Source organism: Cetorhinus maximus, chromosome 21 (assembly GCF_964194155.1).
Source record: "Cetorhinus maximus chromosome 21, sCetMax3.hap1.1, whole genome shotgun sequence".
Lineage (NCBI taxonomy): Eukaryota > Metazoa > Chordata > Chondrichthyes > Lamniformes > Cetorhinidae > Cetorhinus > Cetorhinus maximus.
In genome coordinates, this window is record NC_135899.1 from 16345107 (window position 1) to 16417195 (window position 72089).

At 44.5% G+C, this 72089-nt stretch overlaps 1 protein-coding gene and 2 long non-coding RNA genes across 5 annotated transcripts; 2 read left to right on the plus strand and 1 right to left on the minus strand.

The window, feature by feature from the left end:
- Positions 1 to 2579: 2579 nt before the first annotated feature.
- On the plus strand, positions 2580 to 6305 carry LOC144695702 (uncharacterized). The gene is made up of 3 exons (XR_013579996.1): positions 2580 to 3151; positions 3238 to 3358; positions 6184 to 6305. It is a non-coding gene; the product is annotated as an uncharacterized LOC144695702 (long non-coding RNA).
- A 9914-nt stretch (positions 6306 to 16219) lies between these two features.
- Positions 16220 to 21989, plus strand: LOC144695703 (uncharacterized). 3 transcript variants are annotated; one of them, XR_013579998.1, is made up of 4 exons: positions 16220 to 16657; positions 17384 to 17438; positions 20348 to 20405; positions 20604 to 21989. It is a non-coding gene; the product is annotated as an uncharacterized LOC144695703 (long non-coding RNA). The 3 variants fall into 3 exon arrangements; XR_013579997.1 differs by lacking the exon at positions 16220 to 16657 and adding an exon at positions 16975 to 17123; XR_013579999.1 differs by lacking the exons at positions 16220 to 16657; positions 17384 to 17438 and adding an exon at positions 16989 to 17123.
- Positions 21990 to 26835: 4846 nt separating this feature from the next.
- Positions 26836 to 46087, minus strand: LOC144695529 (uncharacterized). The gene is made up of 7 exons (XM_078566405.1): positions 45982 to 46087; positions 45643 to 45747; positions 39386 to 39505; positions 39201 to 39296; positions 33390 to 33488; positions 29141 to 29175; positions 26836 to 28594 (listed from the first exon to the last, which is right to left on the minus strand). The coding sequence occupies exons 1-7, from the start codon at positions 46085 to 46087 to the stop codon at positions 28517 to 28519; spliced, it is 639 nt and encodes a 212-aa protein (XP_078422531.1). The 3' UTR covers positions 26836 to 28516.
- Between the last annotated feature and the right edge of the window lie 26002 nt (positions 46088 to 72089).

Here is a 72089-nt window from a genome sequence, read left to right on the forward strand (position 1 = left end):
ATTTTCCCATAAAAGATGGAATAGCTTCTGACTCAGCCGTTCCTGCGGCAAAACATTCCAAGCTCCCACAAACATCTGCGGAAAGCGATTCCTGCTCACTTCCCTCTAAGTAACAATGTTAACTTGATGGCTCTTCATCGTTGACTTCCCAAGGAAAGGAAATAGGTTTCTCCCTGTTAACTCTATCAGACCCTTCATCATATTAAAGAGCTCAATTGAACCTTAAGTTAGTCCCAGTACCTCAAGCTTTGATGTCACATGGTTTTCCAATCTTGGCAGCATGCTGGTGAATCTACACATGTACTATGGTGTTAACGCTCTTCCTGTAATAGAATGCCCAAAACATCACTGCCCTTGGCCTAATGAAACTTTTGTGCATATTTATCATCACTTCTTTACTTTCATATGCTAAGCCCCTATACGTAAAATGCTCTCGGCCTCTTTTATTACTTTATTTACTGGCACTTCGAGCAAATTATATATTTGGTCCTATTCTCTTTGCTTGTCCAAATCCCGTCAGATGGAATCGAGTGCAATGATGGCTTTAAATCCAGGGACACCTGAGCTTACAGAAATGCAGAGCACCATTGCCATACGGGCTTCAGCAGTTCAAGAAGTCTCACTGCCACCTTGTCAAGGCATCAAGGGACAGGGAATAAATGCCAACCTTGCCAGCAATGTCCACATCCTGAGATTGGAGCTTGAAATGTTTTGCCACAGCGAGCAGCTCAGCCAGAGACTGTCACATCAAGGGAAGGCTGGATAACTACAGGAAGCAGGGGAATATGAAATATTACAGGAAGGGAGCAGCACAAAGGAATTAGCTTTGGATTGTTCTTGTAAACGTCTACATCCTAGACGAGAACCCTACATCAACTCGATGTGCCCTTCCTGTAAATTACATCATTCTTTCGCCAGTCTAAATAGTCTTGTTTTGCACATGCCTCACAAAATCAACTTGCTCTATTGCACATTAAGCCCTGGAGGACATAGAGTCATAAGGCAGTATAACACAGAAGGCAGCTGTGCTGCCCATCAACACTATGCTGGCTTTCTGTAGTGCATCCCAGTCAATTCCAATCTCCTGCTCTATTCTCACAGCCCTGCAGGTTCATTTCCCTAAAAAAATAAGCAGTAAAATGGGCGAGATGAGCTGAATACATGCTGCAACAATGTATTACATTTATGTAGCACCTATAAAAAGAAAATCACAAGAAGCTGAAGAGCAGTTTTATCAAGCATGATTTGTCACTGAGGACAGCTCACCAAAAACTTGATCAAATAGGTTTTAAGGAACTTCTTAAAGAAAAGGGAGTTGAGAAGCGGAGAGGTTTAGGGAGGGAATTCCAGACTTGAGTGCCTAGGCTGCTGAAGGCATGTCCACCAATGGTGGAGCAATGGAAAACTGAGATGCGCAGAGACCAGAATTGGAGCAGCGCCAAGACCTTGGTAGTTTCTCGGGCTAGAGGTCGGGTACAGAGATAGGCAGGTGTGAGGACATGGAGGGGCTTGAAAAGAAAGGTGAGAATTTAAGAAGTGAGGCACTGCCAGGCCACGAGCCAATATAGGTTAGTGAGCACAGACAGTGATAGAGGAATGGATTTGGCAACAGCGTTTTGGATAAACTCAAGTTAAGGAGGCAATGTGGCAGGCCTGCCAGGAGAGCACTGGAATATTGGAATAGTCAACTCTAGAGGTAACAAAGTCATGGATGAGTGTTTCAGGAGCAGATGAGCTGAGGCAGAGCTGAGGCAGGGCTGGAGGTAGCCCGGGTTTCACAACCTATAATGAAATCTGCACAGGGAACACTGTCGCAAGGAGCAGAATTGCTTAACGCTGTCTCTAGAGAAGATGACAAGTGGATGGTTGTTGCTGGGAGTTCCTATATTAATGCTGAACTTGATGTGCAGATATGGCACTCTCGTGAGGCAATCTATGCAAAAACATGTTCACAAATACTAAATGCAAATCTTGCCCACACCCCTATGTTAAATTTGTTCCTTTAACTATTCAGTTTTATTTTCTGCAGCCATGGAAGAGCAAGGAAGCTGGAGCTTCGGTTAACATAATCATGACAACACTCCAGACAATTAAGTTTAACACTCATGAATTTTGCAATATTTCCTGGAGTTGCATGAAACCACAGTGACAGTTCAAAGACATTTTCTACTAAACATGACCAATCTTGCTTACCCACATTGCTTCTTACACAGTTTCTCATTTTCTGACTGAATTAACCAATTCCTTTTACCAGCAATGCTCACAACTGTTCCCTCCATTGGAAGCTAAAAATCCATATTCCTGACCATTGTCAACGAGTCTGGATTACCTAAACTGCTTCAATGGTTAATAATTGCCCATTGAATGCTCCTTCTTTACTTGACATTATCTTTCTGAGTCACAGTTTTGCTTCCCTCTCAGCTTTGGCCCAATTAGTAGCATTTTCGCTTCTGAATCAGAAGGTTTTGATCTCGGGACTACCTGTTGAGCAGGTTTTGCTGTTTGTGGGAGCTGGCCGCTGCAAATTGGGGGGAGGGCGGGGGGAGCTGTATTTCCCTATCTTGCACAGTGACTGCACTTCAAAAGGGCTTCATTGGCTACACGAAGCACTTTGTAGACCTCCTGAGGTTGCCTTCCCCCATTGTATTCCATGCAGGCGCCTGAAACCTGGTGTAACATTGTCGAGGGGTTCGCAGGCCAGGCAAAGCCTGACAGGGGCCACTAACGTGTGCCCTGTGCCCCCTGCTCCCCCAACCAAGGTTAAAAAAAGGTGCCATATCAATGCAAGTACTTTTTTTTTAAAGGAGTTAAGGAGTGGGGCGAGTGGAGAAAGGGAGGGAAACGGGCAGAGGCATACCGGGGATGTGTTTTTTTCAAATGCACTGGAAGATTCCGGGATCGCTTAAGAGCTGGGTCAGAAGCACAAATAAGATCAAAGCAATGAGACCAGCTCCTGGTTTCGCTGAATTTTATGTTATCGTCAGAAGCAGGCGTGGCTACTACTTGTTTACACATGAAGAGACTTCGAACTGCCACTTCAACTTTCAGCTGGGTGCGGGCTGCCAAATAGAATAGAGTTGCCAAAAAATTAAAAAAAATTTTAAAAAATGGCAACAGTTTCCCTGAAGTGGTATCAGCACCCCATGGACAGGTGAGCTGGAAGGTTACAAACGGCTGGTCGGATGGGTGAGTCTGCCAGTCCCTGGGTCCTTTGTTAACGCTCCGCTGTTTTTGCAGATTCATGGACAAGGTGGCTCTTGTCAGTGTGTCCACCTACCGAGATCGTTACCTGGAGGAGCTGGAGAAAAACACTGGCCACTCGGGGGGAAAATGCACCCAGCGAAACGGAAGTCTGAAGGTATTGTTTCTCAGTCCAGAATTTCCATGCTTTTGTACTTAGTTTTTTACTTCCATCTGCTAAACATTGTTATCAAAGAGGGGAGGCGGGGTGGGGGGGGAACGACGTTTGAATCGCCCCTCCCTGTCCCCATCTATTTCTGTCAGATGTTAATTTCTGACTGGTTTTGACAATTTTCACTGGCGACCTGTGCCCACGGTCGAAATGGGTAAATTTAAAATAGAGACTGTTTCGCTCCATTATTCCTCCTTCTCCGCCCCTTGAGCAAACTCGGGTTGTATCCCTTGGAATTTTGAAAGTTAAGGATCAGAAGTTTCAAGATTTTAAGGGGAACAGAAAGGAATTAGCTTCTCTCTATCTATCCTTTCATTTGGTTTAGGAATAGGGGATCTATTTCCAAAAAGATGGAGACAGACCTTTCAGGAGTTAAATTAGAAAGCCCACTCCAACACACAAAGGGTGGTAGAAGTTTAGAATTCTGTTCTGCAAATAGCAATGACATGAGATCAGTTATTGATTTTAAATTTGAGATTGGCAGATGTTTGTTAATCAAAGCCATTAAGGGATATGGGTCAAAGGAGGGCATATGAAGTCAGGTTGTAGATCAGCCAAGATCTCACTGGATGACTGAACAGGCTCAAGAAAGAACTTGAATTTATATAGTGCCCTTAAAATGACAAGACATCCCAAAGTGAACGAAATGACAGCCAGTGAAATACTTTTGAACTGTATTCACTGCTGTAATGTAGGAAACCTGGCAGTAAATTTGTGCACAACAAGCTCCCACAAACAGATAAATGACCAGGATAAAAGCAAAATACTGCGGATGCTGGAAATCTGAAACAAAAACAAAAATAGCTGGAAAAACTCAGCAGGTCTGACAGCATCTGTGGAGAGGAAGACAGAGTTAACGTTTTGAGTCCCTATGACTCTTCATCAGAACGTTAACTCTGTCTTCCTCTCCACAGATGCTGTCAGACCTGCTGAGTTTTTCCAGACAATGACCAGGTATCGGTTTTAGTGATGTTGATTGAGAGATAACAATATTACTCAGGACACCAGGGATAACTCACCTACTCTTCTTCAGTGTAGTGCCATGGCATCATCCCTGTTCTCCTGAGGGAGTTTTAAAATCTCATCTGAGAGACAGCAGAGCACTTCCTCACTACTGCAATGGAGTGTCATTTTTGATTTTTATGCTTAGGTTCTGGAGTGGGACTTGATCCTACAATTGTCTGACTTGAAGGTACCCACTGAGCCACAGCTAGCTGGCTCACTGCTATGCCCATTTGTGTATGTTTCCTTTAACTCCATCTCTTCTTCACCTAGAAGAATACCCCTGGAGTTGACACTCCACTTGATGCAATAACTAATTTGTGCTGAAATTGGCAAATGCACTGAAAATGGACTAAATTTGGCATTGACAGGTTCAATGAGGATGTAGGAATGTTTTGTTCCCCTTTAATCTCTTTCACTAAGAGTAGGAGACCAGCAGATTTCAGCAACAAGTTCTGATGCAGCTGAACCATTTTACCATTAAAAAGGCAAAGACCTTTCCTGAAATCTGGTTTTAGAGGGTGAGAACAATTAGACCCTGGAATAAACATAGGAATATAGGAATTGCTGGGTCCAGCCAATTCACCTTCCGCCATCCTGCTGGTTACATATTACAATGATGCGGTTGGTGCTGACTAATCACAGCAAAAAAAACTATCAACTAGTCAGCAACAAACCCTGATAAAATAGGAACATAAGCATAGGAACAGGAGTAGCCCATTTGGCCCCTCGTGTCCACTCTGCCATTCAATAAGATCATGGCTGATCTGTTTGTGTTTTGAATCCCATCTACCCCCAATAACCTTTGATTCCCTTGCCTAACAAGAATCTATCTACCTCTGCCTTAAAAATATTCAATGACCCCCACCCCAACACCTTTTGAGGCAGAGAGCTCTGAAGTCACACCACCCTCTGACAGAAAAAAATTCTCCTCATCTCTGTCCTAAAAGGGTGACCCCTAGTTCTGGACTCACACACAAGAGGAAACATCCTTTCCATGTCCACCTTGTCAAGACCATTCTGGATCTTATCTTCAATCAAGTCAGCCCTCATTCTTCTAAACTCCAGTGTAAACAAGCCCAGTCTGTCCACCCTTTCCTCATAAGATAACCCACTCATTCTAGGTATCAATCTAGTAAACCTCCTCTGAACTGCATCCAATGCATTTACATCCTTCCTTAAATAAGGAGACAGAACTGCACACAGTATTCGAGATGGGGTCTCACCAATGTCCTGTATAACTGAAGCATAACATCCTTACTTTTATATTCAATTCCACTCGTAATAAAGGAGAGAACATGTTGCCCTTATTTTTATGTCAATCTATGATTATATACTTTATGACTTTATGTTGTTAAATAGCAAAACATATGACAATTTGTGAAGTAGAAAAGCTGAGTCCATTGGAACAAAAGAGTTTTCCTGCAATCCAAGTTGACAATCTGGGAACTATAAAATTGAGGATTATACAGTACTACCAGTGGTGAGGGGGTGTAATTACAGTATGACATGAACACAGAAAGTTTTTGTTTACTTGTGGGCATTGAAAATTATAAGGAAAAAAGCTGGTACAAAACTGTGACAATAGCAAAGTTGCACAAGCAGATGTAAGTATTTTAAAAATTGTAGATAACATAATTTACAATTTATCATTGTTATTGTGCATTTTATTCTGTTTTGCTAGTCTTAGCAGCATTTTAAAAGTAAATGGGAGTGGAAGGAAAAAGGCTACTGATTGACATGCTAACACCATTATTTATAAATTTCAGGGAAGTCGATTGGACACCAGCCCTAAAAAACATTGCAAAGAAGCTTCAATCTAAACCAAAAATATGATGGAGTTTTCCAAGATTCTTCAAACAAACAGATTCTCAAGAAAATGTCAATGACACTCTTTGTTGTGTACTTTTTTTATGTGAAAATAAATAAATTCACAATTTCTTGCTAAAATTCATAGCACTGTTTACTTGGAGTCAGCTATTTCAATGCTCTTCTGGCCAACCCCCTACTCATATATGTCACCAAAAAAATTAGTGTTGGTGCTGGATGAAGGTTTTTACCCCAAGGCTCACCTTTGAGAGTAATTAAAGTAAGGGAGCTTTAATGTATCACTAAGTGCAGTGAAGTTGTTCGTTGTGTAATGATTTAAGAGGAAACTGTGTGAGTGATCTAAAATAGGAAAATTGAAAATTTAGAACAAGGAAGGTGGCATTCGTAAGCTGCCTCGGCAGGCTCTGAGTCAGACAACCTTCTTCTTGCCACCTATACTTCTTCCTTGTGCATGAGTTTTGCCTGAGGTTCTCTGCTGTAGCTCCGAACTCTGCAGCCCAAGTTGGCAGAACCAGTGGGTAGTGCGGGTGGAGCAAATGGCACTGTGCGATGTCAGTCTCAAACACTAGAAGGGCTGAGCAGCAGCAATAAAGCAAAACTTGGCTCCTGGTCTAGTGACACCTTGAATTGAAAAATCCCATTCTTGTGCTCAAATCCTTCCATAGCCTCACCCCTCCCAACATTTAACTTATTTCAGACCTACAACCCTCTGTGAACTTTTATGTTCCTCCAATTTTGACCACTTGTACATATTTGCGACATCATTGGCAGCCATACCATCAACTGCTTAGACCCCAAGCTCTGGAACCCCTAAACCTTTCCCCATCTTCACCTTTGAAGTTGCTCCTTAAAACCTACCTCTCTTATTTAATTCTTGGTCACATAGTCCAGAGACCCAGGCTAATGCTCTGGGGGCACAGGTTCAAACCACACCATGGTAGCTGGTGGAATTTAAATTCAATTAAACCTTGAATTTAAGGCTAGTCCCAGTAATAATGGACCATGAAATAATTGTGAAAATGTCCATCACCATGAGGTACTCAGTACTACAAATACTGATTGAGCTAGCCAAGTCCTGAAGGTGCTGCACTGGGCCTGTGGTTGGCGATAAGGGAACAACCAAGAGGAAAAGACTTACTTGACGCCCTCCTCACCAATCTACCTGTTGCAGACGCATCTGTTAATGATGGTATTGGTAGGAGTGACCACCACACAGCCCTTTGGAGACTAAGTCCCATCTTTACATTGGCACTACCACTGTGCTAAATGGGAGAGATTTTGAATAGATCTAGCCACTCAAAACAGGGCATCCATGAGGTGCTGTGGGCCATCAGCAGCAGCAGAATTGTATACAACCACGATGTGTAACCTCATGGCTTGGCATATCCCCCACACTACCATTACCACCAAGCAAGGGGATCAACCCTGGTTCAATGAAGAGTGTAGGAGAGCATGCCAGGATCAGCACCAGGCATACCTAAAAATGAGGTGTCAACCTGGTGAAGCTACCATACAGGACTACTTGCTTGCCAAACAGTGGAAGCAGCATGCAATAGACAGAGTTAAGCGATGGCTCAACCAAAGGATCATGTCTAAGCTCTGCAGTCATGCTGCATCCAGCTGTGAATAGTGGTGAAGAATTAAACAACTAATGGAGGAGGAGTCTCCACAAATATCCCCACCCTCAATGATGGGAGAGCCCTGCTCAAAGACATGGCTGAGGCATTTTCAACCGCCAGAAGTGCCGGAGGTCCCTGGCATCAAAGATGCCTGTCTTCAGCCAATTTGATTAACCCCATGTGCTATCAAGAAATGGCTGAAGGCACTGGATACTGAAAGTCTATGGGCCCTGACAACATTCCGGCAATAGTACTGAAGAATTGTGGTCCAGAAGTAGCTGCGCCCCTAGCCAAGCTGCTCCAGTACAGCTATAACACTGGCATTGACCCGGCAATGTGGAAAATTGCTCAGGTATGTCCTATCCACAAAGAACAGGAGAAATTCAACCCAGCCAATTACACCGCACCACCCTCCCCCCCCCACACCCCCACCCCCCACCAGCCACCCCCATCAGTCTATTCTCAATCATCAGCAAAGTGATGGATGGGGTTGCTGACAGTGCTATGAAGCGGTACTTACCAATTATGTGCTCATTGACGCTCAGTTTGGGTTCCGCCAAGGCCACTCAGCTCCTGATCTCATTACAGCCTTGATTCAAACATGGGAAAAAAAACTGAAATCCTGAGGTGAGGTGAGAGTGACTGCCCTTGACATCACAGCATTTGACCAAGTGTAGCACAAAGAGTGTCACAAAATTGAAGTCAGCTGGAATTAGGGGAAAATTTTCCACTGGTTGAAGTCATGCCTAGCAGAAAGGAAGTCATGCCCAGCACAAAGGAAGATAGTTGTGGTTGTTGGAAGTCAATCATCTCAGCTCCAGGACATCACTGCAGAAGTTTCTCAGGATAGTATCCTAGGACTAGTCATCTTCAGCTGCTTCATCAATGACATACCCACTTCTAACTTTAAGATAGAGGCTATGTTCACTGATGATTATACAATGTTCAGTAACATTTGTGACTCCTCAGATACTGAAGCAGTGTGTGTTCATATGCAGCAAGACCTAGAATACATTCAGGTTTGGGCTTATAAGTGGCAAGAAACATTTGCACCACATGAGGGTCAGGCAATGGCCATCTCCAAGAAGAGGGAATCTAACCATCTACCCTTGATGTTCAATGGCATTACCATCTCTGAATCCCCCACCATCAACATCCTGGGGGTTACTATTGACCAGAAACTGAACTGGACCAGCCATATATATCCTGTGGCTACAAGAGCAGGTCAGAGGCTAGGAATCCTGTGGCGGGTAACTCACCTCCTGACTCCCAAAGCCTGTCCACCATCTACAAGTCAGGACTGTGATGGGTTACTCTCCACTTTCCTGGCTAAGTGCAGCTCAAACAACACTTAAGAAGCTCAACACCATCCAGGACAAGGCAGCCCGCTTGACACCCCATCCACCACCTTAAACATTCACTCCCTTTATAAAAATTTATTCACAGGATGCGGGCTTCACTGGCTGTGCAAACTATTAACAGTGGAACCACCTACAAGATGCACGGCAGCGATTCACCAAGGCTTCTTCGATAGTACCTTCCAAATTAGTGACCTCTACCATCTAGAAGGAGAAGGGCAGCAGGTGCATGGAGCACCACCACCTGCAAGCTCCCCCTCCAAGCCAAACACTATTCTATTGCAATGCATCTGTCCAGTCTCCGACATTCTAGCTACTTAAACTTAAGGTCATCTAAGACTCTATTGCCCATGCTCCAACGCGCATTGACTCCCATTCACCCAAACCCCTGTGGTCACTGACTGACTACCAGTCAAGCAATGCCTTGATATTAAAATTCTTACCCTTGATTTCATATCCCTTGCTCCCCCATGTCTCTGTAATCTCCTCCAACCCCACAACTCTCCAAGATACATGCACTGTTCCAGTCTGACCTGTTGACCATTCTCAATTGTAATCACTGCAACATTGGCAGCTGTGCCATCAACTGCCAAGGCTCTAAGTTCATGAGTTCAGTTCTTTAGACCTCTCCGCCTCTCTAACTTATTCCTCCTTTAAGACGCCCCTTTAAAACCTGTCTTTTGACCAAGCTCTTGTTCACCTGTATAAATACCCTTCACATGCTCAGTGTCAATTTTTTTTACATAATGCTCCTGTGAAGCAGCTGGTGTTGATGCTATTTAAATACACTTGGTGCTGTGTGATCACTGTTATTACACAGGTTTTGTAATTTATGGTACAAACAACATCCCTTCATGAGAAGGAAGAAACTAAAATAGTCGCAAACATGAAGGAGAAATCCAAAGGTAGAAGGTTGTTCAAAGGGCATTCAAGTGGGTCTGGAGTCACACATAGGCAGATTTCCTTCCCTAATGGACATTAGTGAACCAACAATAGTTTCACAGTCTATCATTAGAATTTCAATTCCAGGTTTTTCTTGAATTCAAATTCCACCAGCTGTCATGGTGGGATTCAAACCCAGGTCCCCAGAGCATTACCCTTAGGTTTCCAGATTACCAGTCCAGTGACAATACCACTACACCATCACCTTCCCACTGATCAAATTTCTCAGCAAGATGTGAAACAATATGGAATTAGATTTTGTACTCCGGTGGACACACCAGTCTTTAATAGAGAATGATGGCTGGATAGGGCAGAGCCTCACTCTGAGACTGATAACACTTGGCAATGGCTCATTTGGGATATATTAATATTTGGTGATATTACCCAGTACAATGAATATATCTTTGACCAAGGTAACATCATGTGACAAGTTGCATCAAGACATTTAGTTGCATGTGTTTTAAGGCTGCGCGTCAATTTGTTTGTGTCAGTCGCTGGTGGCATTCCTGCCTCTGAATCACAACATTCTGGCTTTAAATTCTGCTCCAGGGCTTGGGCACAAAATTCAAGGCTGGCACTCTAATGCAGTACCGAGGGAGTGCTGCACTGTCAGAAATGCCATCTTTTGGATGAGATATGTAACCGAGGCCCCATCTGCCTACTTAGGTGGGTGTATAAGATTCCATGGCACAATTTTCAAAGAAGAGCAGAGGAGTTATCCCCGGCCAATATTTTATCCCACTACCAACATTAGAAACAACAGATTATTATCTAACTGCTTCTTGTGGGAGTTTGTCGTGCGCAAATTGATTGCTGCGTGTCCTGTATAACAACAGTGACTGCATTTCAAAAAGTGCTTCATTGACCATAAACATTTTGACGTAAACACTTCTGCTTCCCGCTCCATCCCACTCTCTCCTCCGCTCCCTCCAATGCAGGAGGCGTACAACAGAGGAGCGGTGAAGGAAACAGGAGAGCATGGAAAGCAGGGGGGAATGGCAAAGAGAGCAGGAGGAATTGCGAGAGGGTAGCAAGGAGAGTGGGAGGGAGCAGCAAAGAGACCTGCAGGAGGAAGTGGGAGAGTGCGGCGGGAGAAGCAGGTGGAAGCAGTAAGTGGGAGGGAGAAGGAGCGGGAATCAGGAAGGAGCAGCGGCAGGAGGCGGACAGCAGGAGTTGGAGAGAGCGGGGAGGGAGTGAAAGCAGTGTCGTGTATTCTTCTCTCTGGTCTGTGCTGCACCATCTTTGATGCAGGCAGCTGCTGAGGACTTCACTGTCAGAGGCTGCAGGCACTGCAACTGTGACATCAGCAAAGAGAGCCTTCTTCAGACTGGACTGTTTGATGCCACAGACTGCACCCCCTCCCCCTTCTGTTTGCAGCAGGCACCCAGACTGAGTGCAGTCAGTGAGTTTGCGCTTCAGTGTGTGTGAAAGTGTGTGTGCCTGAAGTCTGCAGTGTAACACGTGCTGGTCCCTGGTGCTTGATATCTATTCCTGGTATTTGAGGCCTGGCCCCTGGTGCCTGGTGCCTGAGTTTGAAAGTTGTCCTCCAGTCTAAAATCAAAAAGCACCTACTGGAATAGTCACCCTGTCAACAGGGGCTGAAGCAGCCAGTGAGGGCTCCTGTCCATTTCAGAGGCAAGGTGGCAGTTATATTGCAGCTTCAGTAGCATTGAAGCATCAGCTTTAGTTCAGTGGGAGGCACGTCCCCTTCTGTGTCAGGAAGTTATAGGTTCAAATCCAACTACATAGACTTGAATATAAAACTTAGGTTGACACACCCTTTGGAGTACTGAAGGAGGGAGTGCTGTACTCTCTGAGATGCTGTCTTGTAGTCAAGATGTTAAACCAATGCCTGCTATCTCAGGTGGATGTAAAAGATCCCATAGCACTATTCAAGAAGAGCAGTGGAGTTATCCTGGGTCTTGAAATGAGCTCCTGATCATACTTTCACATTATTACTAAAACCACCAATTTTCAAATCCATAACATCACCCAACTTCACCCCTACTTCAGCTCATTAAGACCTTCATTCACATATTTGTTACCTCTTTGACTTGTTTCTGTCAATGGGCTCCTGGATGTAAGGAGGCTACATTCTACCCACCGTAAATTTGAGGTCATCCGAAACTCTGCTGCTCATGTCCCTACTCGCACCAAATCCTGTTCACCTAGCGCTCCTTTGTTCACTGTCCTACATAAGCTCCCAGTGAAGTAATACCTCAATTTTAAAATTCTCATCCTTTTTAAATCCCTCCATGGCCTCGATACCCCCCAACCCATCTTTGCAACCTCCAGGCCCACAACCATCTATGAAATTTTCACTCATCTCATACCAGCCTCTTGATTTTAATCACTCCACTATCAATGGTGCTGTCCATAACTACCTTGGCCTTAAACTCTTGAATTCGCTCTCTAAACCTCTCTGCTTCTCGCCTCTCTTTCTTCTTTTAAGATACTCTTTAAAACCTACCTTTTTGACCAAGCTATTAGGCATCTTCCCCAATATGACTCAGTGCCTAATACTGCTTTACAATTGATTCTGTGATGCACCTAGTGATGTTAAAGTTGCTATATAAATATAATTTGCTGGTGTTGATGTTATTGGTACCCAGGCCAATATTTATCCTTTGACAAACGTTAAAGCAATTGTTTTTAAATGGCTGTGAAATCATGCTGTGTGCAAATTGGCTGCAGCATTTATTACATTACAATAATGATGACAGGCATAAAGTTGGTTGTAAATGGCTTCATGATGCCCTGAGGTTATGAAAGGTTCTATACAATATCAAGTCAATCTTTACTGAATGTCCTGCTCTACTCCAGCCCAATCCCTGCACCCTGCAACATCCCAGGTCCCACTAAAATAATTAACAAAGGGATGTTCACAAAAAGTTGGACCAGTTGGGCCTGTATCCATTGGAGTTTAGAAGAATGAGAGGTGTCCTTATTGTAACATATAAGATCCTTAGGGAACTTGACAGAGTGGATGCTGAAAGGATGTTTCCCCTTGTGGGAGAGACGAGAACTAGGGGTCACAGTTTAAAAATAAGGGATCTCTCATTTAAGATGGAGTTGATGAGAATTTTTTTCTCTCAGTGGGTTGTGAGTCTCTGGAACTCTTCCCCGGAGAGCAGTGAAAGGTGGGTCATTGATATTTTTAAGGCTGAATTAGATAGATTCTTGATTGACAACAGCGTCAAAGGCTATAGTGGGTAGACAGGGAAGTGCAATTGAGGCTATGGCCAGATCATATTGGATGGCAGAGCAGGCTGGAGTGCCAAATGGCCTACTCCTGCCCCTAATTCATGCGCTCGTATGTTTGTATCCTCTTGTGGAGGCAGGGTATATAGCTGCAGTAGTAAATGAATAGCTTTCATCTGTCTTTGCTGGATAAGAGGATGCTGTCAATGTAGCAGAGGAGGTAGTAGCAATACTGGACAGGATAAAAATAGATAAAGAGGGAGTACACTGTAAACTCTTCAGACTGGAAATCTGAATTCCAGAAACACCAGTTGTCTGTAAGTGTTTTTAGCAGGTCCTGTGCCTCACAAAGTTGCCATTCACGGCATTGATACCAACTGCAAAACAGAAAAGAGAGAGAGTCAAGATGGGTGATGGAGGAGGAAAGGTCAGCAAACAGGTAGATATTAAATTTAAAAATCAAAGCTTTTCAGACTATTAGTACGCTTCTGGGAAAGGAAACTGCTTTCAGTTTTTTATATTGAATGTTTATCATTACTCTGTTTTCCCCAGCCCTGGGCCTGCTGGTAGTTCTAATTCTGGCTATCAGTCCTTTTGCTGTCCCAAGGTATACATTAGTTTGAGCAGTAGTTCTTGAGCAGACACATGGTAAATGGTACAGTATCAATAAGAGAAACTATAAGCACTTGACACCTCTTCATCTTGTGCAAACAAACATTGAGCCATTGACAAAAGAGATCACAGGAAAATAGCTTATTATAACATTATAAATCAGTCAATCAAGCAAGATTTTCCCTTGAGTCAGCATGGAGGGTATGAGGGGCTACTGGGGGTGGCTGGGGAACATGACTTGGTATTGAGTTAGCATGGAGGAATGGGGGTGGCATGGGGAGTGGATGGCACGGGGTGAGGGGTGAGGGCTAGAGGGTTTAAAATGTAAGTAAACAACTGGGACAAAATCCCAGAGAACTGAGGCAGGCACTTATCCAACTCATCTTGACACTCAGCCACCAGTGTGGCCAGCTCTGATCTGCATCCACAGGTGTCAGGCCTGACTCTATACTGCACCAGCACTCCCCACACCACCCCTCCCTGGAGGGAGTTCGTACCACTCAGGACGCTTTCTACTGAGGCAGGTGTGGCAAGCCGGGTCATTTCTCTACTCAACCTATCCCACTCTGTAGTGAAAAATCCAGCCATAGACCCAAGTCAGGATGGTGTGTGACATTGAGGGGGCTTGCGGATGTTGACATCCTCTTGTATTGGCTGCACTTGTCCTTCTATGTGGGAGAGGTCACTGGTTTGGAAGGTGCTGTTGAAGGAAGCTTGCTTGACAAGTCATTGCACTGGGGATGTTTGCTGATGATTGCACAGTGCTCAATATTATTTGCAACTCCTCAGATACTGAAACAGCTTGTGGCTGTTTGCAACAAGAACTGGAGAACATTCAGGATTGGGCTGATAAATGGTAAGTAACATTCATGTGACATAGGTGCTAGGCAGTGACCATCTTCAACAAGAGAGAATCTAAGCTTTTCTCCTGTTATTATCCCCATGGAGACCAACAAACCAAAAGAACTGAATTTACTGAATGACCTCACTGAGAAAACTAAATTGACAAGATTTCACTTTTATAACTTTTACTTTAGCAATAAAACAAAAATCATCATAAATTAAACATGAATTAACAGACAAATTAACAGTTAATTCATTTTATGAATTGCACATTAAATAGTAAACACAACAAAGATAGATCTCACAGATTTACTGGGCAGTCTACTCAGTAACATGGTATTAATTTCAGCCACAATGTCCTTCAAAGCTTTGAACTTCCTCAAGTAAAATTCCAGCTCTTTTCCTTCAAGGATTCAGCCACTAATCCTCATCCGACAGCAGCTCTCAAACCACTCGAGTTCCATGGACTCGAGTCTTGACCAAAATGGCACAATCCTGCAGAACCTCCTCAGCTCTGTGCATGACAGACTGATGGTGTGGATCCAGCAGAATCACCTTTATCTGAATCCACAGTAAATGAGACTGGGCCAACGCAACAAAATGAAAACAGCCAAAAACAACCCCCACAGCACAGGGATCAGCAGCCCCGGGAGAAAACCACAGCCACCAGTACTTCCCTCCACCGATAATACCTCTGGAGGTCCACAGCACAGGCACAAAGAGCAGGCATGCAGCCCTGCACCCCCCACCCAGGCAACCAGCTTGCACTGGCTGCACACACAATGGAGCCGAACACCATCACATGCACGACTTTCAGTGGCATTACTATTGCTGGAATCCCCCACTATTAACACATTGGGGGTTATTTGGGTTGAGTGGATGGTGTCTCTGTGTAAGAAAGTAACTTAATGCTGAGTGTATAAATGTCCTCAGCTGCTGAAGGCTGAATTACCACTGTTTCTAATTAAAAGGAAGAAGATTGTTGCATGAAAGACAGTGAGTCATTCCAATGATGAGCATTATCTGGTTCTTCTAGGATTCCTAGAAGTATGCAAATATCACCATTCAATAGGGATGTACATTGATTCTGAAGTTCATAGAGAAAATCAATGATCTGTCACCCTTGCAGCTAAGAGGAACATTGGAAGATTTATGCCACCTGGACCTTGTAACTTGATGTCTGATGAATAAAGGCTGAAGTCAGTCGAGGGCATCTGTCAATATGTTAACAGTTGCTCCAGTATCAATTTTAAAAGAAGTATTGAACCTTGAACTTGGACTGTAACTGACCAGTAGTCTGAATTAAGACTATCTACTTCCTCTAGGAACTTTGTAGTTTTGTCTTTTTCCAGGCTTTTCATTTCTGGTGAGGAACGTGTTTCATAAATGTTAGTTGGTCTGCAACTTTGATTAAAATTGCTGGATTTGCAGAACTGCTTGGAATGTCCAGTCTTGCCACACTGGAAGCAGTCCGCGCCCCCTGCTGGGCAGTCTTGACATCCATGCTGGCTTTCTGTGCCACAAGATGGGCACCTCAAAACGGCCACCAGCGTGGAGCTTCCCACCCTTCCGGTTGGTTCGTTGGGCTTTCGTAGGGGTGGGGACGCTGCCCATGGGCCTACCCAACCTACGGAGCCACGTGAAGCCTCGCAGTGACCTGCTTAAATGCTCTAAGCTCAGCTCGCCCCGCACACTGGACCGCTTGATCCAATGTAAGATGACCTTTGGCCTGCAGAACGTTGGAGAGTTTCTCATCCCAAACACCCACGACTATGCAGTCACAGATTAGCTCGCCCTTCAACGCCCCAGTATCCACAAGAGCTAGCTAGTCGATATAGGTGGGTTGGGAATAATTCAATCGACTCCCCAGGTCGTTGTGCGCGCAGGTTAAAACGCGCTCTCTCAATTACTCCATTTTGCTTCTGGTTAAAATAGATGTCAAAGGCTTTAATAATGGAAAAGCCTGCAGTGGACTTCTGCACACTCTACCTAAGAAAAACCTCGTCTGCTACTGGACCTACTGCATAAAGAAAGGAACCGACTTGGAGCTTTTGGGGGACACAGGCTTGAGGGGCCGAATGGTCTGCTCCTGTTGCTCTGTTCGATGTGAAGAGGAAATAACTAATTACAGCTGAACTGAAAGCAGGATTTAACGCCTGGTTCGTTAGTTTTCGATTTGAATTTGTGCTGGGCGGAGACAAGTGGGACGTGTACGAGCATAAATGCTGTCTCAGGATTCACTCCTCTTCTCCGCTGTAGGCGCACTGCTGTGACAGATCAACAGGATCGACTCCGGCTGCTGGGGTGAGTGACTCTACTTTCACCAACACTGGACGTTAAAGCCAGATCTGCGAACTAGCAGAGATCCTGCTAAAGATTGGTCCAGCATTTAGCTCCGTGCAGCCGGTTGGAGCCGCGGGTCTTAATGATATGTAAAGTTGGGTAACCCAGTGAAGGATCACTACTTGGACAAAGTCAGGGGGCTGGTCCGGTCGCGCTGAACTTATGGCGCTCGCTTCGTTTAAAATCACATGATTGAATGTAATTTATTTACTTATGTTCAGGGTAAGAAGAGGCCAGAGACCAATCCCTGGATGAGCGATCTTTAAAAACAAAAAGGTAAAAAAAATAAATAAATAAAAGCAAAATACTGCCGATGCTAGAAACCTGAACCAAGAACAGAAAATGCTGGACAAACTCAGCAGATCTGGCAGCATCTTTGGAGAGGGAAACAGAGTTTCGAGTCCGTATGACTCTTACTCGGAGGAGGGTACCCCTAATTGAAGAAGGACAACTCTGTTTCCCTCCACAGATGATCCTAGAACTGCTAAATTTTTCCAGCATTTTCTGTTTTTGTGTAAAAATAAATAATTCAAGTATAAAATGTTCTGACTATTTTGTACCGGGCGGGGGAGGGGGGTGGGTGTAAATAATAATAAAGATGCTGGAAAAACTCAGCAGTCAGATGAGGAGTGTAGGAAGGACAAAAGGGAAGGTCAGTGATCAGGGTGCAGGTCTGGCGAGATTAAATAACTAAAGGTTTCATGATACAAAAGCCAAGGAGAGTGGCAATGGGTATAGTGAAGAAACAAAAGATGTGTCTGGATGAGGCACTATGTAAAAAAAAAAGTTCTTCCTCATATCCCCGCCTGTATCTCTTGCCCAAAATCTTAAATCTGTGTCGCTTAGTCCTATAATCTGCGGCCTTAATCTGTCTACCTCAGCCTTGAATATATTCAATAACAGAGGACAGAGGAGATTTACAAGAATGCAGCCAGGGCTTGAAATTACGGCTATGAGGGAAGATGGCATAGGCTGGGGTTGTTTTCCCTAGGGCAGAGGAGGCTGAGGGGTGACCTGATTGAGGTGTACAAGATTGAGGGGCTTAGATAGGGTAGACAGGAAAGACTTGAATCCCCTAGCTGAGGGGTCAATTACCAGGGGGCATAGATTTAAGGTGATTGGTAGAAGGATTAGACGGGACATGAGGAAGCTTTTTCACACAGGGTGGTGGGCATCTGGAATCACTGCCTAAATTGGTGATTGAGGTTGAAACGCTCAACTATTTAAAAGGTACCTGGATCTGCATCTGAAGCGCTGTAGCCTGCAAGGATTAGGTGCTGGAAAATGAGATTCAAATGAGCAGCTAGTTTCTTTCCCGTCTTTTTCTGGCTGGCACAGACATGATGGGCTGAATGGCCTCTTTCTGCACCGTAACTTTTCTGTGGTTCTAATGGGAACAACTTCTCTTTGTCTACCTTATTGAAACCTGTCAAAATCTTGCACACAGCTATCAAATCTCACCTCAACCTCCTTTACTCCAAGGAGATCAAGCCCAGCTTCTCCAAACTAATCTATATCACAGGATTATTAAAAAGAGAGCAGGATTAGGCCATTCAGCCCATTGAAACTGCTCTGCTATTCAGTAAGATCATGGCTGATCTGACTGTGGCCTTAACACCAATTTCCTGCTTGTCCCCCATAATGCCTGACTCCCTTTTGATCAAAAACCTGTCTACCTCAGCCTTGAATATACTCAATAACCCAGTCTCCATTCTTCTCTGGGGAAGATAATTCCAAAAACTAACAACCCTCTGAGAGAAGAAATTCCTCCTCATCTCTATCTTAAATGGGAGACCTCGTAATTTTAAGCTGTGCCTCCCGGTTCTAGATTCTCCTGTGAGGGGAAACACCTCTCAGCACCTACCCTGTGAAGCCTCTTCAGAATCTGATATGTTTCAGTAAGATCCTCTCTCATTCTTCTAAACTCCAATGGGTACAGGCCCAACCTGCTCAAGTTTTCCTCATAAGACAATCCCTTCATCCCAGGAATCAACTAGTGAACCTTCTCTGAACTGCTTCCAATGTAAGTTTCTCCTTCAGTGGGGAGATCAAATTGTACACAGTACTGTGGTTATAGCAAGACTTCCCTTCTTCTATACTCCACCCTCCTTGGCTGGAGCTCATTAAAAGCCAACATTCCATTTGCCTTCCTAATTACTTCCTGTAGCTGCAGGCTAACTTTTTGTGATTCACGTCCAAGGACACACAGATCCCTCTGGACTGCAGCATTCTGCAGTCTCTCTGCATTTAAACAATATGCTGTTTTTCTGTTCTTCCTGCCAAAGTGAACAACCTCACATTTTTCCACATCATACTCCATCTGCTAACTTTTTGCTCACTCGCTTAACCTATCTATATCCCTTGTAGCTAAAATACCCCTTCCCTGGAACCATTCTGGTAAATCTCCTCTGCACCCTCTGAATGACCTCCCTAAAGTGTAGTGAGCAGAATTGGACACAATACTCTAGTTATGGCTTAAACAGAACTTTATGAAGGTATAGCATAACATTCCTACTTTTGTAAGCAGTACCACTATTTATGAAGCCCAAGATCTCATGCTTCGATAACTACTTTCGCAATACGTCCTATCACCTTCAAAGATCTGTGCACATGAACCTGTAGGTCCTCCTGTTGCTGCACACTCTTTATAACTTTCATTAAGCCTATATTGCTCCTCCCTATCCCTTCATACTTCTCTGTATTGAATTCCAATTGCCATTTGACTATACATTCTGCAGACTTGTTGACATCCTCTTGCAGATGATTGATATCATGTTAAAAGCAAAATACTGTGGATGCTGGAAATCTGAAACAAAAACAAAAATAGCTGGAAAAACTCAGCAGGTCTGACAGCATCTGCGGAGAGGAATACAGTTAATGTTTCAAGTCCGTATGACTCTTCATCAGAACATGATGTCATGTTAATTGTTTGCCATACTTTCCAGTTTGCTTTTGTCAATGAATTTTGCGCTGACCCTTGGGGAAACTCATTGTTTTTCAGTGTGGAGGACGGTTGGTAATCATGTACCATGACTCACTATTTTCTGCCCTTAGGCTAATTTTTTCATCTCGGCTGAGAAAAAACATACATAAATCAAGGCATAAACAAATAACAAGAGAGAAGAAGGTAAAGAGAGAATGTGTGTGTCAGGGAGAGACATTAACTTTTAGTACATTTATTGCAGATTTTAAAATGGGACAAGGAAGAAATACCAAAAATCATAGAACCCAGATTTGGAGAAGGTAAGATATTTCCAGGAATGTATTAACAGCTAAACCAAATGCTCCAACCTTCAGCTTCCTGGGGTTTGAAGGTTAAGGGATTGGAGTTCAGTGAATTTAATATATTTTAATTATCCACTGCATTATGCTGAGCATTCATGTGAAGCAGGACGTGTATCAAATCTTCAATTTCCAACCTAATATCTCATCTTCTTTCAGGTTTCACGAGTTGTTCCTGGCAGTCAGTGTCTCTGCTTTTTTGGATCGCTGCATTGAAGTGAAATATGGAAAGCCAAAGCTGTCTTCATGATAGACTCAGTTGAAACCCGAGACACACAATATGTGAGACTGTATCCCACACACTAAACTCAAGAAAGCAGAGGGAAAGATTGGGAGTGGGAAGCGCATGCTAATAAGGGCAAGATTGTTCAGAGCGGCAGAGTAGTGAGGGTGGAAGATTAGAAGGACAAATGCTGCTGAGGAGAGACTGAAGAACACAAAGGAAGCAGCCCCTAGCTGAAATAAGCCACTCAGGATCACAGCTGAGACAATGCAGCACATTAACCGGGCCCATCAATAATGGCACTGAGCATCTGAACAACCCTCATCCGAAAGTTTGCATAGGGCTTAAATTGTCCTTGAGCTAAGTGGCTTGCTAGGACATTGGAGAGAGCAGTTAAGTGTCACCCACATTGCTGTGGGTCTGGAGTCACATGTAGACCAGCCCAGGTAATGACGGCAGATTTCCTTCCCTAAAGGACATTAGTGAACCAGATGGGTTTTTACGAAAATCAAGTGATGGTTCCAATTCCATCTGGAGTTTATTAATTAATTGAATTTAAATCCCACCAGCTGAATGTGTGTGTGTGTGTGTGTGTGTGGGATACATTCCAGCATACAATAGTGGACTCGGTTTCTGTATTCATTCTCCTTCCATTTGCATTTTAAACTCTCCCTGTTTCCACATTCTGTTCACAACCATTTCTGTTGTCTTGTTCTTTGTCATTATGATGCACTGTGTATTAATAATCCCAAATGGCTGGATTTTAAACAATGAAATTTCAGCTGGAGACTCACCAATTGATGTGACTCCGGGATTATTCACACTCTTTCAAGAATCACTGCAGTTCTGGTGTACTTGCAGCCTGATCCCAGAGTCTGGGGATGTGACCTGAAGCAAAGAGGAATGAGCTTCACTACTGGGGTTGAAAGTTGCCCTGTCGTTGGATGTAAAACAAGGGGCAATGTATACCAATACCTGGGCATGAGGTTCTGCACAAAATTGCCATCACCATATATCAGTGCTCACTGTTTGTACACTGGCTGAAATCAGTGTGGCATCACATGTCCCTGGTTCAATACCCTCCTGCAGAATCTGTAATGAATGATGTGTAGTACGTGTGGTGCAAAGTTTAAAAGGCACAGGGCCCAGGAGATTTGTTCTCTATTTCAGGACAAAATGACAAGTTGAAGCGCAACATACACTGGCTGTACATCGGTCAATGTCTCTCAGACACTGTGCAAGCAAATTTCTTTTTTTAATGACTTCTCATCGATGTGTCAATGCAAAAGAAAACCAAATAAAGCTCACATTTTTCTGAAGCTGCTCTTTAGGAGAGTGGGTATGAAATTTATGATAGCTTGAGAGAGAATTAATGCAGGGAGGGTTACTGCTGAGGTGAGCGTGTGTCATACTGCTGGGGGTTGAAGAGGGTCGCTGCTGGGAGGAGAGGGTCACACTGCTAGGAGGAGGGAGGGTCACACTGCTGGGAGGGAGGGTCGCTGCTGAGGGGAGGGAGGGTCGCTGCTGAGGGGAGGGAGGGTCGCTGCTGAGGGGAGGGAGGGTAGCTGCTGAGGGGAGGGAGGGTAGCTGCTGAGGGGAGGGAGGGTAGCTGCTGAGGGGAGGGAGGGTCGCTGCTGAGGGGAGGGAGGGTAGCTGCTGAGGGGAGGGAGGGTAGCTGCTGAGGGGAGGGAGGGTAGCTGCTGAGGGGAGGGAGGGGCCCTGCTGATGGGAGGGTCACTGCCGAGGGGAGGGAGGGGCGCAGCTGGGAGGAGGGAGGGTCACTGCTGAGGAGGAGAGAAGGGCCCTGCTGGGAGGGGGAGGCGTCGCTGCTGATGGGAGAGAGGGTCGCTGCTGAGGGGAGGGAGGGTCACACTGCTGGGAGGGAGGGTCGCTGCTGAGGGGAGGGAGGGTAGCTGCTGAGGGGAGGGAGGGTAGCTGCTGAGGGGAGGGAGGGTCGCTGCTGAGGGGAGGGAGGGTTGCTGCTGAGGGGAGGGAGGGTCACTGCTGTGGGGCGGGAGGAGGGTCATTGCTGTAGCTGGAGGAGGGTCATTGCTGGAGGGTTGTAGGGTCACTGCTGGGGGAAGGAGGGTCGCTGTTGAGGGGGAGGGGGGTCGATGCTGAGGAGGTAGGAGGGTCATTGCTGGGGGGAAGGAGGGTCATTGTTGAGGGGGAGGCGGGTTGGTGTTGAGAGGGGAAGGAGGGTCACTCCAGTGGCTGGAGGAGGGTCACTGATGGCGGGGCAGGAGGGTCACTGCTGGGGTTAGGGAAGGGTCGCTGCTGAGGGACAAAGAGGTGTCGCTGTTGAGGGAGAGGAGGGTTTGTGTTGAGGGGGGAAGGAGGGTCACCCCTGTGGCTGGAGGAGGGTCACTGTTGGGAGGGGAGTAGGGGTGTCACTGTTGGGGGGGAAGGATGTTTTCTGCTAAGGTGATGGGTCACTGCTAGGGGGAGGAGGGTTTGCTGCTGGGGGAAGCAGAGAGAGAGAGGGGGTCAGTGCTGAGAGTGAGAGAGAAAGAGACTGAGGGTCACTGCTGGCATAGGGTGGAAGAGAGAGAGAGGGTCGCTGCTGGGGGTGGGAAAGAGAGGATCATTGCGAGAAGGAAGAGTGAGAGAGGAGTTGTTTAGGGAGAAAGAGTCACTGCTGGGCGAGCGGATCATCTCTCAGGTGAACATTTAAAGGAATTTTCCATTTTCCAGAGGGTAATGAGAAAGGGAATTTAATTGCCATCTTTCTCTTTCGGGTATTCTGCTTCGTTAGAAGTCGAGCCAGAAAACTAAATCCTGCCAACAAATTGGAAACAACTGGAGCGGAGAGAGCTCTGGCGCTCTCACTGGGAGACTTGTCATATTTATATCCTGGAGAATACATTCAACTGGAAAAACCATGGGAAACAGGAGTGAGGGAATTCATTCTTTTTTCTTGATGTTGAATCAAATCAAATCAAATATAGAATAATGTCTTCAAAAATAATCTGATAAATAGATCTACCAAACTATGTAATAAGTATGTTTCAGCATATCAATGGAGTTTAGGCATCACTAAAAAGCTGCTGATTCCAGTCAGATTATCTGCCTTGTCATCTTCAACCCTTCACCAATTTCACCACTTTTAGATGCTTTATAGTACTACGCAGTTCCAGTGTGAGTTCAGATATATCATGTTTCACAGTTCCAGTGTGAGTTCAGATACATCATACTACACAGTTCCAGTATGAGCACTGCATCCAGAGTCTCACTCACTGTTCTTATACCAGTTAACCTTTGATCTGTATACTTCATGTATACCATAAATAAATCATAGAAACTAGGAGCAGGAGTAGGCCATTCGGCCCTTCGAGCCTGCTCCGGGATTCATTATGATCATGGCTGATCATCCAACTCAATAGCCTGCTCCTGCTTTGACCCCATCCCCTTTGATCCCTTTCGCCCCAAGAACCAAAACTAACTCCTTCTTGAAAACATACAATGTTTTGGCCTCAACTACTTTCTGTGGTAGTGAATTCCACAGGCTCACCACTCTCTGGGTGAAAAAATTTCTCCTCATCTCAGTCCTAAATGGTCTACCCCATATCCTCAGACTGTGACCCCTGGTTCTGGACTCCCCCGCCATCGGGAACATCCTTCCTGCATCTACCCTGTCTAGTCCTGTTAGAATTTTATAGGTTTCTATGAGATCCCCCCTCATTCTTCTGAACTCCAGTGAACATAATCCTAATCGACTCAATCTCTCCTCATATGTCAGGCCCGCCATCCCAGGAAACAGTCGGGTAAACCTTTGCTTCACTCCCTTTATAGCCAGAAAATCCTTCCTCAGGTAAGGAGACCAAAACTCACACGACATTCCAGGTGTGGTCTCACCAAGCCCCTGTATAATTGCAGCAAGACATCCCTGCTCCTGTACTCGAATCCTCTGGCTATTAAGGCCAACATATCATTTGCCTTCTTTACCGCCTGCTGCACCTGCATGCTTAGCTTCAGCGACTGGTGTACAAGGACACCCAGGTCTCGTTGACACATTCCCCTCTCGTAATTTATAGCCATTCAGATAATAATCTGCCTTCCTGTTTTTGATACCAAAGTGGATAACCTCACATTTATCCACATTATACTGCATCTGCCATGCATTTGCCCACTCACTCAGCTTGTCCAAATCACACTGAAGCATCTCTGCATCCTCCTCACAGCTCACCCTCCCACCCAGCTTTCTGTCATCTTCAAATTTGGAGATATTACATGTAATTCCCTCATCTAAATCATTAATGTATATTGTGAATAATTGGGGTCCCAGCACTGATCCCTGCGGTACCCCACTAGTTACTGCCTGCCATTTGGAAAAAGGCCCATTTATTCTTACTCTTTGTTTCCTGTCTGCCAACCAGTTTTCTATCCATTTCAATACACTACCCCCAATCCCATGCGCTTTAATTTTACACGCCAATCCCTTATGTGGGACTTTGTCGAAAGCCTTCTGAAAGTCCAAACAAACTACATCCACTGGCTCCCTCTCATCAACTCTACTGGTTACAACCTCGAAAAATTCCAGTAGATTTGTCAAGCATGATTTCTAGTACAAAGATACATGCAAATAGCAACATAAAAATAACATGGATACAGAAAAATGCATTTTGCACAACTCAATCTTATGTAATTATTTTATTAGCTTGGTTATATTATCTAAAGTGTTTTATTTTACCATAAAAACACAAGTGACCAAGCTAACTTATAGCAGACACCACTGATAATGGTCATGGGTTTGGAAGGTGCTGTCTAAGGAGACTTGGTGAGTTCCTGCAGTGCATCTTGTAGACGGTACACACTGCTGCCACTGTGCGTCAGTGGTGGAGGGAGTGAATGTTTGGGGATGTGATGCCAATCAAGTGGGCTACTTTGTCCTGGATGGTGGCGAGCTTCTTGAGTGTTGTGGGAGCTGTAACTCATCCAGGCAAGTGGGGAGTATTCCGTCACATTCCTGACTTGTGCCTTGTAAATGGTGGACAGGCTTTGGGGAGTCAGGAGATGAGTTACTCGTCGCAGGATGCCTAGCCTCTGACCTGCTCTTGTAGCCATGGTCACCAGCTACATAAAAGTGGCCTCCCAGCAGCAGGATGGGGAGGGGGGAATCCGTGGGTCACAGAAGGTGCTGTGAACATGGTAGGCAGCACCCTGGCCCCAAGGACCACCCCAACAGGGTTTTCCCTCTGCACCTTTGCAGATTGACTTTGAATTTTCTTTTCCTCCTACTGGCCCAGCTCCCAGGTTCTCCTGCAGTCTTCAGCAGCGACCACCTCTCCCAATGGCGCTGTTGAGGCTTCGGAGTCGCTCTGATTGGGCTGGCAGCATTAGGAGCCTGCACAGCAGGCCCATAGGCCATTCGGTCCTCCCCACTTTTTACCCCGACATGGGAGTGGGCCCCATTCACCTGGTAAAAGTCAGCTGATCCCTGTAATCGGTTGTGAGCTCAAATTGTCAAATCTGTTGTACCCAATAATTGATCCCAAAAAATATTCACAGCTTAAATCAGCTCAAAACAAAAAACATGACCCAAGTTTCCCTAAAATAATACTCGTGTGTACATATATTATATACATACATTAAACGTATATATAAATAGTGCAAACAATCAACACATCAAAAACAGCATACACTCGTCGATAAGAAAAGAAATAAAATGCTTGATGCTTTCAACAGAGGCAAGCTTATGTTTTGTTCTGTGAACAGATTAGGTATGCTGCATGCACCAAAAACAAATATAACACAGGCACTGCTGACAGAGGCCAGGAAACTTTCTCACTTTCACACACAATCTCAGAAACTGAAAACAAAACAGTATACACTCACCACCACGCATTTCAAGAAGTTTCTATATTTGTCTATTAATTACCTATTAAACTCAGTAGAAACTCTGGGCTGCTACTTAACAGCATAACTACCTTTTAACGATGAGATTTATATCACAGCATTGCTCCTCAACCTCTATGACCCAGAAAAGGAAGAACTGAAACTGAGTCTCATTCGGAGGCAGCAAATTGTTACAGGCCATTTCAAAATTAGCACCTTTTTCCTGCTTTTCCTTTCTGCCTTCTTCTCTCGGCCTTTTAATCTAATCTTTCCTTTCCTTTTTTTTATGTATCTAAATTCATTTTAATTTTTATGTACCTGAGTTCATTCTAATTCACCCCAATTTTCTCCTCCACCATTCCACTTATTGTTCAATCCTTAAAAATCTTATTGATTAAGGACATGGACTGTTGTTCCAATCATTCGTCAAGGTCCCAAATGCCCCGTTGCCCTCATCAGCAACCTGCAACACAAAACTTTTTCAGTTTTATCCTGAAGGTAACAAACAGGGCATGATATGAGTTACCTGTCTCCAGCAAATTCTGGGTCTTTGCTTATCCAGGTTCGGCAGTAAATCTATTTTAACCTAATAAAACAAAGGCGGGGGCCGGGGCCGGGGCTGTAAAATGAGTTGTGTCGTTCTAAACTCCGTTGGATTTGGCTGGACTGTAAAATCCTGCTGCCATAAAATCCCAGCCATAGAGATAAATCAAAGAGAATTGGAATTCCAGTTAATTTCATTGACTATTTCATCAGCTACTATCAATTGGCTATTAGATGAGACATTCACCAACGCCAGATGCCACGGTTTCTTTTAAAACTCTTTCTTTTAAGATTGCTGACTAAGTCAAATTGCCTTCGAAAAGGAAGTGCTGAGCCACCTCCAAAGAGCAGGGCGTTCTCTCTGTATCGTGGCCAACTCCCTCCCTCAACCAACACTTTGAACAACACACCAATAGTGGGGCATCTCATTCTGGAAATTGTGCAGTTTAGCAAAGCTGTAAACATATTGGGCCAGATTTTGCTATAAACATAACGGTGAGGCTAACGGCAAACAGTGACTGAAGTTGCATGGTCAAATGCAGAAATGTAGGGGTTTCTGTCCGTGGCTGCCTCCTTCCCAAATTGTGCAAAAATGGCATCTCACATCTGGTTCCCTATTCAAATGCATTGCACAGTCTGAAGTTCCTGTACTGATGTTGTAGGTCTGGATGAAATGCACCATCAAATGTTAAGACATGTCATTCCAGTTCAAGTATTCCTTTAACAGTATGGGAAGTCTTCATTATGACCAGACACCCTCTCCAGCACTGAAAATCAACTTTAGCAAGTGTGGAGTCTTTCCTTCAGATTGTAATTATTTTTGGAGTTTTTAAAATCTGTGAATATTTTTCTTCTCACTTGTGTTTTGGCTTGTTTATTGCTCCCTGCCTTAATCCAATATTTTTTGCCCTCCTTATTTGGCTTTTTGTATGTGGTTTGACATTAAACTCACTATTCCAACTTATTTCTCCAGTTTCAGATACACGAATATTCAATCTCATTGGTTAAGGAGACATATAAATGCTTGCAAAGCAGAGATTGGAGTATCATTTGGATGTCCCCTGACAGCAACACATCATGCAAAACCCCATAGAATGTCAATGAGCAAGTGAAACTTTAATAAACAACTGGCTCCATTCGTTCGCTAATCTCAGCAAAATCTAGCTTAATGTTAAGGGGATGCTACTGGCCCCACTTCATGGAGGGGTTTACCTGCCAAGATGCTCAAAGTCTGATGTGGCTGTTCCTTGTACCAGAGGTTTCTGTTTAATACAAAGGTTGAGAACAGTGTCCTGAAAGAAACATAGTCTGAAAACAGGCAGCAAGGCTGTAATACTGAAGTCTTCAAAATGAGAGGATCCAGTCAGTCCATAGCTGAGGAATAATGACACAATTCCAATTTACCCTTTTAGAAGGCAAAAGCTTTTCGCTGGCAGTGACAGGTCAGAAAATGGCTGCCGTTGTGTCCTTTCTAAGAGCGCTGAAAGTATTCAGGTTCAGGTTCCTGATCTGCATTGATGCCATTCAGGTTCTGCAATTCTCTACCACCCTAAAGTAAAATAAGTGTATTTGTTATATGCAATGACCAAATATTCACAGACACTGGAGAGCCAGACAGACAAACAGAGGCATACAGAGATACAGACAGCAAGAGTGAGAGAGAGAGATAAGTGAAACAAATAGTGGAAATGGAAAAGATCAAAACAGACAACAATCTTCCAAACCAGATATAAACTGGGAAAAAAATGTCCTAATGATAATAAATGTGCATAAATTAAATGGCTAACAAGTATAGACACAGGAACGATGTAACAATAACAGATATCATACACTTAATGAAATCCAACAAACATATCATACACATTCACGAAAATTAGAGGCCAAAGTTACTCCTGGTGTATCTTTGTTAGTGACATAAATGCAGATGGAAGATTCATGGTGGTCTCTGTATGTGTAAGTGACATTATAAACACAAGGGGAATATTCCCTCTGGTCTGTGTGTGTTTCAGTGATACTATGTGCCCATTTTGAACCAGCCATAGTAAAGAGTTCACAAAAAGTGTAGAAATCTGAATTCACATTAATAATAAAATACCTGCTGTTCTCCTTGACTTCTGGCACCACCTCCACCTATAACGAATAAATTGATCTTTTATAAAGTCCAACCCTTGATAGAATATTGTCACATGATGCATCTGTCTCATGGCCTCTGATTTTTTTTGAATACTTTTGGTCCATGTGTGTGTGTGGTTTTACACATCTGTACTTGAACAGTAAGTGCTGATGGTATCTCTAATTAGTTACCTTGGGGAAGGTACTGGTCCAGCCAGTGAGAAAGGGCTGAACCATTAAACGGAAAGGCACCTTACTGTGTGATCTTACAAAGTACATGAAGGGACACTTTTCATTTGGTGCATGTCAGGAAATTGTGCACATCCAGTCTGTGATTTTTGCTGGATAGAAATTCCTGGGCTTGGAGAACCAATGTGTACTGGAAGTCAGAACAGAAAATCTACTCGCTCATCACGTCACTGCTCACAGGGTGCGAGACTCCCCTGGGAGAAAGTCTGCCCTCTCATTCTGATTCACAAGAGTTAAGTTCTGAATCAGCACTCTCAATCGAGGCTCAATTCCTGTCCCAGCCCACAGCCTACAACATTCCAAGCATTTAAAATGAAGGGGCGGACAACCGTGTGGGAGCTCATTTCCCAATTTCTGATATCTGCTCCCAGCCCAGGAGGTTCCCCAATTCCTCCCCTCCAGAGATAGGCAGCTAAAAATTTCATTTTGTGCATTTGTATTTTTAAAAGAGGGGTACAAATGGAAAATGTCCTTCAGTCCATTTGATCTCATTCTCCTGGAAACCTACTACATTCCCAATGTTCCTCCAGCATTTTATTTATATGAGTCCAGTGTCCTGGTCTGGCTCACCCATTCCTTCCTGATAATGATTCCTTTTGTTGATCACAACTGCTGTGCATGAAATCCTTCCTGACATCTCTTCTAAATCTTCCCTTCACAATCCAAAACCACCATCTTAGAGGATTGTCCCTAAGGACATAAGAAATAGGAGCAGGAGTTGGCCTTTTGGCCCACTGAGCTTGCTCTGCCCTTCAATAAATGGCTTGGATGAATGGACCGAATGTATGGTTGCTAAATTTGCTGATGACAATTAGTAGGAAAGTAAGTTGTGAGGAGGACATAAGGATTCTGCAAAGGGATATGGATAGGTTAAGTAAGTGGACAAAAATTTGGCAGGCGGAGCATAACGAATAATGGCAGCAGTGTGCATCATCTACAAGATGCACTATAGGAGCTCATAAAGGTGCCTTAGACAGCACTTTCCAAACCCATGAACACTACCATATAGAAGGGCAAGGGCAGCAGATAGATGGGAACACCACCACCTGGAAGTTCCCCTCCAAGCCATTCACCACCCTGACTTGGAAATATATTGCCGTTCCTTCCCTGTCGCTGGGTCAAAATCCTGGAACTCCTTCCCTAACAGCACTGTGAGTGTGCGCCTACACCACATGGACTGCAGCGGTTCAAGAAGGCAGCTCACCACCACCTTCTCAAGAGCAATTAGGGATGAGCAATAAATGCTGGCCCAGCCAACGAAGCCAACATCCTGTAAATGAATATATTTTAAAAATGTGAACTTGTCTACTTTGGCAGGCAAAATAGAAAAGCAGTATATTATTTAAATGGAGAGAGAGTGCAGACCACTATGGTACAGAAGGAAAAACAAAAAATGCTGGAAAAACTCAGCAGGTGTGACAGTATCTGTGGAGAGAAAGACAGAGTTAACGTTTCGAGTCCGTATGACTCTTCTTCAGAGCAGACTCTTCTTCAGAGTCATAAGGACTCGAAACATTAACTCCGTCTTTCTCTCCACAGATGCTGTCAGACCTGCTGAGATTTTCCAGCATTTTTTGTTTTTGTTTCAGATTTCTAGCATTCGCAGTATTTTGCCTTCATGATATAGAAGAATCTGGGTGTCCTGGCACAGCAAGTGATTAGGAAGGCAAATGGAATGTTGGCATTTATTGCAAGGGGAATTGAATATAAAAGTAAGAAAGTTTAGCTACATTTGTGCAGGGCATTGGGGAGGTCGATTCTGGAGTACTGTGTACCCTTTTGGTCCCTATATTTAAGAAAAGATGTAATTGCATTAGAAGCAGTTCAGAGAACGTTCACTCGACTGATTCCTGGGACGATGGGGTTATCTTATGAGGAAAGATCGGACAGGTTGGGCCTGTTTCCATTAGAGTTTAGAAGAATGAGAGGTGATCTTATGAAATACATAAGATCTTGAGGGGACTTGCAGGGTGGATGCTGAGAGGATGGTTCCCTGAGGGGGAGACTAGAATGAGGGGACACAGCTTAGAAATTAGGGGTTTCCCATTTAAGACAGAGATGAGGAGAATTTCTTTCTTTCAGAGAGTCATTAGTCTGTGGAATTTGCTTCCCCAGAGAGTGATGGAGGCAGGGTTACTGAATATTTTCAAGGCTGAGTTAGATTCTTGGTTGACAAGAGAGTCAAGGATATGGGGGTGGACAGGAAAGTGGAGTTAAGGCCACAACAGATCAGCCATTATCTTATCAAATGGCAGAGCAGGCTCGAGGGGCCTCATGCTCCTAATTCCTATATAATAAGATCATGGCTAATGTGATTGTGGCCTTAACTCCACTTTCCTGCTTGTCCCCCACAACCCTTGACTTCCTTATCAATCCAAAATTTGTTAAACTCAATGACCGAGCCTCCATTGTTCTCTGTGGAAGAGGATCCCAAAGACGAACAACATTCCAAGAGAAGTAAATCCTCCTCGTCTCCTTCATAATCCAGAGACCACTTATCTTAAAATTTTCCTCTTTAGTTCTGAGTTCCGCCATGTGGAGAAACATCTTCCTAGCATCTATTTGTCAAGAATCATAAAATTTTCAATAAGATCACCTCCCATTCTTCTAAACTCCAATGGGTATAGGCCCGATCTGCTCAACCTTTCCTCACAAGACAAACCCGTCATCCTAGGATTTGGCTTAGTGAGTCTTCTCTCAACTGCTTCCAATGCAAGTGTATCCTTCTTTAAGTAAGGAGGCCAGAACTGAACACAGTACTCCAGATGGGGTCTCACCAATGCCCTGTACAGGTGGAGCAAGTTTTCCCTACTTTTATACTTTTATTCCCTCCTGACAATAAATGACAATGTTCCATTTGCCTTCCTAATTACTTGCTCTGTCTGCATGTTAACTTTCTGTGATTAATGTATGAAGATACCCAGAACCCTCTGGACTGAAGGATTCCTCAGTCTCTCTCCATTTAAACAATATTCTATTTTTCCTGTCAAATTGGCAACCTCACATTTTTCCTCATTTGCTGGTGCATTCATATGTTGGCACACCCTGTCCCTTCTTGTCACATTCTGTTTACCATTACCCATATTGCTACTCGGCTCTATTGCCTTGCCCTTTCTCTAACTTTCCAAAGCTCCCATCCTGTGAACCCTCCCCTCCACTATTTAGTTGGCTATGATGGATTGGGAAACATTACTTAAAGGGATGACAATGGATAGGCAAACATTCAAAGAGCACATGGGTGAATGGCAACAATTGTTTATCCCTGTCTGGTGCAAAAGTAAAATAGGAAAGGTGGTCAAACCACGGCTTACAAGGGAAATTAGAGACAGTATTAGATCCGAGGACGAGGCATACAAATTGGCCAGAAAAAACAACAGACCTGAGGATTGGGAGCAGTTTAGAATTCAGCAGAGGACCAAGGGATTGATTAAGAAGGGGAAAATAGAGTATGAGAGTAAGCTTGCGGGGAACATAAAAACTGACTGTAAAAGTTTCTATAGGTATGTGAAGACAGCCAGACTGTACAGTCAGCAAGCACAGTGGTGAAGGGGGGAATGGGATTTGCTGCAAGTTAAAACTACCTTAAATCTCAGATTATTGCCAGGGAGAAGGATCGGATTGGTTGCTAAGGAACAGAATCTGAAGCGAGGGCCAAAACAAAAGGTCTCAATACTTAATTGGAGGAAATTTCTGCTCATCCAGTAACAACCATCAGATAAGCAATCTGATGATTTAACAGCAACCCTAAGCTTGTACAAGCTGCCTGTACTTTCAGCCCCTGTCTTAAACACAATGATATTGTGCGAAGGGACAGAGAATGGGTAACGTACTCACAAGATTTCTTTGCAACCGTTCCATTTTAGAAATTAAAACGGTAGTGAGAATCGCTGGTTAAAGCTTTCATTATAGCTGAATTCCTTATAAATTGACCAGACTGATGAATGCTTGGATGCATTCTTACACTCTTACATTCTGATACTTACAGCGCCATATTACAAAGGACACTGAAAAGATTATAACACAGAGCACCATTAATGGGGCCAGTGTACTCCAGACCAAAATGATAACATGGCAACCTTGATCTGAAAAGATACAATAATGAACACATTGAGTTAATTTACATTGAATATCTCCCCATCCAGAATATAGCAAATAACCACCTGAATTTACACAGCACTTTTACAGAATATCATAGACCAAGGTGCAAAACAGGAGGGATATCAAACAAAACTTGATACTGAGCTACAGAAGGAAATATTATATAAAACAAAAATCAAAACTGATGAAAGGTCACAGAATCACAGTGCAGAAGAGGCCTTTCGACCCATCGAGACTGCACCGACACATGAGAAACACCTGACCAACCTACCTAATCCCATTTACCAGAACTTGGTCCATAGCCTTGAATGTTATGACGTGCCAAGTGCTCATCCAGGTACTTTTTAAAGGATGTGAGGCAACCTGCCTCCACCACCCTCCCAGGCAGCGCATTCCAGACCGTCTCCACCCTCTGGGTAAAAAAGTTTTTCCTCACATCCCTCCTAAACCTCCTGCCCCTCACCTTGAACTTATGTCCCCTTGTGACTTACCCTTCCACTAAGGGGAACAACTGCTCCCTATCCACCCTGTCCATGCCCCTCAATCTTGTACACCTCGATCAGGTCGCCCCTCAGTCTTCTCTGCTCCAACGAAAGCAACCCAAGTCTATCCAACCTCTCTTCATAACTTAAATGTTTCATCCCAGGCAACATCCTGGTGAATCTCCTCTGCACCCCCTCCAGTGCAATCACATTCTTCCTATAACGTGGTGACCAGAACTGCACACAGTACTCCAGTTGTGGCCTCACCAAGGTTCTTTACAACTCCAACATGACCTCCCTACTTTTATAATCTATGCCTCGATTGATAAAGGCAAGTGTCCCATATGCCTTTTTCACTACCCCACTAACATGCCTCTCTGCCTTCAGAGATTTATGGACACACACGCCAAGATCCCTTTGTTCCTCAGAACTTCCTAGTGTCATGCCGTTCATTGAATACTTCCTTGTCAAATTACTCCCTCCAAAGTGTATCACCTCACATTTTTCAGGGTTAAATTCCGTCTGCCACTTATTTGACCATGCCGTCTATATCTTCCTGTAGCCCAAAACACTCAACCTCACTATTAACCACCCAGCCAATCTTTGTGTCATCCGCAAACTTACTAATCCTACCCCCCATATAGTCATCTATGTCATTTATATAAATGACAAATGATAGGGGACCGAGCACAGATCCCTGTGGTACGCCACTGGACACTGGCTTCAAGTCACTAAAGCATCCTTCTGTCATCACCCTCTGTCTCCTACAACTAAGCCAATTTTGAATCCACATTATCAAATTACCCTGTATCCCATGTGCATTTGACTTCTTTATAAGTCTCCCATGTGGGACCTTGTCAAAGGCTTTGCTGAAATCCATATAAACTACACCAAATGCACTGCCCTCATCTACACACCTGGTCACCTCCTCACTCAACCCGCAACGTTAACTCTGTTTCTCTCCACAGATGTTGCCTGGCCTGCTGACAATTTCCAGTATTTTTTTGTTCTTACTGCAGTTTACCAGCTTTTGCAGTATTAACGAAGGAAATATTGGGACAGATGAGCAAAAGCCTGGGCAAAGAGGTGAGTTTTAAGGCGCATCTTCAATTGGATTGGAAAGGCTAGGTCTGCTTTCTTTGGAACAGAGGAGAATGAGGGGAGATTTAATTGAGGCATATAAAATTATGAGGGGCTTTAATAGAGCAGATATGAAGAACCTATTTCCTTTAACAGAGAGGTCAATGGCTAACAGCTTAGTCTTAAAGTAACTGGCAGGGGATTAGAGGGGAGTTGATAAGGAATTTATTGACCCAGAGGATGGTGGAGGTTTGGAACTCACTTGGTGGTAAATGCAGAAACCCTCATTGCATTTAAAGATACTTGGGGAGGTGCTTAACCATGCCTTAATATACAGGGATATGGGCCAAGAGCTGGGAAATAGGATTACGCTCTTTTTCAGCCAGCATGGACAGGATGAGCTGAATGGCCTCCTTCCGTACCTTCAGACTTTGTTTGCTTCAATGTTAGAGGAAGAAAGAGACATGGAGAGGCAGAGAGATTTAGGGATGGAATTCCTGGGTCAAGGCAGCTGATAGTACAGCCATCAAGGGCGAAGTGATGAAAACTGAAGGAGCTCTAGAGCCAAGAATTGGACATAACGCACCTTATGTAAAAATACTTCATGAGAGATCCTCCCCTTCAGCACAGGGTAGGAGCTGGGTGTGGTAGACATGATCACCGCAGATTCAGGCACGAGCTGCTCATGATTTGATGCCCATTTATTTTAACTGAACAAACCATAAGTGGCTAGTGCTTCAATAAATGATAATTCACTCTGGTCATGTTCGTACTTGCAGCACCGAAGGCAAAAATCTGCCTTTTGATCAAAGAGTGTTCTCTTTTTTATCAGCTTTCCTCCTTCGGTGAATCCTTCCTATCTCAATAACTATCAGTTATGACTCACACCTCAGAGCCAGGAGGTTGTGGGTTCCAGCCCCACTCCAAAGACCTGAGCACAAAGACTAGCTTGGTGCTCCAGTGCAGTACACAGAGAGGGCCGAGGCTTTTGGATGAGGTATCAAACCAAGGTCCTGTCTACTCTCTCAGACTGACAATGCAAGATCCCAAAAAAAGGAAAATTAAAGGTGTAGGGAATTAAAAGAATGGGTCAATCTATTGATGCAAGCTTGATGGTTCAAAAGACTTGATCCTGTGCTGGAACGTTCCATGATTTTAAGATTAATTCAAATAAGGAAGGGGTTTTGCCCATTTTTGCCCATTCATCTTGACTATCGACACACATTCCCACACCACTCCATCTAACTGACCCCAGGGTGAGTGTGAGATGTCTGGTTCCACTGTCTTACCTTAAAGATTATTCCAGGAACCAATTATTCCTTAAGTGAAGAACGCCTGCTGGTATCTCGCATCCCAAACTTTTTGCAACAAGTTTTAACCAATCTCCTTCATCTGTTAGCCTGGCATTTGGTTGAAGTACTGTCTCAGATTGTCCCATTTCACTCAAGTCTTCACAAACAGTGGGTGATTATCGTCTAACTCATTGGCTGGGAAACCCATGGAATTGGGTGGATTGCCAGATTTACACCCTGCTCAATGTTATTCTCCATCAACTTTGATGCAGGTTGAATGGCCATTAGGATTGGGAATCTAGCCAATCTCATCGTCCCTAATTTGAGTTGTGGCTGGGGGGTTAGGGAAAGGGCTGAAGTCAATAGCAGCCTCCCTGCTACTGCCCTTTATGGGCATTCCTTCCAAACCCATAACCGCTACCATCTAGATGAACAAGGGCAGTAGATAGATGGGAACGTAAGAACATAAGACATAGGAACAGGAGCAGACCATTCGGCCCCTCGAGCCTGCTCCGCCATTCAATAAGATCATGGGTCATCATCTTGTGTTTCGATTTCCATATTCCCATCTAACCCCGATAACCTTTGATTCCCTTGCCGAACCAGAATCTATCTACCTCTGCCTTAAAAATATTCAATGACCCCACCTCCACCACCTTCTAAGGCAGAGAGTTCCAAAGTCGCACAACCCTCTGAGAGAAAAAAATTCTCCTTATCTCTGTCCTAAAAGGGCGACCCCTAATTTTAAAACAGTGCCCCTTAGCTCTGGACTCAACCACAAGGGGAAACATCCTTTCGACATCCACCTTGTCAAGGCCGTTCAGGGTCTTATATGCTTCAATCAAATTACCCCTCACTCTTCTAAACTCTAGTGGAAACAAGCCCAGTCTGTCCAACTTTTTCTCATAAGGCAACCCTCTCATGCCAGGTGTCAATCTAGTAAACCCCTTTTGAACTGCCTCCAACGCATTTACATCTTTCCTTAAATAAGGAGACCAAAACTGCACACAGTATTCAAGGTTCCGTCTCACCAATGCACTGTGTAACTGAAGCATGGCATCCTTACTTTTATGTTCAATCCCTCTCGGAATAAAGGATAACATTCCATTAGCCTTCTTAATTACTTGCTGTGCTTGCATACTAACTTTTTGTGACACATATACTAGAACACCTAGATCTCTCTGCAACTCAGAATTATGCAGCCATTCTCCATTTAAGTAATACTCTGCTTTTTTGTTCTTCCTGCCAAAGTGAATAACTTCACATTTTCCCACATTAAACTCCATTTGCCAGATCCTTGCCCACTCACTTAACCTATCTATATCCATCCTCATGTCCTCTTTACACCACCTGGAAGTTCCCCTCCAAGCCACTCGCCATCCTGATTTCAAAATATTTCGCCCTTCCTTCACTGTCACTGGGTCAAAATCCTGGAACGCCCTCCCTCATAGCACTGTGGGTGTACCTGCACCACAGGGGCTGCAGCGGTTCAAGAAGGAAGCTCACTGCCGCCACCTTCTCCATAAGACCATAAGACATAGGAGCAGAAATTAGGCCATTCGGCCCATCGAGTCTGCTCCGCCATTCAATCATGGCTGATAAGTTTCTCAACATTCTCCCGCCTTCTCCCCGTAACCTTTGATCCCCTTACCAATCAAGAACCTATCTATCTTGGTCTTAAATACACTCAATTACCTGGCCTCCACAGCCTTCTGTGGTAATGAATTCCATAGATTCACCACTCTCTAGCTAAAGAAGTTTCTCCTCTGTTCTAAAAGGTCTTCCCTTTACTCTGAGGCTGTGCCCTCGGGTCCTAGTCTGTCCTACTAATGGAAACATCTTCCCCACGTCCACTCTATCCAGGCCTTTCAGTATTCTGTAAGTTTCAATCAGATCCCCCCCTCATCCTTCTAAACTCTATTGAGTATAGGCCCAGAGACCTCAAATGTTCCTCATATGTTAAGCCTTTCATTCCAGGGATCATTCTCGTGAACCTCCTCTGGGCCCTCTCCAGGGCCAGCAAATCCTTCCTGAGATACGGGGCCCAAAATTGCTCACAATATTCTAAATGTGGTCTGACCAGAGCCTTATAAAGCCTCAGCAGCACATCCCTGCTTTTATATTCTAGTTCTCTCGAAATAAATGCCAACATTGCATTTGTTTTCCTAACTACAGACTCAATCTGCAAGTTAACCTTAAGAGAATCCTGGACTAAGACTCCCAAGTCACTTTGCACTCCAGATTTTTGAATTCTCTCCCCATTTAGAAAATAGTCTATGCCTCTATTCTTCCTACCAAAGTGCATGACCTCACACTTGCCCACGTTGTATTCCATCTGCCACTTCTTTGCCCATTAACCTGTCTAAATCCTTCTGCAGCCTCCCCGCCTCCTCAATACTACCTGTCCCTCCACCTATCTTTGTATCATCTGCAAACTTAGCCAGAATGCCCTCAGTTCCTTCATCTAGATCATTAATGTATAAAGTGAAAAGTTGTGGTCCCAACACTGACCCCTGCGGAACTCCACTAGTCACCGGCCGCCATCCTGAGAAGTACCCCCTTAACCCCACTCTCTGCCTCCTGCCAGACAGCCAATCTTCTATCCATGTTAGATGGATAGCATTCTCAAGGGCAATTAGGGGTGGGCAATAAATGCAGGCCTAGCCAGCGATGCCCGCATCCCATAAATGAATAGAAAAAAAATACAAACTTGGGGCCTCTCTATTCTATATGGTCCAGCTATTCATGGGCAAAACCCACTGATAACATCCTGATTACTCAGAAGTGAATTCAACTGGTTGAAACGTTATGAGGAGTAATAAAGCCCTGACATTAAACTTACTGTTTTGCTGGATCTCTTCTGCTAGGATTACAATTGAGATGGCGATCACAATAAAGGAACATATAATGCCACTTACGTCAAGTGAAGCTCGAAAACCTGTCAAGTGTAGACAATGCGTTGATTTAGATGAGACCGTTACATTTTTAGGATTGGAAATTTTGTATAATAAAGTAGCTGCTCTGTACTTGTGTTTCCCCGGAATCTTCTAATACAGTCTTGGTTCCAAATAGCGATACTTGCAGTCACAGCAAAAACTAACAGGATGGACACAAAGCATATGGCAGCCACAGGCACGGGGGCAGCACCTAAACCAATGATTCAACATAGTGGTTGTTAATCTAATGTTAATAATGGGAGGTTAAATGAATAGTGTGCACTAATGAGCGGTGTAGGAGAGCATGTCAGGAGCAACAACAGGCAGATGCAAAAATAAGATGCCAACCTGGTGAATCTACGACACAGGGAGAAGCATGCGATAGAGCAAAGCAATCCCATAACAAATGCATCAGGTCAAAATTTTGCAGTCCTGCCACATTCAGTCATGAATAGATAATTAAACACCTAAAGGGAGGAGGCAGGTCCACAAATATGCTGGACCTCAATGATGGTGGAACCCAGCACATCAGAGCAAGAGATGAGGCTGAAATATTCATCATCAACATTCACCAGAAGTGCCAAGTGGATGATCAATCTTGGCCTCCTACCGAGATCCCCAGCATCGCAGATGCCAGGCTTCAGTCAATTGAATACAGTCCATATGATATCAAGAAATCACTTGCATTGCCATAGCCTCCAAGGCTATGGGCCAAGCACTGGAAAATGGGATTAGTGTGGTCAGATCTTTGTTGACCAGCCTGGACACGATGGGCCAAATGGCCTCCTTCTGTGCTGTAGATGTTTATGAATCTGTAAATGGCTGAAGGTATTGGATAATGCAAAGGTTATGGACACTGATACCATCTGGCAGTAGCACTGAAAACTTAAACACCAGAACTAGCTGCACCCCAGCCAAGATATTCCCCCTGTTTCTACCTGCCCAGGTATGTCCTGTCCACAAAATGCAAGACAACTTCAATTCACTCAATTGCTGCTCCTTCAGTCTACTCTCAGTCATCAGCAAAGTGATGGAAGGTATCGTTGGCAGTGTTACCAAGCAGCACTTGACAGCAACAACTTCCTCATCGATGCTTAGTTTTGGTTTTGCAAAACACTCAACTTCAGACGTCATTAATGCTTTGGTCCTAAAGAGCTGAACTCAAGAGTGGAAGTGAGAGTGATTGCCCTTAATATCAAGCTAGTATTTTACTGAGTGTGTATTGAGGAGCCCTAGCAAAATTGAAGTCAATGGAAAACTCTTCACTGGTTGGGGTCATACACAATCACAGAATTTTTATAGCGCAGGAGGCCATTCAGCCTATCATGTCTGCACCGGTTCTGTGAATGAGTAATTAATTTAGTGCCATTCTCCTTTGAGCATGTAAACCGGCACATTCTTCCTTTTCAGGTAACAGTCTAATTCTCTTTTGAATATGTTGATTGAATCTGCCTCCACCACACTCTCAGGCCGTGCATTCCAGGTCTTAACCACTCACTTCATGAAACAGCTTTTTCTCATATTTCTTTTGCTAATCACCTTAATTCTGTGCCCTCTTGTCCTTGATCCTTTCATGAGTGGGAACAGTTTCTCCCTATGTATTCTGTCCATACCGTTCATGATTTTGAATGCCTCTATCAAATCTCCCCTCAGCCTTCTTTTCTACAAGGAAAACAGTCCCGACTTCTCCAATCTATCTTCATAACTAAAGTTCCTCATCCCTGGAACCATTCTTGTGAATCTTTTCTGCACTCTCTCCAATGCCTTCACGTCCTTCCTAAAGTGTGGTGCACATAACTGGATGCAATACTCCAGCTGAGGGTGAACTAGTGTCCGATACATGTTCAACATAATCTCCATACTCTTGTACTCTAAACCTATATTAATAAAGCCCAGGATACTGTATGCTCTATTAACTGCATTTTCAACCTTTCCTACCACCTTCAATGACTTATGCACCAATACACCCAGGTCCCTCTGCTCTTGCACCCACTTTGGAGTTGTAGCCTTTATTTTATATTGTGTCTCCATATTCTTCCTTCCAAAATGAATCACTTCACATTTTTCCACATTGAACTCCATCTGGCACCTGTCTGTGCATTCCACCAATTTGTCTATGTCCTTTGAAGTTCTACACTATCCTCCTCACAGGTCACAATAATTCCAAGCTTCGTGTCATCCATAAATGCTAAAATCACATCTTGCACACCAAGGTCTAGGTAATGCCTGGAAACGATTATGTTTTTCATAACATTGTGTAATATTTTACAGTAAGTTTATGTGTGTGTGGTTGTGGTTCTTCATGTGGCTGATTTAATTAAATTAGAGATGGGAAGGCAGCAAAGTTTAAATTATCAAAGGACTGAGGTGTAAAACAGGCGTTTGAAATGGAGATGAGTAATGCTAGGGGGAATTCTCAGCAGGGATGGTGTGAATGAAATTTGCATTTTTAGGTAAGTGTGATTTTCAAAGAGTCATGGAAAATGTTTACAGCTGACAGGATAAATAGGGCAAGGTTATTACGTTGATTTTTCCCAAAAGTGCTGACCCATAATGATAACATGCAAGATTTTATATTCTGGGAAAAGTAACTTTTAAAGGCCAATTGAAACATTAGGATTTACAAACCAAAGAGGGAGAAATATATTTAAAGAAGGATGGAAGGTTGTGTGTGGGTGTGGGTATATGAGATCTGAAAGGTGACGGTGTAAAACAGACTTCGAAAAAGCCTCTAGCCACCCTGAAGAAACTTGTTGTTTCAGTCACCAAAGCTGTATTAAAATCCTTTGGAAGCCAATTGTCCAGTGGGTGCTTGTGGTAAAATTGTTGGAATACATTATAAATTTGGAATCTATTTAGACTTTTTGTTGCCTTTAAAGGGGTGCCTAGTTGGAAGTCTGGTTAAGTAGAAATTTTGGGAATTGTTATAACTGTGTAACTGTAATCTTGTGCATATGTTTAAGTTTGTTTTTTTTTGTTAATAAATCTTTTAATTTATACTTTCAAATTTCTAAAGGTGGTAGTGGACTCATGACTCCTGGCTTCAGTGCAGAAGCCTTCTCATAATAAATACACATTGCAAAATTGTTGTAATAGCTATGCCAAGTTTCCCTTGTGGATTTAGTCAGCCTGGCAAATACTACTTGTCATGTCATAACAGTAATAATACATACCAGGAAAAACCTTCCATCAGCCCGAAAACATTCATTTGCCACTACTCTGTTTCGTGTCACTCAGCCAATTCCGTATGCTATATGAGCTATAAGTTTGCTGACAAGTCTGTTGTGCAGCCTGCCTCATTGGCACCCCATCCACCATCTTAAATATTCACTCCCTCCACCACCAACATACATTGGCAGCAGTGTGTATCATCTGCAAGATGCACTGCAGCAACTCTCCAAATCTCTTTCAACAGCATCTTCCAAACTTGTGATCACCACCGCCTAGAAGAACAAGGGCAGCAGGTTCATGGGAACAGCACCACCTGCAAGTTTCTCTCCAAGCCACACACCATCCTGACTTGGAATTATATTGTGGACCCTTTAAAAATCTGGAACTCCCTCCCTAACGGCACTGTAGGTGTACCTATACAACATGGGCTGTAGTGGTCCAAGAAGGCAGCTCACCACCACCTTCTCAAGGGCAATTGACAAGGTGTCACAAAGATTTCTATGCAAAATAAGAGCTCACGGTGTAAGGGGTAGCATATTAGCATGTATAGGGGATTGGCTAACTAACAGGAAACAGAGAGTAGGGATAGGTGAGTCTTTTTCAGAATGGCAAGATGTGATGAGTAGAGTGACACAGGAATCAGTGCTGGGACCTCAACTATTTACAATTTATATCAGTGACATGGTTGAAGGGACTAAACATATGGTTGCTAAATTTGCTGATGACATAAAGATAGGTAGGAAAGTTGTGAAGAGCACATAAGGAGTCTGCAAAGGGACATAAATAGGTTAAATGAGTGGGCAAAAATTTGACAGATGGACTATGGGAAAATGTGAACTTGCCCACTTTGGTAGGAAGAATAGAAAAGAATAGAAATAGGAAGTCAGTTAAATGGAGAGAGGTTGCAAAACTCTGAGGTACAGAGGGATCTGGGTGTCCTGGCACATGAATCAGGTAAAGTTAATATGCAGGTACAGCAAGTGATTGGGAAAGCAGATGGAATGTCATTGTTATTGCATGGAGAATGCAATATAAAAGTAGGGAAGTTTTGCTACAGCTGTACAAGTCGTTGGTGAGACCTGAGATCGGGGGTTATCAAATAGGGAAGGTTTGGATAGGTGGGTCTGTATCTATTGGGCTTTAGAAGATTGAGAGGTGATGTTATTGAAACAAAGAAGATCCTGAGGGATGGGAAGGATATTAAAAGGAAGTTTCCCCTTGTGGGAAAGACTAGAACTAGGGGACAGAGTTTAAGAATACGGGGTCTCCCATTTAAGACAGAGATGAGATGAGATGATTTCTCTCAGAGGGTCATGAATCTTTGGAACTCTCTTCCCCACAGAGTGGTGGGGGCACAGTCATTGAATATTTTTAAGGTTGAGTTAGATAGATTCTTGACTAGGCCCAACCATCTTCAGTTGCTTCATCAATGACCTTCCTTCCATCATAAGGTCAGAAGTGGGAATGTTCACTGATGATTGCACAATGTTCAGCACCATTCATGGCTCCTCAGATACTGACGCAGTCCATGTCCAAATGCAGCAAGACCTGGACGATATCCAGGCTTGGGCTGGCAAGTGGCAAGTAACTTTCACACCACACAAGTGTCAGGCTATGACCATGTCCAACAAGAGAGAATCAAACCATCACCCCTTGATGTTCAATGGCATCACCATCACTGAATCCCCTACTACAAACATCCTGGGGGTTACCATTGACCAGAAACTGAACTAGATTAACCATAGAAATATTGTGGCTACAAGAGCAGGTCAGAGGCTAGGAATAGCGGGACGAGTAACTCGCCTCCTGACTCCTCAAAGCCTGTCCACCATCTACAAGGCACAAGTAAGGAATGTGATGGAATACTCCCCACTTGCCTGGATGAGTGCAGCTCCTACAACACTGAAGAAGCTGGACACCATCCAGGACAAAGCAGTATGCTTAATTGGCACCACATCCACAAACATTCACTCCCTCCACCATCTACGCACAGTAGCAGCAGTGTGTACCATCTACATGATGCACTGCAGGAATTGACCAAGGCTCCTTAGACAGCACCTTCCAAACCCATGACCACTACTATCTAGAAGGACAAGGGCAGCAGATAGATGGGAACACCACCACCTGAAGTTCCCCTCCAAGTCACTCACCACCCTGACTTGGAAATATATCGCCGTTCCTTCACTGTCGCTGGGTCACAATCCTGGAACTCCCTTCCTAACAGCACTATGGGTGTACCTACACTACATGGACTGCAGCGGTTCAAGAAGCCAGCTCACCACCACTTTCTAAAGGGCAACTAGGGATGTGCAATAAATTCTGGCCCAAACAGCGAAGCCCACATTCCATGAATGAATTTAAAAAAAATAACAAGTGAGCCAAAGGTCATCAGGGGTAGGCAGAATGTGGAGTTGAGGCTACAATCAGATCAGCCATGATCTTATTAAATAGTAGAGGATGCTGAAGGGGATGAATGGCCTACTGCTGCTCCTAATTTGTACAATCATAGGTATGTTCAAGGACAATTAGGGATGGGCAACAAATGCTGGCCTTGCCAGCAAAGTTCACATCCCAGGAACGAATACAGGAAGTTCATTGCACTACACTGGCTTATATATTTTATGTATTTGTTCTTGGGTTACATTGACAAGGTGGCATTTATTCTCGATTCCTACTTTCCAAGAGAAGGTGATGATGGCTCTTCTACTTGACAGACTGCTGTACTTGGTCTTTTGGTGATTTTATGGTGGTGTTGGGTAGGGAATGCCAGGATACTAATCCAACGATGATTAACTTTCTTGGCATGAAGGTGCTAATATTGTGATGATATTGTTACTAGGAGTGTGCGTGCTGACCTTATGATCTAACCTAATGATGGGTATTTGAGAACCATAGAGATCTCTCTGATGCTGATGATGTGCTTTTATTGGCTGTAGGTAGTCCTATGGTTGACACTAAGACCAAAGTCTTCCTTAAGTCTACAAAGCCAAACAGGCTTTCCTGTGCCTGGCTGAGAGTTGTGTGGGTCAGGGCCACACATACAGGTTGACCTATGTAAAGCAGCTTACTATGTACTGACCAAACTAATCATTCTTTTCTAATTATTCTGTGGATCTAGCTTGCCTCATCTTAACTGATTATTTTCAAGTAAATAAAGAATATCTTTCGTACTCGTACCTTTAAGCACAATCCAAGAAGCGAGGGCAATGAAGATGGTAACAAGAGACAGAATGTTACTACCGAACAGGTTCACAAACAGAAGTTTGTATTGTCTCAAAGATGCTATGGGGGAAATGAACAAAAACATAAAAGTAGTTTGAATTCCACTGTAATCTACTTTACAACAGACTAACATATGAGAAAGTGAATTATACATATAGCAATGGGCAAAGTGTAACTGGTTAACAGTGGTGGCCTCTGGGCTGGACAGGCTGTAGGCGTTACTGGGTATCAGTCATGGGCAAACCAACCACTGGACCACACATTAGGGCAGTAAAGTGAAGGAGCTCCACAAACTCAATTGCAGCAGGATTAAGTGGAGACCCCAGCAAGTGCTGAATTTATTGGCCATGGCAGGCCCATCCACAGGCCACAGAACCAGTAGAAACACCACTGTGGCCATTCTCCGGAGCCCTATTGGGATTAACTCCCAATCAGATGCGTACCCTCCCATCCATCATGCTTCCAAGACTGCTGGCTAATCAGAGCTATAACTCTGCAAAGATGCTTACGGTCTGCTCTTGGAGAGAAGATCTGCCTACTCTTGAAATCTCCAAATACCCATAATGTAAAACATATATTTTGGAGAAGGGTAGAAGAGGCCCAGGAGCTCCCTTGCAGCCCCTGAGCCAGGTCCAAGAAACCACTTACCACAGGATGCGAGGCATGTCCATTTACTAGGTCCAAGGGAAAACCCTTCTCCATCACATTCATGTGGAACTTGCCTCACAAAGTCCAAGGGAAAACTATCTTTTTCAAATGGAGTCCTGCTAACCACCAGGGCCTGGGGAGGTCCCTGCCAACAGGGCCTAGGGAGGCCCCTGCCAACAGGGCCTGGGGAGGCCCCTGCCACCAGGGCCTGGGGAGGTCCCTGCCAACAGGGCCTAGGGAGGCCCCTGCCACAAGGGCCTGGGGAGGCCCCTGCCACCAGGGCCTGGGGAGGCCCCTGCCACTAGGGCCTGGGGAGGCCCCTGCCACCAGGGCCTGGGGAGGCCCCTGGCACCAGGGCCTGGGGAGGCCCCTGGCACCAGGGCCTGGGGAGGCCCCTGGCACCAGGGCCTGGGGAAGCCCCTGCCAGCAGGGCCTAGGCAGACTTTTGCTATCAGGGCCAAAGGTGGCCTCTGCTACTGTCACTATCACCAGGTTCAACTGAGACCCATTTCCAAGCCCAACCTCTTTGTAAATCCACTTGGCAGTACTCTGGGGTTGTGACAGATTGCAGTGTTGAACTCAAGTGAATTGAGACCTCCCACTTCCCCTTCCAAAAGGCATTTTTCCCACTCCTTCCCTTTGGAATCAGATCAGGGGAGGCTCCTGAATTAAATCAGCTCTTCATTGTCAGTACAAATAGGAAACCACCTCACAACATGCAAAAATACATTATTGGGCCTGACAGGACAAATGCAATTGGTTTACAAAAACAGAAACAGAAATACCTGGAAAAACTCAGCAGGTCTGGCAGCATCGGCGGAGGAGAGCCTTTTCTTGCTGAGTTTTTCCAGGTATTTCTGTTTCTGATTTTGTTTTGGATTTCCAGCATCCACAGTTTTTTGCTTCTATCTCTGCAATTGGTTTAGTTTCATTCTTTCCAACCTCTTCATGTAAAGCACATGTTTATGTTAAAAGGTCAAGTTAATCCCAACTAATTTAAAGAGGAACCTGTGTATTCATGTCTAAGTGCACATTAGGCTATTTGACAAATACCTTGCCTGGTATTTCTCTTAAACCAGTGCAGACAAATTAATCCAATAAAAGGCACTGAAGAAAGTATCAGTCCTGCAAACGATGCAACAATGATTACAATCTGCTCTGGTGGAACGCCTGTAATTTAAGGAAAAGACAGAATTAACCCAATATAAAACATTTCACCAGATAAAACAGACTGAAAACTGTCACAACAACCCAAATGTTTCACTGACACCCCTCAGGAAAGGGAATCTGCCAACCCTACCCGGGTCTGGTCTACACTTGGCCAAATTCAGTCATCAACCCTTTGAAGTGGCTGAACAAATGGCTGAGTAGTCATGGCAACTAAGATTGGGGGATACATGTGGTCAATGTCGCTCGCAGAAATGAAAAAAAGTAGTCAATTATTATGATTATGAAGAGACCTGGCTGAAGAAGAGCACTTGTGGATCCAACAGAGGGCGCTGGTGAGAAGTGACTGAAGCATTCTGGGAGAAGTCACCGCAGCCACCGCGACTCATGAGGGAATCGAGAAGAAGGACTCTTGCACTCACTTGGAGGAAGAGCATCCAACAGAGAGCACCGGAGCGGTGAGTATAAATCTAGCTTATCTCGGGGATTTGTGGCCTTGTCTCCAGGGAGCAGACTTGGAAAGAGGAGCACCGGAGCGGTGACCTCAGGGCACAGAGTAACTGAAGCTAAAACTGAAAAAGTGATAACACAGGAAAGCTGTGACCTGATTGGTTGGTAGGGAATCTGCATCAAATTTGAAAAAACACCACTGCAAAGCTAATTAATAAATTAATTATCTAAGTTGAGATGGCTGGGCAGGTGATGTGCAGTAGCTGTATGATGTGGGAGCTGGCAGATCCCATTGCGAGCTGCAGTGACCACATCTGCAGCAAGTGTTGGTTGCTGGAGGAACTCCGGCTCAGAATTGATGAGCTGGAGTGCGAGCTCCGGACGCTGTGGCACATCCGGGAGGGGGAGAGTTACCTGGATGCTTTGTTTCAGGAGGCGGTCACACCCGGTAGATTAAGTACCTCAAGTTCGGTCAGTGGTCAGGGTCAGCAGGGTGTGACTGCAAGTGAGGCAAGTAGAGGGATCTTGTGTTCAGGAACAGAGGAGCCTCAGCTCTTGACCTTGTCCAACAGGTACAAGGTACTTGCTCCCTGTGTGGATGAGGAACAGGGCTTTAGGGAGGATGAGCCAGCTGACCACTGCACCGTGGCACAGGAGGCCATTCAAGAGGGGGGAGCAAAAAGACAAGTGGGTAGTTGTAGGGGATTCTATAATTAGGGGAATTGATAGCATCCTTTGTGAACAGGATTGAGAGTCCCACATGGTATGTTGCCTGCCCGGTGCCAGGGTGAGGGACATCTCTGACCGGCTTGAAAGGATATTGGAGAGGGAGGGGGAGGTTCCAGTTGTTGTGGTCCACGTCAAGACAAATAACATAGGTAAGACTAGGAAAGAGGACCTGTTTGGGGATTATCAGGAACTAGGAACTAAATTAAAGAACAGGTCCTCAAGGGTTATAATCTCCGGATTACTACCTGAGCCACGTGCAAATTGGCATAGGGACACGAGAATAAGGGAAGTAAACACGTGGCTAAAGGAGTGGTGCAGGAAAGAGGGGTTCCATTTTGTGGGGCACTGGCATCAGTATTGGAACAGGAGGGATCAGTACCAGTGGGACGGTCTCCACCTGAACCGATCTGGGACCAATGTTCTTGCGAAAAGGGTAAATAGGGTGGTCAACAGGACTTTAAACTAGAAAGTGGGGGGGAAGGGAAGGGTAAAACTCCAAGAAGTATGACTAATGGGAAACAAAGCAGCAGGTCAGTCTGTGGGGGGGTGGATTCAACTTCATGGAAAATTATGAAAAAACTGAAAAGAAAGGAGAGCCCAGGAGAGGCTATTAAAGTCTCCAGAGCACAAAATAGGACAGAGTATTTGAAAAGGGCTAGGAATCTAACTTCATGCACATCAGATAAAGGGACGACAATGAGAAAGGGGACGGAAAATAGAGGACTGAAGGTGTTGTATCTGAATGCACGCAGTATACGAAATAAGGTAAATGAGCTTGTGGCGCAGATTGAAATTGGCATTTATGATGTGGTGGGCATCACGGAGACATGGCTGCAAGGGGATCAGGACTGGGAGCTAAATATCCAAGGATATACATCCTATCGAAAAGATAGGCAGGTTGACAGAGGGGGTGGGGTTGCTTTGTTAGTAAGAAATGAAATTAAATCGATAGCAAGAAATGACATAGGGTCAGATGATGTAGAATCTGTGTGGGTAGAGTTGAGGAACCGCAAAGGTAAAAAAAACCATAATGGGAGTTATGTACAGGCCTCTGAACAGTAGTCAGGATGTGGGGCACAAGATACACCAGGAGATAGAAAAGGCGTGAAAGAAAGGCAAGGTTAGAGTGATCATGGGGGATTTCAATATGCAGGTAGACTGGGAAAATCAGGTTGGTAGTGGATCCCAAGCAAAGGAATTTGTGGAATATATACGAGATGGCTTTTTAGAGCAGCTTGTGGTGGAGCCCACTAGGGAATAGCAATTCTAGATTTAGTGATGTGTAATGAGGCAGATTTGATAAGGGAGCTTAAGGTGAAGGAACCCTTAGGAGGAAGTGACCATAATATGATAGAATTTACCCTGCAATTTGAGAGGAAAATGCTGCAATCTGATGTAACGGTATTACAGTTGAATAAAGGCAACTACAGAGGCATGAGGGAGGAGCTGGCTAGAATTGACTGGGAGATGAGCCTAGCAGGAAAGACAGTGGAACAGCAATGGCAGGAGTTTCTGGGAGTAACTTGGGAGACACAGCAAAAATTCATCCCTAGGAAGAAGAAGCATACTAAAGAGAGGACGAGGCAACCATGGCTGACAAGGGAAGTCAGGGACAGCATAAAAGCTAAAGAGAAAGCATACAATGCGGCGAAGATCAGTGGGAAACCAGGGGATTGGGAAGCCTACAAAGACCAACAGAGGACAACTAAAAAAGAAATAAGGAGGGAGAAGATTAAATATGAGGGTAAACTAGCCAGTAATATAAAAGAAGATTGCAAGAGTTTTTTTTAGATATATAAAGGTTAAAAGAGAGGCAAAAGTGGACATTGGGCTGCTGGAAAATGACGCTGGAGAAGTAATAGCGGGGAGCAAAGAAATGGCAGAGGAACTGAATAACTTGTTTGCATCAGTCTTCAAGGTGGAAGACACGAGTAACATCCCCAAAGTTCAAGAGAGTTGGGGGGCAGAGTTGAGTATGGTGGCCATTACCAAGGAGAAGGTGCTAGGAAAACTGAAAGGTCTGAAGGTGGATAAATCACCTGGACCAGATGGATTACACCCCAGAGTTCCGAAGGAGATAGCTGAAGAGATAGTGGAGGCGTTAGTGGTGATCTTTCAGGAATCACTGGAGTCAGGGAGGGTCCTAGAGCACTGGAAAATCGCTAATGTAACCCCCCTGTTTAAGAAGGGAGTGAGGCAAAAGACAGGAAATTACAGGCCAATTAGCCTGACCTCGGTCGTTGGTAAGATTTTAGAGTCCATTATTAAGGATGAGATTTCAGAATACTTGGAAGTGCATGGTAAAATAGGGCAAAGTCAGCATGGTTTCATCAAGGGGAGGTCATGCCTGACAAATCTGTTAGAATTCTTTGAGGAGGTAATGAGTAGGTTAGACAAAGGAGAGCCAATGGATGTTATCTACTTGGACTTCCAGAAGGCCTTGACAAGGTGCCGCACAGGAGGCTGCTCAGTAAGATAAGAGCCCATGGTGTTAGAGGCAAGGTATTAGCATGGATAGAAGATTGGCTGTCTGGCAGGAGGCAGAGAGTGGGGATAAGGGGGTCCTTCTCAGGATGGCGGCCTTTGACTAGTGGAGTTCCGCAGGGGTCAGTGTTGGGACCACAACTTTTCACTTTATACATTAATGATCTAGATGAAGGAACTGAGGGCATTCTGGCTACGTTTGCAGATGATACAAAGATAGGTGGAGGGACAGGTAGTATTGAGGAGGTGGGGAGGCTGCAGAAGGATTTGGACAGGTTGGGAGAATGGGTAAAGAAGTGGCAGTTGGAATACAATGTGGGCAAGTGTGAGGTCATGCACTTTGGTAGGAAGAATAGAGGCATAGACTATTTTCTAAATGGGGAGGGAATTCAGAAATCTGGAGTGCAAAGGGACTTGGGAGTCCTAGTCCAGGATTCTCTTAAGGTTAACTTGCAGGTTGAGTTTGTAGTTAGGAAGGCAAATGCAATGTTGGCATTTATTTTGAGAGGACTAGAATATAAAAGCAGGGATGTGCTGCTGAGGCTTTATAAGGCTCTGGTCAGACCACATTTAGAATATTGTGAGCAATTTTGGGCCCCATATCTCAGGAAGGATGTTCTGGCCTTGGAGAGGGTCCAGAGGAGGTTCATGAGAATGATCCAAGGAATGAAAGGCTGACTCTGGGTCTATACTTGATGGAGTTTAGAAGGATATGGGGGGATCTGATTGAAACTTACAGAATACTGAAAGGCCTGGATAGAGTGGACGTGGGGAAAATGTTTCCATTAGTAGGAGAGACTAGGATCCGAGGGCACAGCCTCAGAGTAAAGGGAAGACCTTTTAGAACAGAGATGAGGAGAAACTTCTTTAGCCAGAGAATGGTGGATCTATGGAATTCATTGCCACAGAAGGCTGTGGAGGCCAGGTCATTGAGTGTATTTAAGACCGAGATAGATAGGTTCTAGATTGGTAAGGGGATCAAAGGTTACAGGGAGAAGACGGGAGAATGGGGTTGAGAAATTTATCAGCCATGATTGAATGGCGGAGCAGACTCGATGGGCCAAATGGTCTAAGAGAAAAAAGAAAGAGCCTTAGGACATCCCAAAGTGAAATGCAGCCAGTGAAGTACTTTTGAGTGTAGCCGCTGTTTTATTGTAGGAAACATCGCAGCCAATTGGCACACAGCAAACTCCCACAAACAGCGACATGACAATGAACAGGTCATCTGTTTCTAGTGAAGTTGATAAAGTAATAAATATAGGGCTGAATTTGACGGTCCAGTCGTGGGGTGGGGGGTTAGGGGCCGTAAAATGCGACGAGCCATTCAAAAGTCAATTGACTCCAGCAAGACTGGAAAATCCCGCCAGTGGGAGGGGCCCAAAGGCAAGGGCAAAGGAAAGAACTCTTTTTTGAAATAGTGTCGTGGGATTTTTTACGTCCAACTGCAAAGGCGAGACAGGGCCTCAGTCAATGCCTCATCCGAAACTGGCACCTCCAACAGTGCAGCACGCCCTCGGTACTGCACTAGAGTGTCAGTCTGGATTAAGCGCTCAGGACTCTGGAAAGTAATTTATAAGCTTCTGACGGGAGTGGCAACTCACTGAGGCACAATTGACACTTAAGGAAAGGGTTAAAGTGCGCAGCAACGTAAAGCCAACTTTGTTGCCGACTGTCCCATGATTCTTTGGATACAATCAAAATACACGTTAAAACGTACTACAGAAAAATATTCATCAATGAGGGGTCCTCCTCCACCGGGAGCCTGTCTCAGGATACAGAGGACTAGTTATCCATGGGATGCAGAACTGTGGAATGAATGCTTTGATTACTAGTCTGGGTTTTCAATGAGTGAGACTGGAGCACACCCTGGTTAAAATAAGCACTGCATAGGGTACGTTTACAAAGAGATGAGACTGTACTCGTAGAATGGAAGAGGTGAAAATTTGCTACGTGAGTAATAAAAAAAATGCCTCTTATGCTTTCAAAGGTGAACTTATAGGAACGTTATTAGTTAACTGGGAAAACATAGCATTTTGGTCCAGGGTTGAGTGTGAGCATAGCTATAAATCCATGACAGGAGATCCCACTGTTCCTCCGCATGAGGATATTGAATCTTTATTTTTTGGAAAAATATACTTTATTCATAAAATATCTTCAACCACATTCCAAACCATTTCAAAAACACCATTACAGAGGTACAAGAGATAAGAGATATTGAATCATTTGCACGTACATGAAAGTTAGGTGGGAGAGAATAGAGGAACACAGGCTGCTAAGGGAACCTGTCCATTTCTCTGCACCTTTAAGTGAAAGGAGAGAATATCTTGAAATTGCACAAGCCAAGCATAGTGGCATAGTGGTAATAACACTGGGCTAGTAATCAAGAAACCCGGGGGGGTGGGGTGAGGTTTAGTTCAAATCACACCATGCCACCTGGTGAAATTTAAACATGAAAAGTTAATAAAGCTGGAAGTAAAAGCCAGTCCTAGTAACGATGACCATGTAACCAATGGATTAAAATGCTCTCGAGGGAAGGGAATCTGCTGTCTGGCCTACCTGTGACTGCAAGGTGGTTGACTCTGAACGGCTTGGGAAGCCACTCAGTTATCCCAAACTGTTACATGTTTTTACAGTCTCTGGCGCGCAGGGAAGTACAAAGGGAAATTGGCCTTGGGCGGAAAGGCAAATGGGCCAAGGTTAATCAGTGACCCATTTGTACTACAGCTTAAATCCTGTTTTTATTGAAGTGCATGGAAAAGAAGGTGGGTTGTAAGCCAATTCACCACTGCCTGATCCACAATGTTGCCCAAAGCCAATTTTACCATTAGTTTCAATCTGATATGTGCTCCCAGGGTGTACCAAAGCATTAAATCTCCCTTGACATCATTTTTAAAATACTTTACTTCCTCACTCTTTTCAAAACCTTTTATAATTTATTTTAATATATACATTTATCCTGCTCAGTATTCTCTGCTGCAGCGCTAATTTGTACATTTTTATAGAAAACCCACCAATAGCAAGTAGAAAGATGTCTCAAACTTCACCTTCAAAGTACCATCTGTAAATCAAGCTCACCATAAATAGTTATTGTGTAATCTGCCTGTGTGAAGCTGACGGGGTTGATTGCGATGCAGGTGTACGTCCCACAATCACCTTTCCTAGCGCTCGGGATGATGAGGCTTCTGTTCCTGTTCATTAGCTGGTGAGGCCGATAGATTTCCTTTCCGTCTTTCTGCCATTGATACTCATGAGGTTTTCCTGAAACATCACATGTCAGACTGATGGTGGAAGCGAGGGAGCTGGAGTTGCTTAATATCGAAGCTTTCGACAGTTGATCTGAAGGGGAAAATTACTGATTAAAGAACTGATATTAAAATCTTTATTTGCAATGAAATCGCCCCGTACAACATGGTAGCAAAAGAAAGGACCCATGTTTGCACAGCACCTTATGGCACACACAGCATGTCCCAACGTGTTTCACAGCCATTTTAAAGTGCAGTTGTTGTGTGATGAACGTGGTAGTGATTTTGTCCACAGTTTTGTCACAAATAGGAATGTAATGAATGGCCAGTCGATGTGACTTTAAAGGAGTTAGAAGAATGTTGACCAGGGCAACAGAAGAATTTTCTGCTCTTCTCTGTAAAGTGTAATGGGGGTCTTCAGTCTCCACCATAACCACTAGAGCAGCCATAGTTTAATGAGTGTCATTCGGAAAATGGCACCTTCAACAATATAGCGCTCCTTCAGCAATGCGCTGCTGTGCCATTACTTAAATCTCTGAAGACTCATATTCGACTCAAAATATTGACTTTGTTTCTCTCTCCACGTAAGCTGCCAGACTTGCTGGGTATTTCTAGCACTTTCTGTTTCATTTTGCATTAATCTGTCTGCCAGATATTCTGTAACTTGATAATTTTGCAAGAGGGTTAAACCATTTTATGTTAAAGGGTTAAGCTGTTGATTGAAATAAATTAATTTCTATTGATTCATCATTGTATTGTCATGGATATCAGGCAGACACACTAATGTACTGACTCTGATAGCAGGCTAATACATTAATGTATAATTGCTGATATCAGAGTTCATTAATTCATAATTACTGATATCAAACTGTCTCATTAACATATCATTAGTGGTATCTCTCATTAATATCACTGATAAGATAGATTTGGAGGGAAACTATTTCTGCTGATTGGGCAAGAAAGAATTAGGGGACTTAGCCTAAAGCTTAAAGACTCTCAGGAGTAAATTTAGGAAACACTTCTATACAGAAAGGCTGGTTGAAGTTTGGATCTTGCTTCCAGAAATGGAGCTGATGTCAGGTCAATTGTTAATTAAAAGTCCAAGATTAATAGATTTTTGTTAACCAAGGGTATTAAGGGAGATAGTCTAAAGGTGGGGAGATGGTGGTGTAGTGGTGACATCACTGGACTACTGAACCAGGGACCCAGCCTAATATAAGACATGGGCTCAAATACAATCATGGCAGCTGATAGAATTCAGTTAATAAAAACTGGAATTGAAAGCTACTCTCAGTAATGGGACCAGGAAACCATTGCCAACTGTCATTTAAAAAAAAACATTTGGCTCACTAATTTCCCCTGGTCTGCCTGACATGTGACTCCAGACCCCCACAGCAACGTGGTTGAATCTTGACTGCTTTCTGAAATGCTGTAGCAAGCCACTCAACAGGAAGCGATGGGCAATAAGTGCTGGTTTTGCCAATGATGCCCATACCCACATTCCATGAAAAATATGGAATTTGTAATCACAGATCAGCCATGATCTCACTGAATGGCAAAACAGTTTTGAGGGGCCAGGAACAGGAGGAAGCCATTTAGCCCCTGAAGCCGGTTCCACCATTCAAGAAGACTCTGGCTGCTCTCTGACTAAACTGCATTTACCCAGCTTTGCCCCATATCGTGTGGCTGATGAAAACCCATCAATCTCAGATTTAAAATTTACAGCTGACCGTTTGTCAGAGAGTCCGTTTGGAAGAGAGTTCAAAACTTCCACCACCCTTTGCTTGAAGAAGTAGTTCTTAATTTCACTCAGAATCATGAAATCATTTCAAGAAAGGTGATGGCCATTTGGCCCATCGTGTCCAGGCTGTTTCTCCTGAGGAGCAATTCATGTTCCCAGCCCTCTCCCCACAACCCTGCACATTCATCCTTTTCTGGTATTTAGAAAATGTAGAAAGATTTGTGGCACAGAAGGAGGCCACATCATGCCCATCATGTCTAAACCGGCCAAAGAATTAGCCACCCAGCCTAATCCCATTTTCCAACATTTGATCAGTAGCCCTGGAGGTTACAGGGCTTCAGGTGTGTGACCAGATGCCCTTGAAATGAGTTGAGGTTTTTTACCTCTCAGGCAGTGAGTTCCAGGCCCCTATTACAGTTTGGGTGACAACATTTTTCCCCAGCTCCCCTCTAATCCTTCTACCAATCATTTTAAATCTATGCCCCCCAAGTCACTGACCTCTGCTAAGGGAAATAGGCCCTTCCCATCCACTCTATCCAAGCCCCTCACAATTTGTACATCTCAATCAAATCTCCCCTCAGTCTCCTCTATTCCAAAGAAAACAACCCCAGCCTATTCAATCTTTCCTCACTGCTGCATTTTCTAGTCCTGGCAACCTCCTCGGTTATCCTGAGGTAGTCCTGGTAAATCTCCTCCGTACCCTCTCTAGTGCAATGACATCTTTTCTGTAATGAGGTGACCAGAATGCACACAGTACTCATGCTGTGACCTAATTAATGTTATGCTGTTTAATACTGTCTTTTTAACCAATTTATCGACCTGTCCTGCTACCTTCAGGGATTTGTGGATGTGCGCTCCAAGGTCCCACACTTCCTCTACAAATCTCAGTATCCTCCCAGTTATTGTGTATTATTTTGCTTTGTTTGAAATGCATCACCTCACACTTCTCTGGGTTGAGTTCCATTTGCCACTTTTCTGCCCACCTGACCAGTCCATTGATATCTTCCTGCAGTCTACAGCAATCCTCCTTGCTATCAACTGTGCAGCCAATTTTTGTGGTGCCTGCAAACTTCTTGATTCCACATTTACAAAAAGCAGGGGTCCTAGTGCTAAGCCCTGCGGAATCCCACTGGAAACAGCCTTTCAGTCACAAAAACATCCATCCACAATTCCCCTTTGTTTCCTGCCACTGAGCCAATTTTGTATCCAGCTTGCTACATCCCCCTGGATCCCATGGGCTTTTATTTTCTTAATCAGTCTGCCATGTGGGATCTTTTCAAAAGCCTGGCTAAAATCCATGCACTACCTTCATCAATCCTCCTCGTTACTGCCTCAAAAAATCCAATGAAATTAGTCAGTCATGATCTTCCCTTAACAAATCAATGCTGACTGTCCTTGATTCCTCTGTGCCTTTCTGAGTGATAGTTTTGCAAGAGGCAGAATTTTCTGTGCCCTCTGGTGTCGGACGTGTTCGGCAGCGTGAGTGGACAAAATGGCGAGAAGGCCAAAAATCGGTTTTATGACATCGTGAAACCGGATTGAGATCGGCGTCTTCAGTGGGTCGCATTTCCTACTGTCAGATGTCGGGAAACTCATTGTAATACATCTGCATCTCATTATAAGGCTAGCCCGCCAGAATCATCCCTCCACACTGGATTGTTCACCACGCTGACATGTTTCACAACTGTACATAAGCGACCTGCATCTTCACTCCGGACATTGAGGTTTGTTTGCCTACCTGGTTTCAGGCAGCACTCGCGGTCATCAGCGCCAGACTCCGCAGACAGCAGCTCATCACTTTTAGGGGGTGCTCATGGGCAGGTCTCTACCTACCAGATCAGCCATAAGGTGGGGGTGGCTTTGTACGGCTGCAGGGCTAAGCCTTGCTTGGGGAAGGGGGAGAAGTGGCCTCAGGTGAGGAAGGAGGCTGTAGGGTGAGGGCTGTACTGGGGAAGGGATCTATCCCAGGGTGTGTGCTTATCTCTCATTATATCCTCTCTTATCACTGAAGTGATTTCATCCTTAATTACTAAGGCGCCTCCTCCCCTTTTACCCTTTTCCTTATCTACTTTAGTTTCTATGTCACTGATAGCAAAATATTTCATTAATATATTGTCACTAATCTCAAGCTGACTCATGAATATGGCTTTTGGGAGCCAGTGCTCCCAAATTAGCACCCTGTGCTCTCATTGACAGTGAAGCACCTATTAAATTGAAAGCCTTTAGGTCACATATGCTATGCAACGTAGCATTAAGGGTGAAGTGGATTTGCTTTTCCCAGGCACTGAAGTTCTTGTATAAATACAGTCAGATTCCAGAATCAGACATTGGAGTGAAGGGGAAAATCTCTTTCCACCTTTTTCAGCATCTGATTGGTTTGGACTTTGACTACCATCAGGACTTTGCTCTTCACTTTTCCCAGGTACAGCTTGGGACAGCCATTTGGGAAATTCCACCGTTGCTGTCCCAGGTTTTTCAGTCACTAAAGCCCAGGAGAGTAGGGATCATGTACTTTGCCATGATACAAATCATTGCTACACAAACCCATAAGGGAAACATACCTGTTATCTGTAGCCGCACAGTTTGGGCAATGGCTTTTCGTAGATTAATGAAAAGCGTATAAATACCCTCGTCTGAAGAAGTTAAGTTATGAAGGACAAAGGATCCATTAGATGGGAAGAAGTCAAGGCGACCGATGTACTTTTTCAATAAGGAAGGTTTTGTATCCCCTGCCTGAAACTGCACCACTCCCGTTGTGGTTTCATTCTCTGCATTTCCCCTGCAAACCTCCCATTGGAAAAACTTTGCCAGATCCCGGTCATCTTCAGGCACTCCGGGGAAGAACATGGAGCTCCCAGAGGCACGGTAAATTTCCATTTTCTCTTGGCCTATGAAAAATAATACAGTTGAAGCAATGGTTAACCCAGCCTCTGTACAGTGTAGAGTGAGTGTTCAGTATTGTTCCATGTGCTGAGAGTAGATCTTGCTTATATGAATGAAATAATACAAGTAATGAATGTACAGAAACACAGCCTAAGGGGACTTGTTATGACATTGATGAGAGTAAAATGTCCACCAGTTCACATTGCCACTGTGTAACTGAGTTGCGAAGTGTTGAGTTTACTTTCCCCAAGTACTAAATCACTGGATGGCCTCATTAGCAGCAGAAAGGTGAATGGAAAAGATCCTGGAGCATAGCCCACGATTTCCTATCAAATAATATCAGTGAGTGGAAAATGTGACTATTCAACCTGCAAAGTTTTATTCTACGTTGCAGCTTCAATCCTTCTCAAGAGTTTATTCATGTGGCAGGTTTAATGCTGGTGCAATTGAATTTGCGTCTACCATTCTTTCAGGCACTGCAATCCAGAAGGTGGCAAGTCACTGCATATGTAAATGTTTCCTCATCACTCCATTGTGTTTTTTGCCAATTACCTTAAATCTACATCCTCCCACCACTGGAAAGAGTTTATTCCTATCAATTCTCCCAAATCCCTTTTAACACCTCAATTAAATCTCTCCTAAACCATCTCTGCTCTCAGGACAACAATGCCAGTTCTTCCAGTTTCTCCATAAAACAGAAGTTCCTCAATCCTCACACCATTCTCGTAAATCTCCTCTGCACTCTCGCTCTCTCTCTCCTAGGCCCAAACATCCTTCCTAAATTGTGGCGCCCTGAATTGGACACAATGCTCCAGCTGTGACCTAATCAGTGATTCATAAAGATTTACCATAATATCCTTGCTTCTGTTCTCTATATGCTTAGTGCTGCATTGTTACAAACTGTTGACTGTTACTTTGTCATTGCGAAACAACTTTCCCCAAAGTTAGTCCTTCCTCATTCTGTGGATCTCATTCAAACAAACTCATGCTTTCTGGAGCTTCCATTCTGGAACCGCAACCCTGCACTTCCCTACCCACCCCACTCCAGAGTGTTCAGGGGTATTTACTATCACCCTGTGTTGCATCGCCAGTGTCAGAGATGCAGGAGGTGATGTGCTGGGTTTCACTGAGGCATTCAGCCTCATCATTGCCTCCAACACAAGTACCTGGATAGGTCTGGGTGCTCACTTGCTGAGCTTGTTTCAAGGCCATGTTAAGACCATGAGTGACACTGACACAGGCTCTGGCAGAGATGTAAAACACAACCCACACCAACTGAGGCCAAGCAAAGAGACAAGATCGGTAGAAATGTAAACATATCTATCCCACACTCACTTTGAGAAAAATATAATGAAATTTCCCAGAAAAGAGTTAGTAATGTAGAAAACAATGTGACATTTTAAAAAGCACAAGTCAGGAGTGCAATGGAATACTCTCCACTTGCCCAGGTTAGTGCAGCTCCAACAACATTCAAGAAGCTCAACACCATTCAGGACAAAGCAGCTCACTTGATCGGCACCCCATCCACATTCACTCCCTCCATCTCTGACGCACAGTGGCAGCATCGCATACCATATACAAGATGCATTGCAGCAACTTGCCAAGGCTCGAGAGCACCTTCCAAAGCTGTGACTTCCACCATCTAGAAAGACAAGGGCAGCAGATACATGGGAACACCACCACCTGCAAGTCCCCCTCCAAGCCACACACCATCCTGACTTGGAAATATATCGCCGTTCCTTCACTGTCACTGGGTCAAAAACCTAGAAGCCCCTGTCTAATAGCATTGCGGCACACGGACTGCAGCCATTCAAGAAGGCAGCTCATGACGGCAATTAAGGAAAGGCCCTGAAAGCAACAACCACATCCTGTGAATTGTATTGTAATTCAGTATCTCTCTGAACACCATCTCAGTACAAAAGGAAATATTCATAATGCAACCACGTAATGTAACTCTTACAACTAAAAGCAGTTCTTTTATCCCAGAGCCAATACTCACCCTTGTTAACTTCTATCAAGAAACTCAGTACAAGGGACAGCCAAAGTAAGCAGCACATTCTGTCAGGCGTGTCAGCTGAGAGATAATAATATTCCTGAGTCAATCACTCACTGATTCTGTTTCCTGTTTGTAAAATTAGAAGTTAGAGGATGTTAGGAGATGGTAAAAATAACGTCTTGCACGTAATGACTTTCGCAACCTCTTGACCTTGTGGCCAATGAAATATTAGTGAATGGAGGGGAATGCAGCAGCCAATTATCACACGTTAAATTCCCACAAACAACAGCAACAACTTGCAATTCGAGAGCACTTCTACCATAATAAAACTTCCCAGGGTAATTCACAGGAACATTTTGAAGCAAATTTTGACACCATAAAACAGGAGGACATCTAGGGCAGATGGCCAAAAGCTTAGTTAATAAGGTAGGTTTCAGAAAAGCACGTAAACGAGGGAAGCAAGGTGTAGAGGAGGAGAGGTGTAGGGAGGATATGCCAGAGATTAGAGCCTAGATAACCTAAGGCACAGGCCCTCATGATGCAATGATTAAAACTGAGGATGCTCAAAACGCTGGAATTAGAGGAGTGGGGATATTTCAGTGTATTGCTGGGCAGGAGGAGAATACAGAGATAGGGAAGGGGCCAGGGCATGGAGGGACTTGAAAGCAAGGATGAGAATTTTAAAATTGTGGCATTGCTTGACCAGGCACCAAGGTGATAATGACCAGGTAGGAACACAGAACTTAGCAGCAGGAGTAGGCCATTCAGCCCATCGTTCCCACTTTGCTATCCAATAAGATCATGGCTGATCTGGTTGTGGTTTCAACTCCACTTTTCCTGTCAACTCCCAAAATCCCTTCACTCCTTTGTCTAGCAAAAAGCTGTTGAACTCAGCCTTGAATAGATTCAATGAGCCAGCCTCCATTGCTCCATGGGGAAGAAAATGCCACTCACTGAAAGAAAATGACACTCGGAGAGAAAAAACAATCTGCTCATCTCAGCCTTAAATGGAAGACACCTTATTCTTAAACTGTATCCCCTATTTCTAGTCATCCCACAAAGTGAACACATCCTCCTGGTATCTAACCTGTCAAGTTCCCTCAGAGTCTTACATATTTTAATAAGATTACCTCTCCTAAACTCTAATGGGTATATGCCTGATCTGTTCAAACTGTCTTCGTAGGATAAGACCTTCATCCCAGGAATGCGTCCAGTGAACCTTCTGTTACTGCTTCTAATGCAATTATGTCTGTTTTCAAATAAGGAGACCAAAACTGCACACAGTATTTCAGTTGTGGTCTCACCAATGCCCTGCACTTCTAGGGCAAAACCTCCCTACTTTCATATTCCATTTCCCTTGCAATAAACACCAACTTCCATTTGCCTTCTTAATCACTTCCTGTACCTGCATACTAACTTTTTTGTGATTCATGTACCAGGACACCCAGATCCCTCTGTACCACTGAGCTATGCAATCTTTCTCCATTTAAATAGTATACTTTTTTTTATTCTTCCTGCCAAAGTTGACAAGTTCACACTTTCCCACATTATACACCATCTGCCAATTTTTTGCCCACTCGCTTAACCTGTCTATATCTCTCTGTAGACTCCCTCTCGGCTTCCTCATGTCAACTTATCTTCTTACCTGTCTTGGACGCATTGGCAAATTTAGCTACCATACAGTTGGTCCCATCATCCAAATTATCGAGGTAGATTGTAAATTGGAGAGTCCTCAGCATTGATCCCTGCAGCACTCATCACATCTTGCCAACCCGAAAAAGACCCATTTATGCCTACTCTCTGTTTCCTGTTAGCGAACCAATCCTTTATCCATGCTAATATCTTACCCCCAACACCATGTTCTCTTATCTTGTGAAGTAACATTTGATGTGGCACCTTATCAAATGCCTTTTGGAAATCCAACTGCACCAGGTTCCCCTTTATCCACCTTGCTCATTACTTCCTCAAAAAATAAATTAGTTAAACAGGATTTCCCCTTCACAAAGCCACTCTGCCTGGTCACATTATGATTTTCTAAGTATCCTGTTATGACATCCTTAATAATGCATTCTAGCCATTTACTAATACAGATGTTAGGCAAACTGGCCTGTAGTTTCCTGCTTTCTGTCTCCCTCCCTTCTTAAATAAAACATTACCTGTTTTCAAAGCCACTCAGACCCTAACAGAATCTAAGGAATTTTGGAAGATTATAACCAATGCATATATTATTTCTGCAGTCTCTTCTTTTAAAACTCTAGGATGAAGGTTGTCTAATCCTGGGGACATGTCAGCCTTTAGGTATAAAAATTTTCCCAGCACCTTTTCCCTAGTGATGGTGATTGTTTTAAGTTACTCCCTCCTGTTCACCTTTTGATTTCCAAGTATCTTTGGGAAGTTTTCTAAGTCTTTTACAGTGAAGACAGACACAAAATACCTGTTCAATGCCCACACCATTTCCTTGTTTTCCATTATCAACTCTCCAGACTCAATTTCTAGAAAACCAACACTTGCTTTAGTTACTTTTCTCCTCTTCAAATACTTGTCCAAACTTGCTTTCTATCTGTTTTTATATTATTACCTAGCTTTCTCTCATACTCTACTTTCTCCCTCTTTATTTTTTTAGTCATTCTCTGTTGGTTCTTAAAATCTGACCAATCTTCTGACCTACCTACCTTTGCAGATTTATACAGTGTTTTGTTCAACTTGATACGATCCTGAACTTTTTTAGGATGATCCATGGATGATGCATCCTTCTCAAAGAGTCCTTCTTTCTCACTGGGATAAATATTTGCTGAAAGTTATTAAATATCTCCTTAAAAGTCTGCCACTGCAACTCGACTGTCCTTCCTTCTAAACTCATTTCCCAGTTCACTTTAGTTAACTCTGCATTTATACTCTTAAAATTACTATTATTCAGGCTTAAAACACTAGTCCTAGGCCCAAACTGAAACTCCTTCCAACTGAACATAAAATTCTATCATATTGTGATCTCTGTTACCTGGAAGCTCCTTTAACATGAGGTTACTGATTAATCCTGTCTCATTGCTCATTACCAGATCTAGAATACCTGCTCACTGGTTGGCTCTAGAACGTACTGCTCTAAGAGATTGTCCCACATACACTCTATGAGTTCAATTACCAGTCTACCTTTGCCAATCTGATTCATCGAATCTACATGTCGATTAAAGTCCACCATTATTATTGTGACACTGTTTTAACATGCCCCATTTATTTCTTCCTGTATCCTATTCTACATGGCATTGTGTAACAAAGGACCATGGGAAAGGGGCACTCAGCAATGTTTTTTTATTCACTTAAGGGATGTGGGTGTCACTGGCTAGGCCAGCATTTATTTCCCATCCCTAATTGACATTGAGAAGGTGGCGGTGAGCTGCCTTCTTGAACCACTGCAGTCCCTGTGGTGTAGGTACACCCACAGTGCTGTTAGGGAGGGAGTTCCAAGATTTTGACCCAGCAACAGTGAAGGAACGGGGATATAATTCCAAGTTTAGGAATGTAATGGTTGTAGGGAATTCGAATGGCATGGAGATGAACAAGCATTTCTGCAACTGCATTCGATATCACCCAGAGGGCCCAAAACAGTTTCAGGGGCAAAAGGAAACAGCCACAAATCATAGTGGATGTTGGAACCAGTGACACAGGATGGAGGGGATTGAGGGTGTGTCATCAGAGTTTCAGGAGCTAGAGAAAAAGTTAAAAAGCTGTGCTTGAATGACATAATTTGAAAGTTTGCAGATACTGTAATATAAAACTTGAAAATGTAGTCAACCATGAGAAGGTAACAGGCTTCAAAAGAAAAGAGACAGACTGGTGAAATGGACAGAGCCACAGCAGATGAAAGTTAACACAAATGTGAAGTGATACATTTTGGTAGGAGGAATGAGATGATGCAATGTGAAATAAATGGCAGAAGTTTAAATGATACGAGAAAGCTGGGGTGAATGTAAACAAATAGTTCAAGGCGGTTGCATAAGTTAATAAAATAATGTTTTTTTTGAAAAAAAAGCATATTTGATGCTTGCATTAATAAGAGCCGTATATTAAAAGATCAAAGAAGTTGTGCTAAACTTGATTAAATGCCAGTTGGGCCTCAACTAGAATACTGTGTTCCAGCCTGAGCACCACACTTGTAACGGAGGTTTCAAGGTGTTGAGGAGGATGCAGAGACAACTTATTGGAATTGGGCAGAGTGAGGGTCTTCAGTGATATAGGCAGATTGGAGAAGCTGGGGTTATTCTCCTTTGGCCAGGGGAGGTTAAGGAGACAATTGATAGTGGGTCTTCAAAATCATGAATAGTTTTAATAGAGTAAAAAAGCAGTAACTGATCCCATGGCCCAAAGGATTGGCAATAAGAGGGCATAGATTTAATGTCACTGCGAAAAGGACTCGGAGTGAAATGAGGAAACGAAACATGGTGCAATGCGTTCTTATAATTTGTAAAACACAGGCTGGGGGATTAAATTCAACAGTAACGTTCAAAAGGGAATTGACAGCTACTTGAAAGGGAGAAAAATACAGGGTTATAGAGACAGAGCGGGGAAGTGGGGCTAAGTTGATAGTTCCACCAAAGAGTTAGCACATGTACTATGGGCCAAATGGCCTCTGTCAATGCTGTTTCACTTCATGACTCTCGGACATTTTGTGATAAGCATCTTGCCCTCAAAATCCATATTTATTCCGTTATTAAACTCTGTCCTTTGAACCATTCCCTGCGGGAGAATCCTGTTTCGACCATCTCGATCAAACCTCTGAATTTGATCTTTTTTTCTCCCCCGCTCCGATCAGAACTTCCACACTCCCACATCTGGCCTCTCCCACCGTTAGAAAGGTCAGGAAATCATTTACCCATAAAGTTCTTTACCATTCTTTTAAAATTGTTGATGCAGCTCAAACAGGCTTCTTGGAGCTTTGATACGAGAACCTCAAAAAAATCAGTCTCAGTGTTGGAAACATCCATTTCATCTGTTCAGTAATTTCAGTTCCATCCAACATTTCCAGGACCTGTTTAGAATTGATTGCAGTTCGAAATATAGTTCTAAAGTCTAAAAGCGGTCCAGCCTCTTTCTATTAATTCCTAACAGCCTCATGTTTATAAATATAATACGCTGATACGCTTTCCAGTGTATGATCTATGCAGCCGCCATGTACTGATGGACCCACTGACAAGAGCCACCTTGTCCCATGAATCTGCAGAAACAGCGGAGCATTAACAAAGAACCAGCGACTTGCAGGTTCACCCATCCGACCAGTCAATTCGCCAAGGTTCCTTCGACAGCGCATTCCGAACCCATGACCACTACAATCTAGAAGGACAAGGGCAGCAGATACATAGGAACACCACCACCTGGAAGTTCTACTCCAAGTCACTTGCCATCCAGACTTGGAAATACATCGGCCATTCCTCCACTGTCGCTGGGTCAAAATCCTGGATCTCCCTCCCTAACAGCACTGTGTGTGTACCCACACCACATGGACTTCAGCGGTTCAAGAACGCGGCTCACCACCACCTTCTCAAGGGCAATTAGGGATGGGCAATAAATACTGGCCCAGCCAGTGAAGCCCACATCCCACATGAAAGAATTTTTAAAAAACCGTTTGTAACCTTTCAGCTCACCTCTCCAGGGAGTGTTAATATCGCTTCATGGAAACTATTGCTTTTTTTTTGTTTTTATTTATTTTTTTGGCAACTATGTCAATGTTAAACTGAAAACACCCAAACTCGTCCTTCTCTGTGGTCGTTGTGAATCCATGGTAAACAATTAGTCACGCCTTATTGTTCTGACTATAGCTTTCCTGCATTATGCTGAAATTCAGGAAGTTAAGCATAAAAAGGACTTGATGGAGTTTTTGCTGACTCCATTGAACAGTGACCCGAACACAAGCAGCCTTAAACCTAAAATCCAACTACAGGGGATCCAGTTGTTGATCCTAGCGCCTTTGCCCTGCCCCTGGGTGAAATTCTTTCTTGGTGTTTTTGAACCTGCTCTGGGCGACCTGGGGATCTCCCAGTGTATTGGAAAATTACCCAAGGTGCTGAAAAAAAGAAAAGGCAAGACGTTTCTGAAAGAAGAGTCATGTTGAAATTGAAACGTTATCTCAGTTTCTTTCACCACAGACACTGCCAGGTCTGCTTCCAGCTTTTACAGTTCACATTTCCAATTTCCAGCAACGGCAGTATTTTTTATTAAACTTTTATTTTAGCCAGCTGAGCTACATATACGAACATGCAAATTAGGAGCAGGAGTAGGCCTTTGGCTTCAACTCCACATTTACGCCTTCCCCCATAACCTTTGGCTCCCTTGTTCGTCAAGAATCTATCTAATTCAGCCTCTCTCCAAAATGGCCATGACAATATTCAATGGCCCTGCCTCCACCATTCTCTGGGCAGAGTACCACCCTCTACGAGACAAAAAGTTCTCCTTATCTCCGTCTTAATGGGAGACCCTTTATTTTTTAAAGCTGTGCCCCCCAGTTCTAGTCTCTCCCACAAGGGGAAATATCCTTTGAGCATCCACCCTGTAAAGTCCCCTCAGCGTCTTATATGCATCAATAAGATCAGCTCCTATCCTTCTAAACTCCAATGGACATAGGCCCAGCATGTCCAACCTTTCCTTATAAGATAACTCCCCCTTCCCAGGAGTTTGTAAATCAGGGACAATTCCACCCTAAATGCGGTAGCGGGAGGGTGAAGCAATGTGTTACCCGCCGGCAGGAATGGTGGGTTTTCGTGCCGTATCGTCCCAAACCCGCCGCATTAGTTATGCCGTCCAAGGAAACACGCCATTTCCATGGCGGGCGGGCTCTCATTCGCCACTCCATCACCGTGCCAATTCATCACGCCGGGCGCCATTTTTAAAGACCAGCTGCGTGCACACATCTCAAAGCTTCCAGTCCATAACTGCTGCAGGGAGGATGTCAACAAAAGGCAAAAAGACTGCAGCCCCCAGGTTCAGTGACGCAACACTGGAATGCCTTTTGGATGCCGTGGAGGCCCGCCGCAATGTCCTCTACCACCACCCCCCCCACCACTCTGGCCGCAGGATGGTCAGTGGCATGACCAACTAGGCTTGGGAGGCAGTGGCAACAGTGATCAGTGCCAACTCCCTTCAAAAAATCATCTCCGTTCCATCAGGATAAATCACTCTTCTCATCACTATCAACTCACACACTCGCAAACCCATCACACATCCAGAGGGCCCTCACTCGCTGCCAGTTCAAGGGACACCACTATTCACTCTCTGAGGAGATGCCTTCATTGTCCTCATCCCATCCATGGGACCACTCAGGCCCCACACATGCCAGGCATACTTATCATCTGGCCTGGCAGGCATCCTGTTTACACCCTCTCTATCTCTGTTCATGCAGGACAGGCTGGCACACAACAAGAGGGAGAGGGCGCAGACTGGTGGAGGAATGCCTGAAATCAAGGTACTCATCGACTTTGAAAATTGAGCCATCCAGCTGGCCGGCGACAATCTGGACCATTCCTGTGCTGACGGTGAGGTCAGCGGTGCTCTACCAAATAAGGATCCAGCAGTGCAACATCCATCAGGCACCATTCTGTGAGTGATGTGTCCTGTTTCACAGGACTAATTATCTCCCCTTACTTCCACAGGCACAACTAGGAAACAGCCAATGGAGTCCATGACCCAGGGCCTCCAATCAATCCCTGAGGAAACCTCAGAAGAGGAATTTGGAGGCACCTTCCATCACAGCGCTCACCCACACCCTCCACCAGCGCAGAGACTCACACCTCGGTGGGACCTAACTTTAGAGTAGCGCTGGAATCACAATCCAGTGAGCACATCACACTATCTGATCTAGACGGGCAGCAGCAGGGACTTCCCAGGTGTCCGGCACTCAGACCAGAAATCTGTTGAGTCCGAGTCAGATGGTGAACCCCTGGGGCAGAATTTTCTACCTGTCGCGAGGGCGGGCCCGACCCAATCGCCGGCGGGCACGGAGCCAATCGCTGCCAGCGAAGAGGGCCGTACCACCATTTTATGTGGGTGGGCCTTAATTGGCCCACCCAGTGTGACATCCAGAGGGAAGCGCTATGCACTCCCTGTGCGGATAGGGGGGGGAAATCGCTGAAATCAAGAGTGTGCTCTTTCGCGTATGCGCACAAAAGAGCACTCATCTCCCTGAGGCTAAGTGCAGCCTCAGGGAGATTGCCTCGACTTTTAAAAATATTAGAAATAGAGGAAAGAAATATCCCTTACATGTCCTCTCATGTGACAATGTCACATGAGTTGGGACGTGTTCATAATTTCAATAACAATTTTATTACAATTTTTAAAACCCTACATGAAACCTCATCCGGCCGCTAGATGAGGTTTCATGTTTTTTTCTATTTGCCGCCGGGGCTCCTGGCCGACCCGCCAACCTGAAGGTTGGACAGGCAGGCCCTTTAATTGGTTAATTGATCCTGTCAATGGCCTCAATTGGCTTTTGACAGGTCGGCGCCCCCGCCTTCCTGAAAATTTAAATGGGACGGGGTGATGTCGGGGATTCCGCCCGAAGTCATCCCGTGTCATTTTATGCGTCGGCAAGCGGGCCCTGCCCCCAGCTCACCGACGGCAAAATTCTGCCCCTGGGCTCGGTCATGTCACAGCTCCTGGAGCTGCAAAGGCAAGCTAGGGAACACCAGGAAGGGATGTCCACTGCACTCCTCAGATTGCAAGGCACAATGGAGGAGTCCATCTGCCTTCAGGCTGAGGTGATAGCGCCAGCATGTCAACGCTGGAAGTCAACACTGGAAGGATGGCAGCCGCCATGGAGTCCTTGGTCCAGGATGTCACTCCTGCACGGCTGAACAGTCTGAAACCCACTGCTTATGACATAGTTGGTCTCCAACACTGAAAGGGGTCTTGGGCAGCTTGATCTCACTCCAGCTACCCGTTCTCCTCATGGAGTCAGCCTGGGGCCCTTGGACACCCAGAGGGAGGAGGATCAGCAGCTGTAGTCCCCAGGGCCATCCATCCTGGTGACTCCTGGAGTGTCCGGCCCATCCGACTCCCCTCTTCCTCTGACCTTAGCACCTCCAGCTCCACAATCTGAGGTGGGTGCCACTGTCACACATCAGGACCCTGAAAGTAGGCCAGGGCCCTCCTGGTCTCGGCCCTCCAGAGGGCGCCTGCCAAATTCATCATGGACAGGGTGTCGCAGTCAGCAGGCTGCCTCCACCTCTGCTGTGGATGTCCGGGGAGCACCAAGACGCAGCAGCAGGGTTAGGAAAGTTAAGAAGAATTAGTTGCACATCCTGGGCACAGGTGTTAATCACTTGTACATACTGTTCACCGTTGTCAATAAACTCCCAAGAATTTCTCCCTGCCTCTGGCTCCTTTTTCTGATGAACAGTGCTCTTGTCACTCAGATGTGAAACCTCCTGCACAAGATAAAGGCAGGTGTCTCAGTCCAGGGCCTCTTCCCTATGCTTTGTGCAGCCTTCAGACCAAAATGATGGTCCGGCCTCACCCTCCCTGGACACATTACTGATGCCTGCACCTTGACCTCTGCTGACAGAATGTAGTTGGCAGGCGTCATAGCGTACCATCATTCTCTCTGTGTGCACTCAACACCTTTAAGGTGGGGCTGGCCCCCATCTCTTCAGCATCTGTGACCAGTGATGCTGTGCTCCTGAAGGGCTCAGGCGCTCAAGAAGGACAAAGGATCTGATGCTTTTAAAGTTTCATGGCTGCGTTTCAATGATATGACCCTGATCACAGAGCGCTGGCGGGCTGCCCTCGGCCAGACAGGAGTCAGGCCTGTGAAGATTTAATGAGTGCCCTCATTGCATGTCATCATCATCCTTCTGAAATCGAGGGCCTATTAGGGCCTCCACTGCATCTCCATGACAGGAACATTCTCACAGAAGGTATTAACACTGCCATAAGCCAGACTGGAGACAAACGTTCCCAGATGGAACGTCAGGATCTATGGGGTCACCTCACTACATGTTGTCCTCATCCTCCACTAATCTAGCAGCTATGAGGGCCTCCCGATTGCACCTGCCCTGTCTGGTCAGTGCGCGTGCCTCATGCCAGTCATCATCACCTTTGAGGACCTCCTCACCCTCATCCCCATTGTTGTCCTCCTCATCGTAGGAGGCCTTCAGCTCCTCCATCTCCTCCTCAGCCAGCTCGTCTCCCCATTGCAGCACCAGGTTGTAAAGGGCACAGCAGGCGACAGCGATGAGTGACACCCTCTGTGGACTATATTGCAGGGCTCCATCAGACTGGTCCAGGCACCGGAACTTCATTTTCAACGTCCCGATGGACTGCTCCACCAAGTTGCAAGAGATGTTTGGGTTAGTATGGGTGCACTAAGAGCCTGTCTTGGTTAAGGGTGAAGGCCCCTTAATGCATCCCAGGGAGTGCTGGCCACCACTTGGATGGCCAGGGTTTGGTGCGCTGCATGGCTGCCCGAAACCCCACCTTCCTCGGCCCCGCTCCACTCGGCTGATTGGCAGCGGCTTTGCCCATTGCACTGCATGCCGTGCTCTCAGCTCAGGCACAGGCATTCTCCTAACCCATGCTGCAAGGCTGCCCTGTTAGCTTGAACCATGGGGGAGACTGGTCCAAACTGGGATGCTGACATTGCAAGGGGCTGTGACTGCCTCCAGCAGAGACTGCTCCATGGCTAGCTTTAGCAAGGAGATTGTGCAACGTGTGCAGTCGTCCAGCTGTTCTGCAGTTCACTAAAACGCTCATAACTTTGTGGTCTGTGCCGGGGAGGTGAAAGGCTTTGGAGCACTTGGTGGCACTTTGATGCCTCTGCACTGCTTGAGTTGGCAGATAATCGAGATCTGCTAAGTAAGTATTACAATGCCCAGATTACTCAGCCACTTCATTAAGCACCAGTCTGTAAAAGCAAAGCGGTAAATACATGTCATTGGTGAAACACGGTCATGCCCTGGCAGCAATATGGGTAATTTCCCCAGTCAACAGCAGCAACTTAATTTCCCTCCCTCCTTTAACCTAATAAGATGTCACTAGGCGCTTCACCAAGGTCTGCCTGAGCGAAAGGGGCAGACACTAG

Excerpts from the sequence above, each read along its gene's own strand:
- LOC144695529 (XM_078566405.1), bottom strand. The coding sequence starts at position 46,087 with ATGGCCACAGTGGTGTTTCTACTGGTTCTGTGGCCTGTGGATGGGCCT. Across the intron at positions 39,506-45,642 it reads TTCTTGGATTGTGCTTAAAG|GTGCTGCCCCCGTGCCTGTG; the intron begins GTACGAGTACGA and ends TCATTGGTTTAG. Across the intron at positions 29,176-33,389 it reads GTCCTTTGTAATATGGCGCT|GTGGAGGTGGTGCCAGAAGT; the intron begins GTAAGTATCAGA and ends TATTCGTTATAG.